This window comes from Passer domesticus, chromosome W (genome assembly GCF_036417665.1).
Source record: "Passer domesticus isolate bPasDom1 chromosome W, bPasDom1.hap1, whole genome shotgun sequence".
Lineage (NCBI taxonomy): Eukaryota > Metazoa > Chordata > Aves > Passeriformes > Passeridae > Passer > Passer domesticus.
In genome coordinates this window covers 6930913-7002401 of record NC_087511.1, presented here as the reverse complement: position 1 = coordinate 7002401, position 71489 = coordinate 6930913, and positions in this window count along the sequence as shown.

The window sequence follows — 71489 nt, the reverse complement described above, 5'->3', positions numbered from 1 at the left end:
CCCCCTATAATAAAATCCCCAAAACTCCACTTTTCAGCCAGTGATTAATTCATTATTACTCTACTTAAACTTCTGTGACTTGTAATTCTTCATACAAGGTTGGTAATTTGCTCCATGAGTTAAGATTGAAATCCCAAGTGTCTTTGGCTTCCTGCCAGGACTCCCCAGCCCCCTGCCAGGGGCACGTGTCACCCAGGGCACCCCTCTAGGTGTCCTGGGTTCCGTCATCTCCCCCTTCTTTTTGCACCAAAAACACGTCTTTGGCAGCATTATTCAAGGCCTGCTGCATGCACTGAAAAATGCATGGCATGAAGAGCAGAAGAATCACAAGTCCTACTAAAATATAAAACCCTACTTTTAAAAGTTCCCTCCACAATGAAGATAGATTGAAGAAATCAAACACACCATCCAGCCAAGATCCAGTAACTTCTCCAAGTCTGGTTATACCTTCTTGTAATTGTTTTATGTTTTCATGGATAGATTTTGAATGATCCGACAGGTTCATGCAGCACATTCCCTCAAACTCTTCACACCTGTGCCCATGTGCCAGCAATAAATAATCAGTTGCTGCTCTGTTTTGGAGAGTTGCTCACCTTACACTGCTGACGTCTGTTAACATGTCACTCAGTGCAAGAGAGATGGCACGAGCATGCTTGCTCAGCCGACAACCCATTCGATCCAATTGGGTCGAGGCTATTCCTGATGCCACTTGTGGTGAAAAGATTGCAGCCGAAATTCTCTGAGCCTTGTTCCACATGTGAACCTTATCATCACAATTTGGATCATATTGTTTGAATGATCTTTTCCCTCTATGTTTTTGTTCTTTTAAAATTTTCAAATTGGCGTTAGCAATGAAAGCTTTCCAATGCTGCATGGACCACCTTTGACATTTGCAGGGATATGTATGTGGGATATTTTTTTAAAGAGAGGAATGAGGTACTCACACCGAGATAGAAGCCACAGGACACCTAAATCTTCCAGAGAAAAATAATGTATTGCTCCCTTATCAGCAGAAAACTAACTTCTTCTTGCCTTGCTCAGCCCTGAAGATGCCATCAGGATTAAGAGGAAGAAGTTGACAGTGACCAGACAGAATCCTTTGTTTGAATGGAATTTATGCAACATGTATGAGATGTATGAATATGCAACAGGCAATTGTTTTTAAGGGTTAATCCTCTGTTAACAGGGGTCCTTTTTTGGGCTTGTGTTGCCCAGAAAAAGGTACCCAGACATCCATATCTCTTTGTTTTTATTGTCTCATATTGTCCTAATCTCAATTGTTCAAATTTTATTACTCTAATTATATTACTATTTTTATAATCATTTTATTGCTATTAAACTTTTAAAATTTTAAAAACAAGTGATTGGCATTTTTCACACATACCTACTTTACAACTTTTATGAGTTGTAGAGTTTTTCCAAAAATCACCAGGAACTGCACCTCCTTAGAGGGACCTTGGTACTTAGCTGAAGGCACTTCTATCCCCTGTTCATTTAATCTATTCCTTAAAGTAGCTCTGGGTATTCCTGAAGCCAAAGCCATTCTCCATAACTAATTTCTCTGCTCTTGGAGAAGGCTAGGTTGATAAGGCTTTTCTTTTGTCTCAGTTGGGTTATATTTAATAATTCTCACCTGCCTCTCAGGGCGTTTCCACATTTCAGTACTTGGGTTCTTTTCCTGGTTTTCCCAGCCTGTCTCTCTCAGATTGTTTACTATATCATGCAGGAGTTCTGCCCATGTAGGGACAGGTGTCCTCAGGGCTTGTGGATCTTATAAAGCTTCATTATGCATTACATCTCTTTTGATTGCATCTTGTCCCCCCACCAAATAACCTTTTAGCTTATTTGGAGCTTCCCTCAACAAATGTCTTAACATATCAGGATCTACCTCTGTGGAGACTGGAATGTCTTTGTCTGCATGTCTGTGCATTGCCTGAAGAAAGGTGGTTTTTGTAACAGCAGATGAGATGTCATTAACTGACTGCATGCAGATTGAGACTGGTTCCCTTCTCTCCACAATATGTATTCTTCTTGTACAATATGCAATTCTGCTGGTTATTGAATGGGGTTTGTCAGGAGGCAGGAGGGTCTGGTCCAAGGTACAAAAGAATGCCTGCACGCCAGAACCCAAAACTCTCCACCCCATCCAATAATATCCAATCTCCCCCAGTGAGACAAACTCTCCACAGATATTCAGTTTCTGTCTCCCCTGCCCTTCGTGGATATTTCTATTTTAGGTTTGCCAATTGCAGAGGATCCCAGGGAGAAGTTTTGACCATGTTCCTCCTCTGACCTCCTTGGGGACCTTCAGAAAATTCAATCTTATTTATGGGTCTCATTTTAAATTCTGGAACCTCATTCTGTTTAAGAGGTGGGGGTTCTGTGCTTTTGTCACAATCCCATTCAATATTTTCATCACTAATTTCATCAGAACTTTCCCAAATATCACCATCTCAATCTTTGGGTGATATCAATTTTCTAATTTTTTAAACATCCATAGAATTGGGAGTTTTTTATAATGTCAATTATAATTTTTCTTCCAAGGTTTTTGTATTTCCCTTGGATTCTTTTAACTTGTTTCAATTTGTCATCTTGGTGTTGTAGAGACAATTCTACATGCTTTCTTTATTTTGTTTCTCAGCTTATCAGTTTCTTTTATAATCTGTTTCCTCTATTACCAAGCAGATTTTAAACATGGCACCAATGCATGACAAATAATACTTTCTCCTTTTTTATCTTTTAGTGATCCCCATTTTTCATCTATTTTGTCTTGTATTTTTTCCCAGTCATACCACTTATTCACCGTCCAAGGGTCATCAGTTTCAATATGAGCACTGTGCCTCCTAGGTAATCTGCTAAATCTTTGGTCTGTTTCTCAAAATCATTTGCCATCCTGCCTTTGGCTATGCCAAAAATGTCATGGGCTGAGTGGAAGCTTCAGACAAGCTCTTCCTTAGCCTCAGAATTTTGTGTTCATGATCCCAGTTGCAGTTGGTGACCATCCAAATAGTGCATCCCACCAGTTATGACTTGTGTCTTGTTTTACTCTTTGCAGGACTCTGTTTATTTCAGCTATGTCGTGATGGACAGTTACCAGAGTTCTCTGCCCACTCTCTTGAATCTCTTTTACGATTTTGATTAGATCTTGATGTTTCATTAATTGTTTTACTAGGGTTAAATTCATGCCAATGGGTGTGGGTGGTAACTCGTTGTATGTTGTGTAGTTTGCTCTTATTAACTGGTGGGATACGACTGGTGCTGAATATACAAAGTCACACCCAATAACCTTTATAAAGTTACAAATACAAAAATTGGAATGATTCTTAACAGATAAGAGTACCTTGTTCTTGTCAATTTCTATGACATCACACACAGTCCTTAAACACACACAGCCATCACCTATATACACTAGTACAGTTTGTTGGTTAGTGTCTGGGTGGATCTCAAAGCGGCAAATGCCTTGGTCAGTGTCAAGGCATATGTCTTGAGAGCTAATCAAATTACTTTCACAGATGAATCCCTGTTGCTCCTGACCAATACAAGGCTCTAAGTTAACAGTTTGCCATCTCCCTTGGATTTTCCAAGCCCATACTCTATGTTCTGAGGGGTATAATACTAACTTCTCTTGGATTACAACTGCGATTGTAAACAACACTTCAACAAAAATCCCCACCCACCATGATACATTAATTTTGTCCAGGTAAGTTTCAGTTTCAGTTCACCATCACCCGGTATTATTCTCCAAGGGGCTTCTGGAGCTTTCTTAACATGGCTGTGGTGGATCCAAGCACTTTGTTCTTTAATCTTGATTGCAGTGAAGGTGGTAAGGAGCACTTGGTATGGTCCCTCCCATTGTGGTTCCAGGGCTTTCTCTGTAAGAGACTTAACATATATATAGTCTCCAGGTTGCATGTCATGTACTGGTGCATCGAGCCCCGTACCCCGAGTTCCGGCCACATATTTTTCAATAGCTCTATTTAGAGCGATCATATAGGAAGTTAGTGATACTTCTTGGGCAGACATTCCCTTCTGCACCCCATATGGTCTCCCATAGAGCAATTCAAAGGGACTCAGCTTTTCTTTAGTCCTGGGTTTGGTTCGAATCCGTAGTAATGCTAATGGGAGGGATTGAGGCCGTGGCAAATTAGCCTCTTGTCCCAATCGTACAATTTGTTGTTTGATCAGATGATTCATTTTCTCTACCTGACCACTTGATTGTGGGTTATATGGGGTGTGAAGTTCCCAGTCTATGCCCAAGTATTGGCTAACCTGTTGCACTAATTTTGCGATAAAATGTGGTACTCTGTCTGAGGAGATTGTGGCCAGGACCCCAAAGTGTGGTATGATTTCCTGTACCAGTACCTTAGTCACCTCCCTAGCTTTAGAAGTCCTGGTGGGGAATGCTTCTGGCCATCCTGAAAAGGTATATGTTAGCACCAGTAAAAACTTTTACCCCCTTTTTCTTGGCAACTCTGTGAAATCAATCTGCCATTGCTGCCCAGGCCCATGACCCTTCCCAATCTGGCCAAGTTTTGGTCTGGGAATATTCTTGGGGTTGGTCTGGAGGCAAAGGTCACATTGTCGAGTCACTTGGGTGATAGTGGCTCGTAAATGTCTAGCTATGATCCTTTCATTTAGATATTTATATAGGGCATCAATTCCCCAATGTGTTTTCTGGTGTTCCTCCCTTATTAGGGACTATAATAAATAGGAGGGTATTACTAATTTTCCTTCTATGGTGGCTCATCCCTCTTGGTTATAGTCTCCATTTTGCTCATGGATTAATTTTTTCTCTAATTTGTTGTATTTTGGCTTACCTTCGAGTGAAATTTGCCCGTCTGGAATCAGAGCCGCCTCAGTTATTACCTCAATTTTTGCCGCTTCTTTTGCTTCCCTATCAGCCAGCTCGTTTCCTTCTTCTGAGTTTATCTTCTGATGTGCTTTAATGTGCATGATTGCTACTTTCTCTGGCAAGTGGACTGCTTCTAGAAGTCACAGTATTTCTGGTGCATGTTTAATGTTTTTCCCTTGAGAATTCAGCAGTCGTCTCTCTTTCCAAATGGCTCCATGAGCATGCACTACTCCAAATGCATACTTTGAGTCCGTATATATGTTTATTTCTTTCCCTTTTGCCAATTCTAAGGCCCGAATTAGAGCAACTATCTCGGCCTTTTGTGCAGAGGTATTTGTTGGCAGGGGCCCAGATTCTATTACCTCTTTGCAGGTAGTAATTGCGTACCCGGTGTGTTGTTTTCCACTGATGATATAACTGCTTCCATCAGTAAACCAGATTCCTGCATTCTCGAGAGGAGCATTGTCGCCCTGATTTTTTAAGATTTTCTAAAGCCTTCTGATGTTTGCATTCTTGTATGAAACTTTCTCACACACTTTTCTGTAAACAACTTATTGTTTGCATTCTTTTATGGAGGAGGAGAAATTTGATGGACTGTTGGTTTGTCCAGTGTCCCTGGAGAGGTGGCACTTTCACCCTCCAATCCTCTGTCACCTTTGGAAATCTATAAATGTAGGAGTCAGAAAATAAACGCGCTTTTTCCCTGCCTGAGAGCAGCAGCGTGTCTGCGTCGTGTTGTCTTGTGTCCTGTAGCGACATCTGGTGACCGCCGAAGTGTACTGCAGCCTAGGCTGGAGGCAGAGAGTTCGGGCTGTCGGGTGAGATTGTGCCGGTTGCCCCTTCCCTGCTGGGAGCTTGGTCTGGTGTCCTGTGATAGCGGCACCCCTGTGGGTATCATGGGTGCGTTTGGTCTGTTGGGTTCGTGGAGACGGTTCCTGGAGAAGTGCAAGATCTCCGTGCCCTGGAGTGATTTCGAAACACTCTATGGCTGGGCTGCACAGCGGGGATTCTTTTCCGGCCCTGGGGAGGCGTTCTCTCAGGCGGCGTGGTCTCGCGTGAATGACCACCTCGTGCAGGAGATGATTGATGGTGGTCCTGCCGACGTGGCATTGATGTGGGAAACATTGCAGATATTTGCTCAGGCTGTATGGGGGTCTGAACCTTGCAGCTCTCCAGGTTCCCGGAGGGACCTATCCGTCTCGGATGGGGATGAAGGGGAATCTGAGGTTTTGAGCGACGCAGAGGCTTCCCCCGCTTCCCGGTGGGGGGAGCTGGGGGATGATTCCGCCTCCGAGGGTGGTGGTTGGTCCTTGGCAGAGGATCAGTCTCTCACCCCTCGGTTCCAGAGTGATCAGCCGGGGGGCGGAGTCCCGCGGGTTTCTGGGGGTCCCGGGGAGGCAGCTCGGCTGACTCGCCCTGCCCCGAACCGCGGAGTGGAGGGGCAGCCGTCGTCCCCTTGTGCCTTCCCAGCGCTCGGGGGCGATGAGGGGCCCCTGGATCAGTGTCCGGTTTTGTTCGGGTCTGATTCGGTGACAATGCTCTGTTCGCATTGTGGTAAGTCCACAACATATTCCCTGGAGCCGGCGGAAGCGGGTTCACCCTGTTATAAATAAAAAATGCGAATTAGCCAATTTTAATAAAAATATGAAAAATAAAATTTATTCCACGACCATAAAAACAGTCTCGACAGCCACCACCGAAACGGCCAGCGTATCACCCCCGGGAAGTGATACGGGTGAACGTGAGGAAAGGACCAACTGGTACCTAAACCTCCCCATCCACCCTTACTGCTTGCAAGGTAGCAGTTTTTATACAGTTTATTTGGCCTGCGGCAGAAAGTCTTTGTTTCCTTCTGAGTTCTTCATATTCAAGGTGGTTTCTTTCCCTGGACAAAGCCTCGTCCGGGGGTGGAATGGTCTATTTCCCTGGTTCCCGGAATCTGGCATTCAGATTCCATGTGTTGATGGTTCTGATCCCCACAGATAGGCATCTTGTCTGGGCCATCAGCACCTTGGTGTCTTTGGGCGTAGGTGCTGATGAATGCTGTCCCTGGTGCAGCTGGAGTTCCTTTTTGGATGCAAATACTGAGATGTCCATCTGCTGCGGCTTTGTGATCTTGTCATCCTGTTGGATTTCTCAACCTAAAGGGAACGAAGGGATTCCCCCCCCCTTTTTCTCTCCCCAGTTCACATATATATTTTTATACACTATTTATCTCCACTAATTACTACTTATATTCCTAACAACCCGCTTCAGATTCGGGCCCGTCTCGTGGGGGGACAGTTTCTCCTGTTTCTGAGCCTGAGCAGCCCGCCAGGCATGCGCAGGCGGTGGAGGCTGCCGGAGGCGGGGCGTTGGTCGGTGTTCGATCTCGTCCCATCATGGTGGGCGGCATGCCTGCCTCGCTTTGTTCAGCGGAGGTGGAGTCGGCTGCGGCCTCCTGTGAGATGGGGCGGGTGCTGATAGGGGCTGTGCCAACCTCCCTTGTGCCGCCCCGCGCTGACGTGGCTCCGCGAGCCGCATCTCTCCCTGTGTCCCGTCCCTCCTCTGCGCGGGAGACGGGTGGCTCCGCGTCGGGTTTGCGGTCTGTGCCGGCGCCTGCGTCCACTGCGGCGCCCTCTGCCGGTGCCGTGGCGGACGGCGCTGCCGGGGGAGCAGCTGGTTCGGCCCCGCAGTCCCCGCCCTCCGCAGGGGCTGCGGCGCGGCAGGGCGCTGGGGTGTTCACCTTTAGCGCGACTGCTGACGCGGCCAGCGGGAGACCGGTGTTTTCCCGGGTTCGCAGATCCTCTCTGCCGGGTGTGTGGACTCTTCCCCTGTGCCAGGTGACCGTGCGTCCGAAGGATCCCAGACGATTCTGGGGGGAAGTCGGAGCTACGGCTGATGAGATGCGTGAGCCTGTCTCCTCGCAGCGTCTGCAGGATCACGGAGGGGGCTCCTCTGGCTCTGCTGGTGCTGTGGGGGATGCGGGGTCGAGTGCTGTCGCATTGCCTCGCAGTCAGGCAGCTGCTCTTGTTCCCGTGGGGCCCACGGAACGGGACACGGCAGGTACTGCGGCCTTGCCAGAAGGCCCCCAGGCTTTTCCTGTGATCAGGGGTCTTGCTCATAACACTTATGAGCCTCTGCCCTTCAAGACAAAGACAAAACTCCGTGAGACGGTTGCTCGACACGGTCTGGGCTCTTCTGAAGTCATACACATGCTTCGCATGATTTCTCCTGAGGTGCACACGCCTGCCGATGTCCGTGACGTTGCGCGTGTTCTTTTTGATCCCGTGCAATTTGGCGTTTTTGAGACCAAGTGGGCTCGCTTGGCAGCCACTACAGCACAGCATAATGCCACACTGGGGCCGCAGGATCCCAGGAGAGTGGCTGATGTTGACATGTTGATGGGTACAGGCAATTACACTGAGCCTCAGGGACAGGCTGGCTTCTCTCCCTCTGTACTTGAGCAGTGTCAAGCATTAGGCATGTCGGCAGTGGTTCAGACCGTAGAAATGGCTGCTCCAAGGCAACCATTTGCAACCATTGTCCAGAAGGCTGATGAGCCTTTCATGACATTCGTGGGGAGGCTGACTGCCTCAGTGGAGAGGCAGCTGACAAATCCGCTGACAAGAGAGGCTGTGATTGCGGACCTAGCGAGGAGCAACTGTACGGCAGACTGTAAGAGAGTCATAGACGCTCTTCCTGGTGGGGCTACTGTCTCGCAAATGACAGAGGCCAGTTCGGTCATAGGTCCCCCTGTTCAGAAGATGGCTGCCTGGGTTACTGCTGCGCAGCCGGCCTGGGCAGCGCCACAGGGCTGGCAGAAGCAGCAGGGGAATGCTCAGGGCGGCAAGAAACGGGGGAAGAAAGAACAGAAGGAAAAGATTCCTATGTTTCTGTGTGGTCGGTGTGGAAGACCAAACCATATGACAAATGTCTGCAAGGCAACGGTTCATGCTAATGGCCAGGCACTGCCGGGCTCGGGAAATGGGAAGCGAAGCGCGAAGGGGAGACGCGCTCAGACACAAGCTTCTCTCCAGACCCCAGAGCCGATGGAGGTTTGCTCAGCTGGCTTGCAGCCAGCACCCGCGGCTCAGCGGGTGTAGACGTCTGCACAGCAGCAACAGTCGTGTTAGAATCTTGTGAAGTACACAAGGTTCCCCTAGATGCCTTTGGTCCCTTGGGTGGGGGCATGAGTGCTCTCCTGATGGGGAGGTCTAGTGCCACCCTTCAGGGCATCGTTGTGCATCTGGGGCTCGTTGATGCAGACTTTACAGGGCAGATTTGTGCCATGGTTTCCACACCCAACCCCCCGGTCACGATCCCGAAAGGGACACGACTTGCTCAACTTGTGCCCTTTAAGTCCTATGTTCGCAGGGCAGCGGACCGGTCGCGTGGAGCTGGCGGCTTCGGATCCACTGGGCCGCCTCAAGTGCACTGGACTGCTGTCCTGACCAAGGAACATCCTGAGATGATGTGTGCCCTGTCCATTCCTGGTGTAACACCGTTGGAGACTCGCCTTCGCGGGCTTCTTGACAGCGGCGCTGACATCACGGTTCTCTCTCTTGCTGCCTGGCCTCCAGACTGGCCCCTGGATCCGGTGGAGACGCCTGTCAGGGGGCTGGGGGGAACGGCGCAGTGTTACGTGAGCCAGCAGTCTGTGCTGGTCACGAACCCAGAGGGACAGACAGCCTGGATCAGGCCGCATGTTACTTCTACTCCTGCTAACCTCTGGGGGAGGGATGTTCTGTCAGCGTGGGGGGTGCACATCGGGAGTTTTGATGGGGGCCACTGCGATGAAGGGCGCGGACTGTCCTACGCCTCCTATACGGTGGTTGGTGGACAAACCTGTTTGGGAAAACCAGTGGCCCTTCCCTCGAGATAAATTGGTCGCCCTTCGGAATCTGGTGCAGGAGCAGTTGGACCAGGGTCATTTGGAGCCTTCTACCAGTCCCTGGAACACTCCTGTCTTTTGCATCAAGAAGAAATCTGGGAAATGGAGGTTGTTGCAAGACCTCCGGAAGGTCAATGCCGTGATGGAAGGCATGGGAACATTGCAGGCGGGCATGCCATCGCCTGCCATGCTCCCTGCCGATTCGCCGGTCCTCATTGTGGATCTGAAGGATTGTTTCTTCACGATTCCTTTGCATCCCAATGACAGACCGAAATTTGTCTTCTCAGTGCCAGCAATTAACAACGCTGAGCCCGCACAGAGGTATCAATGGAGGACCCTTCCTCAGGGCATGCGCAATTCTCCGGCCATATGCCAGTGGTATGTGGCCCATGCCTTGTCTGGAGTTTGTGAGCAGTTTCCTGGTGCATGTCTGTATCATTATATGGACGACATTTTGGTGGCTGCGCCCACCCAGGATGAGCTGCTGAGAATTCAGCCTCAGTTGCTCGATGCTTTAAATGCACATGGACTGCAGGTGGCTTCAGAAAAGGTCCAGCAACAACCGCCTTGGAAGTATTTGGGGGTCAAAATTCTGGAACAGACAATCTGTCACCAGGAGGTGCAATTCGTGCATTCTGTGAAGACACTGAATGATGCCCAAAAGTTGGTAGGTGTCATCACTTGGTTACATCCATACCTGGGGCTAACCGATGCACAACTGTCTCCACTGTATGATTTACTAAAAGGAGACTCTGATCTAAAGTCGCCTCGCATGTTGACCCCTGAGGCACGTCAGGTGCTAGAGGTGGTTCAGCAGGCCGTTTCGGCTTGCCAAGTTTATCGCATTGATCCCTCCATTGATGTCACTGTGTTCATCACCGCTCCAGATTCGCATCCCACAGGCATCATTGGCCAATGGAGTGACAAGTGGTCCGATTCCTTGCACGTTTTGGAATGGGTTTTCCTGCCCCATCAGCCGCAAAAGACGGCGACCCCATTGTCTGAGCTTTTTGCTCGTTTGATAATCAAATGCCGGCAACGGTGCTTGCAATTGATGGGTGCGGATCCCGCAAAGATCATACTCCCAGTACAGCGGGAGGATTTTGACTGGAGCTTTGCAAACAGTGTGTCCCTGCAGAGTGCTCTGGAAAACTTTTCAGGACAGATCACTTATCATCTGCCCAGCCATAGGCTGTTGCATATGGCGAAATCCACACAGATCTCTTTGCGGCCCAAAAATAGTCAGGAACCTGTGCAAGGACCCACCGTCTTTACCGACGGTTCAGGGAGGACAGGAAAGGCCATTGTCACCTGGAGGGACGGATCTGAGTGGCAGGTTCTGGAAGGTCATGAGGATGGGTCAGCCCAATTGGTTGAATTGAAGGCTGCTGTCATGGCATTTGAGAAATTTTCCCAGGAACCTTTCAACTTGGTCGCGGATTCTGCCTATGTGGCCGACATTGCACAGCGGTTGGGTCACTCGGTCTTGAAGGAGGTCAGTAACCCTGCCTTGTTTCATCTGCTGAAGACCTTGTGGTGTGCCATTCAGGCTCGGGTTCATCCTTTCTACGTTCTGCATGTAAGGAGTCACACCAATTTGCCAGGCTTTATAGTGGAAGGTAACGCGAGGGCTGACAAGTTAGCTAACCCAGCGTGGGTAGCCCCTCAGCCTGATACACTCGCGCAGGCCAAGGCATCTCATGGGTTTTTCCACCAGAACGCACATACTCTGCAGAAGCAGTTTCAGCTGACGCCAACTGAGGCTCGTGACACTGTTGAGTCATATGATGACTGCCATGCACTGGCTCTGCCTTTACCGGCAGGGGTAAACCCCAGGGGCCTTAGGGCCTTGGAGCTTTGGCAGACCGATGTCACCCAGATTGCCAAGTTTGGCCGGCTCAAGTATGTGCATGTCACGGTGGACACATTCTCCTCTGCAATGTGGGCTTCTGCTCACACCGGAGAAAAGGCCCGTGATGTCCTTGCCCACTGGAGGCAGGCCTTTGCCGTTCTGGGCATACCTTTTGCTGTGAAGACCGACAATGGTCCTGCTTACGCATCGCAAAAGGTGCGGCAGTTCCTGCAGCTGTGGGGTGTGTCACACAAGTTTGGTATCCCTCATTCTCTGACTGGCCAAGCTATTGTAGAATGCGCTCATGGTACTCTGAAGCGGGTTCTTCAAAAACAAAAACGGGGAATGCAGGGTGAAACCCTGCACAGTCGGTTGGCAAAGGCATTGTACACCATCAATCATCTTACGGTGCCGCAGAACTCAAATAACCCTGTTATTTTGAATCACCATCTCTTGTTGCAGGCTGCGGACAAAGCACATCAGCCTCGAGCGAAGGTTCGGGTGCGGAATTTAGTCACCAAAGAGTGGGAAGGTCCCTATGATCTTATCGCTTCGGGGCGTGGGTATGCTTGTGTATCCACAGATACAGGGGTGCGCTGGGTACCTTCAAAGTGTATTCGCCCTGACCTGCAACCGCAGAGACAGAATCCGGCTGACAGGCAAAATAGAAGCCGTGACCAACCTGAAAGGCGTCAAGTGGATGAAGCATGGAGTGATGATTCGGATGCAGATGAGGCGAGTGATCGCTCCGATGATTCCTCCATGGATGGACGCTGAATTTTGTTCATGGGTTTCTTTCTTTTCACGTTGTTCATTTTTTCCCTTTCTTTTTAAAACTGAGAAGGGTGAGATGTCGCCCTGATTTTTTAAGATTTTCTAAAGCCTTCTGATGTTTGCATTCTTGTATGAAACTTTCTCACACACTTTTCTGTAAACAACTTATTGTTTGCATTCTTTTATGGAGGAGGAGAAATTTGATGGACTGTTGGTTTGTCCAGTGTCCCTGGAGAGGTGGCACTTTCACCCTCCAATCCTCTGTCACCTTTGGAAATCTATAAATGTAGGAGTCAGAAAATAAACACACTTTTTCCCTGCCTGAGAGCAGCAGCGTGTCTGCGTCGTGTTGTCTTGTGTCCTGTAGCGACAGGGCATCCTTCAAGTCAGGGCGGCTGGAATAGGTGGCCTCGAAGGTCTCCAGGCAGTCATGTTCTACTGATTCCCCTTGGTTTCCACTGAGGAAGGAGGCTGGATTGACAATGTTAGTCACCACAATCTCCACATCATCTTGTTCCACCATAATAGCTTGGTATCTCAGGAACCATTGTGGGGAAAGCCAATGCCCACCTTTCACCTCCAGCACAGCAGACACTGTGTGAGACACGAGCACAGTCATTTTCTGGCCCAAGGTGAATTTACGTGCCTCTTGGATGTTTAGTACAACTGTTGCAACAGCTCTGAGGCATCCAGGCCATCCTTTAGCTGCTGCATCCAATTGCTTAGAGAAGTAGGCAACTGCTCTCCAGTATGGGCCAAGGTCCTGTGCTAATATTCCCAAGGCGATCCCTTGCTTCTCATGGGAGAACAAGAGGAAAGGCTTACTCATGTCCGGCAATTCCAGAGTTGGAGCTGACATGAGGGGTTTTTTTCAGTCGGTTGAAAACTTGTGTAGCTTCCTTTGTCCATTGGATGTCCCTGCTTTCAGTTGCAATCAGTTCATATAAGGGCTTAACAAACACTCCATAGTTATAGATCCATAACCTGCACCACCCTGTCATCCCCAGGAAAGTTCATAGTTATTTTACAGTCTGAGGTTTTGGGGTCTGGCATATTGTCTCCTTCTGGCTTTGGCCCAGGGTACGTTGTCCAACACTGACTTCATAACCCAGAGAAGTTACTTTCTGTTTAACTACTTGGGCCTTTTTCTTTGATACCCGGTACCCTTGGAGCCCCAGAAAGTTCCTGGCCATGCATGCTTCCCTTGTCCATGTGGCCATCAGGATGTCATCTACGTACTGTAACAGCTTCCCTTCCTCTGGGGGGGGGCTTCCCAGGTCTCTAATTCCTTTGCAAGTTGTTCTCCAAACAAAGTGGGGGGGGGGGGGGGGGTTAAATCCTTGTGGGAGTCTGGTCCATGTAAGTTGAGTTCTTCACCCGCTTTTGGGACTTTCCCATTCAAATGCAAAAATTTTCTGGCTGGCTTCGTGGATAGGAAGGCAAAAGAAAGCGTCCTTTAAATCTAAAACAGTAAACCAAGTTAGTTCAGGTGTTAAGCAATTTAATAATGTGTAGGGATTGGCCACCACAGGATATAGATCCTCAGTTACCTTGTTCATGGCTCGTAGATCCTGTACTAATCGGTATGACCTATTAGGTTTGTGGACTGGTAGGATAGGGGTATTAAAATCAGATTGACATTATTTTCATAATCCTAGACACAAAAAAGTTCTCAATTACTGGGCTAATACCTACCTTATCCTCCTTCTTCAAGGGATACTGCTTAACCCTGACAGGTTGCTTTCCCTCTTTTAGCCTGATCTGTATACGGGGAGTGTTTTTTGCTTTCCCTGGTATATCAGAGGCCCATACCCCAGGGAATACCCGATTCATTATCTCTTCATCAATTTCAGTTTCCCTCATGACTTCGCTAGTGGTTAATATTAAACTCAATATTTCTACATACTTTTGATCATTTACCTCCAGAGTCATCTCCCCATTTTAAAATGTAATAGTTGTCTGTAATTGTCCCAACAAATCTCTGCCCAAAAGTGGTTCAGGGGAGTTGGGCATATATAGGAATTTGTGGATCCCCCACTGCTTTCCCAGTTTGTATTTTAGTGGCCTAAAGAAAAATGCCTTTTCAGTTTGGCCAGTCGCTCCTGTAACTATAGCATAATCATCTCCTATGGGCATCAGGGCAGTATTTAGGACCGAGTATGTTGCTTCAGTATCAACTAGGAATTTTACTTCTTTTTCCATTTCCCCCAGCTTCAGATTTACAACCAGAGGGCCTGCTGGGGTAGTCTCCTCCAGTCCCCCATAATCCTCCTGTACATGGGCAACCACCCCTCTCCTTTGATACCCTTGACCATTCTGTTTCCATTCTGGACAGTCCTTCCTCCAATGGCCCTGTTTCTTTCAGTTTGCACATTGTTTTCTGCCTAATCGAGGAGGGCCTTGCCTGGACGTCCCCTGCCAGCTTTCACGTTTTTCTTTCCGCTCCTCCTGCACTATTGCTACCAAGTTTTTCATCCCTTGTTTATACCCCTCTTCCCTGTTGCTAAAGACCCTCCAAGCCTCCCCCAATAAAGTTTCTAAATTCCGTGCACCCGCTTCTTGAATTTTTTGGAGTTTACACCTAATATCCCCTGCAGACTGTCCCAAAAATAGATTAATTAATTGTTGTATCCCCACATCAGATGCAGGGTCCAGTGGTGTGTAGCGTCGCATTGCATTTCTCAGGCGGTCTAGGAACTCTGTGGGGGATTCCGAGGGTCCCTGTTTAATAGCATATAAAGCTGACCAATTTGTAGTTTTAGGTATTGCTCTTTCCACTCCCAGTATAATCCAATCCTGGTACTTCTTTAGCTTCTGTCTTTCTTCTGGTTGGTTTGGGTTCCAGCACAGATCTTGAAGTGGAAAGTGTTCCTTTAGATCCACTTCTTGTTGTCTAAAGTAGTCTGCTACCAGGTCCCCTGCTGTTTTTAGAACCAACTATTTTTCTGTTTCAGTGAATGCATCTAATAACAATTGAATATCACCCCAGTCTGGATTGTGCTGCTTCATAATGTATCGTAGACATTTAGCAGTGTTTACTGGGTCATTTCGATAATCTCTCACAACCCTTTCCCATGCTTCCAAATCAAGGGTGGAGAAGGGCACCTTAACCAATATCTTTCCTCCGCCTGGTATTACTGTCTCCCATAAAGGGGCCTGCAGTATTTGTCCTCTGGTTCGGGATGCAATTGGGCTGCTTGGAGGGTTTGGAGCTGGTGTCTTCTCCAAAGGAGAAGAAGGAGTAGGAGTATTAGGAGGAATAAGTGGGAAAGCTGGAATAGATGGAATAGGAGGTGTAGGTGGGATAGATGGAATAGGTGGGATAGGTGGAATAGGTGGGATAGCTGGAATAGGTGGAGTAGATGGAATAAGAGGTGTAGGTGGTGCTGATGCCCCGCCCAAGTATCCACCCCTTTCCCCCTGCCCTCCCAAGTAAGGGCTAAATAGATTGCCTAGATCTTGTTCTTGTTCCTCTAGTGCTGCACGATAAACTCTATCTGTCCTGGTGCATCTCTGTCTTATGCTACAGGCTGAGCAGCACCATTTAAGTTCTCCCATTTTGTTTTGTTTTCTTTTTCAAGAGCCAGAACGAGGGGGTCAGAGGGAGCCTTGATACCACAGTCCCTTTGCCAATCAGGGTTATTTTGGAGGGAGAAGAACATATCACAATAAGAAACTTACATTTCCCTTCTCTTTGTAGAAATAACATTAGCTGTAACAAGGTATTATATTCCAAGGTACCTGTTGGAGGCCACCTTGCCCCCTCCTCTAGGAGATATAATGGCCACCAATGGGAGCAATATTTGATTAAACTTTTTTTTATTTTCCATTCCCCCTTTTCCAGCTATTTCTTTCCAGTGTGCTGAGATGCACCCTAATGGGCTGGCCTTGGGTACTTCCTTACTCTGCCTTGCTCCCATTATGTCTTTTTAGAGCAAACTTAGCTTATTCAGTTCTGAGTGTGCAGATAAAAAAACCCTTTTTTTAAAAAAAAAATTAAATTGTTAAAAAATTGATAATCAATCAGATATTCAAATCAAAACATTAATAAAATTTATAGTTAATCAAATAACCAAATTAAAATATTAATAACCAAATTAATAGTCAATAATACTTTAATTAATTACTATTAATATTAAAATATTAAAATATGAATGTATTCATTAATTAATGAATTGTAATTAACCATTAACTTTTATTCATAAGTCTCACACATTTACAAACTCCTAAGGGTTCAATCTTAACCATTTGAGGAGGAAAGAAAAGAAAAAAATAATTCCTTAGTCCTTCCTTTTAATTTTAAGGCTGTGCCACTCCTTTATTCTTTCCCAATCTTCTTCAAAAACATCACAGGTTTCAGGGACTAGGTGGGTTTTTTTTCACAGATTAAATTCACTATTTCACACCTTGCTTGTTCAACCCTTGCATTATAGTATCTTGGTAATTCAGGGGTGCATGCATGACATGTGGATCTCTGTCTATATGAAATACAATACCACCTCCTCTGACACTTTAGACATCAGAGGAGAACCCAAGCTGTGTGCCAGTCTGGCTTCCAGCAAAAGATTGTCAATCCGCACACAAAACAGGGAATCACCCCTTCCAGACCCCACCTCAAGGGGTTCCTAAGTGTCCGTTCAACTGGTGGTTGTTCCCAGTCAAAGGCTAGGTAGCAAATTGTTGAACTGTGGTATATTCCCCCTAAGAACACTGTTTCTCCCTCCGTCCTCCCGTTCTGTGACTAGCCAGTCTCCTGCTGGATGAAGAGACTGACTTGGTTCAAGCTGAAACCACCCGTGTAGAGCCTGTCTGAGAGGCTGGGCTCTTTCGGCCCGGGCTTGGAGTTCTGCAGCCACCGTGGGCAAATCACCTCTCCCTTGCAGCAAGAACCAAGTCACAAATGGCGTAATACAAAGGATCTCTCAGTGATAGCTTTTAGCACTGAAGGGCAGTGTTATGGCACAACAAACACTTAACTCTTAGCCCAGCCAGGCTTACTCATTATTTTTAGTTGGTTCTTGCCTGTCAGAACCCAGGACACCCCTCTGGGTGACCTGGATGGCTTGAGCCCCTGGCAGGGAGCTGACGAGCCCTGGTAGAAGGCCAAAAACACTTGGGGATTCGATCTTAGTCCCTGGGAGAAATTACCAACCTTGTATGAAGAGTCGCAGGTCACAAAAGTCTAAGTAGCATAGTAGTAGTAAGCACGGGGTGAAGGGAAAACTTTGGAACCATGTACAGGGGGGTTGAGAACCTTGTACAGGGGGGTTTGAGATTCTGTACATGGGGGTCAGGGAGTCCAAGATGGAGGGATTTGGGCAGGCTCTGTCCTTCTTCTTTCTTCTCCCTGGCATCCATGTTCAGGATGATGTTGGCACTCACAGATTGGTTTAGAGTAGAAAGTCACTGTCTAACATAGATGATAGGTATTGGAAAATAACTGTAAATATAGTATACCTTTTTTTATAGTATAAAAGATAGCACCAGCCCAGGAGGCATGTTGTGTGCCTTGAACTGACCTGCCAGACAGGCCTGTGGCGGGCCGGAGAAAAAACATCTTAGATAAGCAACAATAAACAACCTTGAGAACCACAAACGAAGAACTCCGACTCTTTTCGACCATCGGGCTGGCTCGGGGTCATCCTGATCATAGGTGTGAAAAATGCCAATGACTTGTTTTTGAAATTTTAAAAGTTTAATAGTAATAAAATGGTAATAAAAATATTAATATAATCAGAATAATAAAATTTGAACATTTGAGATTAGGACAATATGAGACAATAAAAACAAAGAGATACGGACGTCCGGGTACCTTTTTCTGGGCAACACAAGCCCGAAAAAGGACACCCGTTAACAGAGGATTAACCCTTAAAAACAATAACCTGTTGCATATTCATACATCTCATACATGATGCATAAATTCCATTCAAACACAGGATTCTGTCTGGTCACTGTCAACTTCTTCCTCTTAATCCTCATGCCATCTTCCTGTCTGAGCGAGGTGGGAAGAAATTAGTTTTCTGCTGATAAGGGAGCAATAAGTTCCCTTTTTCTGAAAGATTTAGGTGTCCTGTGGCTCCTATCTGGTGCAAGTCCTTTCTTAAACAAATATCTTGCATAGTATAGTTTCTATTTTAACATTATATTATAACCTAAAACTATATTTAATAAACTACTTAAGAAAATTAATATAGCATAACTTTCTAGCATAATACAATATTCATTTTAATACTTGCGAAAAGCCAATAATAAAATACACATTTTTCACAATAGGGAACCCGAGACTTGCCCCTTACCAATTGGTGACATGGCGTTTGCAAATCTTTAATTATACTATGCCCTTGCTAGCTGTGCTATCAGCCAGCAATGTGGTGTTTGCAAACCTTAACTTATACCACTCTTGCTAGCTGTGCTATCAGCCAGTAGTGTTCAAATCACCCTCGCAAAACCGCCGCCTGTGCCCGTGCCTACTAGCTGCTTTAAGCACGTCTTTAAGACCCCCCCCCCGCGCTGTGCTGGCGCTGACGCCCGGCGCTGCAGCCTGTGGCCACCCAGGGCCGTGCGTCCGCTCGCTAGCGCCGCTCCGCGTCTGCGCTCCTTAGCAATGCCACCCCACATTTCTGCTGCCTTTCCCTTTGAAGCAGTGATCTTTGAGCAGTGATCCGCGTTTCACTGTTTGACTCACACCCGCACACACACACACAAGCATGCACGTCCAGACGTAACAGACACACCAAACCGAAACTGGGATTTCTCCCTCTCTGAGCTGTGCTATCAGCTGGAGACCATCCCCACCGCCAGCCTCACCCCTGGCAGGCAGTTTGCTTGCAAGCCCCCTGGGCAAAACTGGGTGCAAAGACATCTCAATGTGACTTATCAGAAGTCAACATTAAAAAGAAAATTAATACATACCGCTTCCGTCCGCAGTCGCAACGGGCTGTGGTCTACTCCCCGCAGTGTACAGCCGAGGCACAGAGTCCCTCCGGGGAAGAGCCCCGGGGCGCCTGAGGGCGTCTGCCCCCAGCTGGACCCCAGGTGAGCAGAAATGTCCCTTCGTGGTCGCCAAATAAAGCGATACACGGAATAAATAGACTCCACAACTTGATGTAGTTATGAAGTGGGTATGTATGTCAGCGCCCGACACAAGCGAGATAGCTCTCATGAAAACTTGTGCCCCGAGCTGCAGTCTGACCTACATCTTTATTCACAAAGGTGTTCCTTATGCAATACATTGCACAACTTTCCATGCATATTCAACCCCTGGCCCCGCCTGTCCTCGCCTCATATGCTAAATAGGTCCACGCCCTTCTGGGCATGCGTGGTTCGCTGTGGTGGTCGCAAGGGGGTCTTTTTGGTGGTCTCTGAGGCTGAAGGTTGTGATCTTCCTCATGATTGAACTTTTGAACTGTTCTCCTTTGCACATGCACTTTAGGTCTTTTGGTGCTTATCTGAGTCCGTCTGTCAGTCCTGACCATCTTGGAGACAGAGGAGCCCCTTTATCTAGGTTCTTTGTATCACTTGGTCTCCTCTGGTATTGTTCTTTAGTGCAAGAAGCTTCAGAAATTTGTATTTCCTATGCCCTTTGTACTATGGCAGAGGTTTCTTAAGTAAAAGGTTAAAATTCAACATATAATTCTAAGAATTTAAATGCTTAATTCATTTTGTTAACTCAAGTGAACTTCCAAAATTTCTATTTCACCTGCTCCTCCACTTTCCCTCGTGAAGAAGCTGTGACTGCTATGCCCAAGATGGTCTCCAACTATCACATCACCCACCAGTCCTCTCCTTGTAAACAGCAGGTCTAGCAGGCCACCTTCCCTGGTTGGCTCCCTCACCAGCTGCATCAGGAAGTTCTCTTCCACACACTCCAGGAACCTCCTGGATGGCCTCTTCTTTGCTGTGTTATATTTCAAGCAAACTTGTGGTAAGTTGAATTTGCCCAAGAATACAAGGGCTAGCTATCATGAGACTTCTCCCATCTGCTTATAGAATATTTCATCTGCCTCTTTATCCTGGTTGGATGGTCTATAACACACTCTCACCAGGATATCTGCCCTGTTGGCCTTCCCCCTAATTCTTACCTATAAACACACAACCCTATTGTCATCACCGCTGAGCTCTAGACAATCAAAATACTCCCAAACATACAGGGCTATCCCACTGCCTCTCCTTCCTTGCCTATTCCTTTCAAAGAGTTTATAGCTGTGAAAAATGCATATTATATGATTGGCTCTCAGCAAATATTAAAACGAATACTATATGTGTTATGTTGGAAAGTTATGTTGTATTAATTTTTTTTAAGTAGTGGGGTAAATATAGTTTTTAGGCTATAGCATAATATAAAATAGAAACTATGTGATGTAAGATACTTTTTTGCAACTGACCCAAGAAATGGAAAAGATTACCAAGAAATTCTTCTCATTATCCTCTCTGGATGGAGACACAACAGGATTCCAAGAAAAGAATTATCGCCTCTTTATCAGGAAGGCCCACACTCGAGGAACCACAGAAGATTGATTTACAAGATGAGGGGAGAAGCTGAAGTTAAGCAGAAAACGCCCTTTGTTTGAAAGGAATCTTTGAATCATGTATGAGATATATGAATATGCAAGAGGCTATTGCTTTTAAGGGTTAATCCGTTGTTAGCGAGCCATGCTTTTTGGTGCTTAGTGCCTAAGAAGCATCCAGATGTCCATAATTCTTTTCTTTTTATTGTTCTTTTTATTGTGGCAGTTTCCAGCCGGGCTGTGCCCGGTGGGGTGCCGTGGCCAGGAGAGCTCAGGGAGGCTCTAACAGCGGCCGAATTCCAAAGCAGTTCCCAGCTGCAGGCAGCCTAAGCAAGCTATAGTGATTTCAGCTCTTAGTGATTATCAGCTCTTTGTGATTTCAGCTCTTTAGCTTTCTTGTGCCGCAGCAGATGCAGGGGGAGAGAGGAGAAGAAGCTGTATAAGGTTCTGCAGGATTTTTTATGGGGGTCTTCCACAAAGGTTCTCAGTGACAGCTCTTCTGCCGAACCAGGCAGAATTAGGGGTTATTATACCCTACAAGGGTTTTGGAAATTGTCCAATAGTAAGGGTCAGGGGAAAGTGACCTATAGGCTTACAGAGAGATAAGCAGGGTCCAAAAGGCGGAAGAAAGGGGCTTCTAAGGCCCAGTCATCATGACTTGGCATTTCCTAGTTCAGGCTTCTGACCTCCAAGGAGGCCTTGCAGGCCCTGGGCCTGCTACAGTTCTTTATTGTCCTAACTCTGATTGTCCACATTCTTATTGCTCTAATTTTTATTACTAATTTTATAAGTATTTTATTACTATTAAACTTTTAAAATTTTAAAACAAGTTGTCCTGGCTTGTAAAATAAGCATGTATTCTATTTTGCCATCTGTTGGGGGTTAGGCAGTTTTTTCTTATCTCTTTCAAGAACAATAACACTGCCAGGAAGACAATGTCCTGCTAATGGGCTATTGAATCACTCACTGTGGCTGGTAAGATTAGTTACATCATCCCATTGGGAGATGCTCCACCCAGAGGGAGGAGCCAAGCATCCCTGCCACCATAAAACAAGCACTTCTGAGACCACAGACAGCCTTCTTCGCTGGATTTCCGAGAGGAATCAGGAACCGAGGCCCAGCTGCTCCTTCGCTGCATTTTCGGAAGGAATCTACACCCTTCTGCAGATCGCCGCTCCAGGAGGAGCAGCCACCATTTGGCTGGACTGCTATCAGCACCCTGACTTCTCAGGGTGCCAGGTTTTTCTCACTCTGCCAGTGGTTGTTTTGCTTGTGTTAAATTACATTGTTATTTAGGTTTTTTTTTTTTTTCTTCCAGTAAAGAACTGTTATTCCCGTTTCCCATATCTTTGCCTGAGAGCCTTTTTTAATTCTGAAGTTGTAATAATTCGGAGGGAGAGGGTTTACCTTCTCCATTTCACAGGAGGCTTTTGCCTTCATTCACAGGCTCCTGTCTTTTCAACCCAAGACAGATTTTGGCGCCCAATGTGGGGCTCGAGGGCATTGAGGAAAAAAAAAAAGGGGATTAACAGTTCTTAAGTAGCTTAATTTGTAAGTACCACCATGTGGTCCAGTTTTCCCTGGTTTGGGTGGCATGTGGTCGCAAGTGTATACTTCCCATTTACAGGCCCTTATCTAAATATGGGTCCTATAACTAAAGCCACTGTGTCTGTTATCAAGTTTGTCCTCTGGGTGAAGGATTCATGGATCTTTAATTTCCTGTGGATGGCAGGTACATGGATTCAGAGCTATCACACACTAACTGCATGTTTTTGGAGTTACTTTAATAATGGTACCTACTGTGAGGAAATGACACGGGGGGAAACTTTCTCCCAACCTTTTAACCATCTTTTTGGGTCTGCACCACCAGTTTTCGAAGGGTTAAGATCCACTTTAAGTGCTAATGATATCATACAATGGGTGGTGTTGCTGATATGCCTGTTATGTTTAGCACTCAGAGATAAGAGAAGATTAACCTGGATAACTACCCTGACACCTACACCAGAGACTAGGGGTGCTGCTGCAGAGCCTGACACTACCCCAGAGACTGGAAATGCTGCTGCTCCAGAGCCTGACCCTGCCCCACAACCTGCCTCAGAAACGAACCACCCAGATTGGGTGAGGGTGCTGGTTAAGGAGATGCAGGAGATGCAAGCGATGCTGAAGGAGTGCATTTCACCAGCTGGTGAGAAGCCTGCCCTTTGCCTTGAAGAGGGACAGTCTAATAGTACAGCTGTGGAACCCACAAATGTTACAACTGTCCAGGTTCCAACTGAACCACAAAGGCAGTCACAGCCAGCAGCAGTTGCCCCGGTAGAAACAAGGAGGTCTAAGATGAAAGCAGAGCACCCAGATAGAGATAGGAATGGAGGAACCTCACAACCCACAGGGGAGCCAGAAGTTGCGATCATCACCGAGTCCCTGACGTACGAAAGTCTCCGTAATCTGCACAAAGACATTGTGCGACGAGGGCGTGAGGCTTATACTACCTGGCTACTCCGGGTCTGGGACCTTATGGGTACAGGCGTGCAGCTGGACGGTGGTGAGGCAAGGAACTTGAGACCCTTAACCCAGGACTCAGGTATGAATCAGATTTTTGTAAGGGAGCCAGGATCCCTTTCTCTCTGGGAGCGGCTTTTAATGAGTGTCAAAGAGAGGTTTGTCCACAGGGAGAGAATGCAGGAGCACCACCATAGAATGCGTTGGAAGACCCTGGAGGAAGGGATCCAACAGTTAAGGGAAGTGGCAGTATTAGAAGTACTCTTTGGGAGGGATAGACAACATAATAATGACCCCGACAAGGTCAGGTGCACAGAGCAAATGCTGTGGAGTCTGGCAAATCTGGGGCCATCTCAGTACACCACTTTCATTGCAACAATTGATGCTGACACTAACCGAGAGACAGTGGGTTCTGTTGCCAACAAACTTAGGAATTATGAGAGTATGATTAATGGCCCAATGCAGGCTCATATCTCAGCTGTGATTAAGGAGTTCAAAGAAGAGATGAGGGAGGAAATGAGGAAGGTTAATGCAGCACCCATACGAGTCACAGGCCCCAAAGTCAGAGCCCAACATTCCCCAGCTAGAGAGAGAGGGTACACCCCAAGGGCTAATCTGTGGTTCTTCCTGCGTGACCACGGGGAAGACATGGGGAGGTGGGATGGGAAACCCACTTCTGTCCTGGCAGCACGGGTCCGTCAACTCAAAGAAGGAAACTCTAACCGGGGGAGTTCCACCAAGGTGAAGGTAGCCTCAACCTCCCATGACCAAGCTTTTGGGTACGATCTGTCAGATCCCCTTGAAAGAACCTCTAGTATGTATACCCAGGAGAGGAATAATAACCAGTGTTAGAGGGGCCCTGCCTCTAGCCAGGGAGAGGCACAGGAAAACCGGATCTTCTGGACGGTGTGGATCCGATGGCCTGGCACATCAGAGCCACAAAAATACGATGCCCTAGTTGATACTGGTGCGCAGTGTACCCTGATACCATCGGGACATGTGGGGGCAGAGCCTGTTTCTATTGCTGGTGTGACAGAGGGATCACAGCAATTGACCCTGGTGGAAGCCGAGGTGAGCCTGACTGGGAAGGAGTGGCAGAAACATCCTATAGTGACTGGCCCAGAAGCCCCGTGTATTCTGGGCATAGACTTCCTCCGGAACGGCTATTACAAAGACCCAAAGGGACTCAGGTGGGCTTTTGGCATAGCTGCTGTAGAGGCAGGGGACATTAAGCAATTGAACACCTTGCCTGGACTGTCAGAAAACCCGTCCGCAGTAAGACTCCTGAGGGTGGAAGAGCAACTTGTGCCAATTGCGACCTCGACAGTGCACCGCCGGCAGTATCGGACGGATCGAGATGCCGTGATCCCCATCCACAGAATGATTCGTGAGCTGGAGAGCCAAGGGGTGGTCAGCAAAACCCACTCACCCTTCAACAGCCCCATCTGGCCTGTGCGCAAATCTGACGGAGAATGGAGATTGACTGTGGACTATCGTGCCTTGAATGAAGTGACTCCACCGCTGAGCGCCGCTGTACCGGATATGCTGGAACTCCAGTACGAGCTGGAGTCCAAGGCAGCGAAGTGGTATGCCACTATTGATATTGCTAATGCGTTTTTCTCCATTCCTCTGGCAGCAGAATGCAGGCCTCAGTTTGCTTTCACCTGGAGGGGCGTACAGTACACCTGGAACCGACTGCCCCAGGAGTAGAAACACAGTCCCACTATCTGCCATGGACTGATCCAAACTGCACTAGAAAAGGGTGAGGCTCCAGAACACCTGCAGTACATCGATGACATCATTGTGTGGGGGAACACAGCGACAGAAGTGTTTGAGAAAGGTAAAAGGATCATCCAGATACTGCTAGAATCTTGCTTCGCCATCAAGAAGAGCAAAGTCAAGGGACCTGCCCGAGAAATCCAGTTCCTGAAAGTAAAATGGCAAGACGGACGGCGCCAGATTCCCACTGAAGTCATTAACAAGATCACCGCTATGTCCCCACCAACCAGCAAGAAGGAAACACAAGCTTTCCTAGGTGCCATAGGTTTTTGGAGGATGCACATTCCCGAGTATAGCCAGATTGTGAGCCCTCTTTACCTGGTTACCCGCAAAAAGAACGATTTCCACTGGGGCCCTGAGCAGCAACAAGCCTTCACCCAGATCAAGCAGGAGATCGCTCATGCTGTAGCCCTTGGCCCAGTCAGAACGGGACCAGAAGTCAAAAATGTGCTCTACTCTGCAACCGGGAACAATGGTTTGTCCTGGAGCCTTTGGCAAAAGGTGCCTGGTGAGACTCGAGGTCGACCATTGGGATTCTGGAGCCGAAGTTTCAAAGGGTCCGAAGCCAACTACACCCCAACAGAGAAGGAAATCTTGGCTGCCTATGAAGGAGTTCAAGCCGCCTCGGAGGTGATTAGCACGGAAGCACAACTCCTCCTGGCACCCCGACTACCAGTGCTGAGGTGGATGTTCAAAAGAAAGGTTCCTACTACCCACCACGCCACCGACGCCACATAGAGCAAATGGATTGCCCTCATCACCCAACGCACCCGTATTAGAAACCTAAATCACCCTGGGATTTTAGAGATAATTACGAACTGGCCAGAAGGTGAAAACTTTAGTCTCACTGACGATGAGGAGCAGGTACAAGCGACAAAAGCTGAAGAAGCTCCACCCTATAACCAACTACCAGCAGAGGAAATACGCTACGCTCTTTTCACTGACAGTTCTTGTCGCATCGTAGGGATGAACCGGAAGTAGAAAGCAGCCGTATGGAGCCCCACACGACAAGTTACACAAGCTACCGAAGGAGAAGGTAGATCGAGCCAACTTGCTGAACTCAAGGCCGTTCAGCTGGCCCTGAACATTGCTGAAAAGAAGAGGTGGCCAAAGCTCTACCTTTATACTGATTCATAGATGGTAGCCAATGCTCTATGAGGCTGGCTGGGAAAGTGGAGAAAAGCCAACTGACAACGTAAAGGAAAACCAATCTAAGCTGCTGATATATGGAAAGACATTGCCTCTCCGGTGGAGAAACTAACGGTGAAAGTCCGTCATGTAGATGCCCATGTCCCCAAAAGTCGGGCTAATGAGGAACACCGAAACAACAAACAGGTAAATCAAGCAGCGAGAATAGAAGTGTCAAAGATAAACTTAGATTGGCACCATAAAGGAGAGTTGTTCCTGGCTCGATGGGCTCACGATGCCTCAGGTCATCAGGGCAGAGATGCCAACTACAAGTGGGCACGAGACCGAGGGGTGGATCTAACCATAAACAGTATTTCTCAGGTTATCCACGACTGTAAAACGTGTGCTGCCATCAAACAGGCCAAGCGGGTGAAGCCCCTGTGGTATGGGGGGCGGTGGTCCAAGTACAAGTATAGGAAGACCTGGCAAATTAACTACATCACACTGCCCCAGACACGCCAAGGCAAACGCTACGTGCTGACCATGGTGGAAGCCACCACTGGATGGCTAGAGACCTACCCTGTACCTCATGCCACTGCCCGGAACACCATCTTAAGCCTAGAAAAGCAAGTCCTATGGAGACATGGCACACCTGAAAAGATTGAATCTGACAACGGCACCCATTTCAAGAACGGCCTTATCAACACCTAAGCCAGAAAACAGTATCAAATGGATATATCATATCCCCTATCATGCTCCAGCTACTGGCAAAGTTGAACGGTGCAACAGACTCCTTAAGACTACCCTGAAAGCACTTGGTGGGGAAACATTTAGAAACTGAGAAAATAACCTAGCAAAAGCAACCTAGATAGTCAACACCCGAAAGTCCATCAATCGAGCTGGCCCTGCCCAGTCTGAACCCTTGCACACAATAAATGAAGATAAAGTCCCTGTGGTACATATGAAGGGTATTTTAGGGAAAGTTGTCTGGATTAATCCCACCTCAAGCAGAGACAAACCCATCCGTGAGATTGTTTTTGCTCAAAGACCTGGTTACACTTAGTAAGTAATGCAGAAAGATGAAGAAACCCGTTGTGTACCACAGAGAAACCTGATCTTAAGTAAAAACTGAGTATAAGATTTCATTGTGACACAGATGAAAATAAAATAAGGAGTGGATAATGTCCTGGCTTGTAAAATAAGCATGTATTCTATTTTGCCATCTGTTGGGGGTTAGGCAGTTTTTTCTTATCTCTTTCATGAACAATAACACTGCCAGGAAGACAATGTCCTGCTAATGGGCTATTGAATCACTCACTGTGGCTGGTAAGATTAGTTACATCATCCCATTGGGAGATGCTCCACCCAGAGGGAGGAGCCAAGCATCCCTGCCACCATAAAACAAGCACTTCTGAGACCACAAACAGCCTTCTTCGCTGGATTTCCGAGAGGAATCAGGAACCGAGGCCCAGCTGCTCCTTCGCTGCATTTTCGGAAGGGATCTACACCCTTCTGCAGATCGCCGCTCCAGGAGGAGCAGCCACCATTTGGCTGGACTGCTATCAGCACCCTGACTTCTCAGGGTGCCAGGTTTTTCTCACTCTGCCAGTGGTTGTTTTGCTTGTGTTAAATTACATTGTTATTTAGGTTTTTTTTTTTTTTCTTCCAGTAAAGAACTGTTATTCCCGTTTCCCATATCTTTGCCTGAGAGCCTTTTTTAATTCTGAAGTTGTAATAATTCGGAGAAAGAGAGTTTACCTTCTCCATTTCACAGGAGGCTTTTGCCTTCCTTCACAGGCTCCTGTCTTTTCAACCCAAGACACAAGTGATTGGCATTTTTCACAATTTGGTGCCAAAACCCGGGAAATAACACCTCGCTGCCGGGATCTCAGAGGATTCCAAGTGAGAAAGGTGTGCCCTGCCAAGTTTGGCAGCCTCGCTCTGTTTCTTCTGGCATGATCAGCAGATGCAGGTTCAAACCGGTGGGCAAAAAGAGACAATAAAACAAAGAAAAGGGAAAAGGCTCCCTAAAACCGCGGTAATTGGCGCCCTAAGACTAGTAGCGTGCACGAAGAACCCAAAAAAGAAAAAAGGATTGGTCAATACTTTTCGGGGGGGCAGGTACGGGGGGATGAATGTGTGTGGGCTGGTTATTCCAGACCTGCTAAGTGAGTGAGGAGTCTCCCATGCTGTGTTTCCATCTTTTCGCGAGAAAAACGGCCAGTAAAGAGACTAAGCAAGTGATAAAAAGAGTGAGAGAATCGCCCCCATGGAAACTGGGACTGGGTCTCAGGGAAGGAGTGGACCCCTCGGAGAGAGGGAGCCGAGGGTTTTCCTGGCACATTCCACTAGGAAAGCGGGATAAAAAGTGGAGGGGGCCCCTAGAAATTTTGCTAGGTTGCGGGTCTAAAACCACACAAGAGACTCAGGAGTGCCAAACTCAAGAGCACTGCAGCAGCGTGTGACTACAGTGACGATCGTGTCCAGGGAGGCCACAACTCGATGGCAGGGGAAACAGATGAGACAAGTCTCTTTGTTGTTAAGCATGAGAGTCCATTTTATTTCCCCCCCACACCCTGTGCCGGGGGGGGGGGGGGGGGGGGGGGGGGAGGGGGGCAGGAGGCGGAGGCTCAGGAGCCCAAGCAAAGCCCAGAGAGCAGAGAGAGAGCAGACCCAGAGCTGTGGGGTTTTATCAGGTGTCCCATGGGAGGAGTCTTAAGATCAGATTACAACCTCCTCAGAATGGGAAAGCTCCACAGAGCACCTAGGCTTAAAAGCTGCTAGGCTCAGAGCAGCAAACTCAAGAGCTCCTAGATTAAAAGCTGCTAGGCTGAGAGTAGCAAGCTGAAGAGCTTCTAGGCTTAAAGGCTGCTAGGTTAAGAGTAGCAAACACTAGAGACTCAAGGGTGTGGGATCCAAGAGCACCTTGATATGGCCAATAACACCTGAGATTTTAACAAGTGATGTGAAAGTAAAAGGTACCTTATTGTTGTCTTGTTGTGTGTGAGAGTGAGTCACTTAAAATCAGCTTCCTGGGCATGTGGGGACTGTGGGGAGAGAGAGTGAGTGGCATGCAGACAGCCTCACAGGTGAATTAGCACCAGAACTTCTCCAAGGTGAGTCCTTCGCACAGGCTACAGTTCTTCTTGAACTGCCCCAGCATGGGTCCCTTCCACAAGGTGCAGTGGGTGCAGTCCTTCAGGAACAGCCTGCCACAGTGTAGGTCCCCCAAGGGGTCAGTAGTCTTGCCAGGAAATCTGCTCCAGTGGGGGCTCCTCACTCCATGTGATGCCTTAAGTTTTAGCTTTCATATTTTTTAGATTCTGTACTGCCTTAGTGTGTGACTCTGAACTTCATGTGGGGTGTTCTCTTCACAGAGTAGTGAGAAAAAACAATCCTTTACCAGCTTGAGAACCAAGGACAGCAGTTACAGCCTCAGGCCCAAAAAGCATAAACAATGGTGAATTGAAGAGAGCAAACTGAGAGGATGGGATTTCTTAACCTGAACCTGTAATTGGACAATTAACTCCAATATGTAAATAGACCAAAACTTATAAAAGTGTGAAGACTCATGACCGTCGTCCATCTTACGTCCATCTTGGATCCATCTTTGGTGTAGCCACAGCCAGGCTTTGTATTGCCCAAGGTGTATCCTTTAAAGGCCTTTCAATTAATACCTACTTGTCCTGGATTAGGGCAAGTTTGGGAGATAACCCCCAAAGGGGCTTCTCTACAAAAGCAGATTCAATTGCCCCTCCCCCCCCCCAACTGGTTTGGGAGAAAATATCTCCTTGGAGAAAAAGTGGAAAAAAACCTGTTTATTAAACAATAGAACCCAAACAATATTAAACAATAAAACTTCTTGCTGCCCCAAGAAAGAAAATGGCAAACTCAGAACAGTCCCCTCCCCGGGTTGCAGCTCGGCTCACTCAGTCTCTGATCAGTCCCTGCAGTGCTGGAAACGCCGGGGCCCAGGCCCGGCCAGGGGGTTACAGCTGGAGCTGCCGGTGCTCTTCTGGGTGTTCAGTCCAGAGCAGGCTTGAACAGGTCCAAGGAAAAAGAAAATCACAGTCCAGGGAACTTCTTTGCCTCAGCTAGCTAAAACTAACTAAAAGCAAAAAAAAAGGGGGGAAAAGAGCACTGTCCTGCTGTCTGTCCATCCACAGAAAACACAGTCCGGGAGCAGGAATGTGGAGGAGTGAGTGCAGTCTGAAAACAAACTGCACGCTTCTTCCCTCCCCTCTTCACTCTCTGGAAGAGAGTCTTAAAGGTGTAAAACTTATTATTCAGTATAAACAGAAAAAGACGATTGGGGATAAAAGCATCATAGAGTCAACCCAGGACACTACTTTATTCCTTTAACTCTCTCTAGTCTCTGTTCCAGATCAGCCTCACAAGGCATCAGTTCTGGCAACCCCATGAAGGGACAGAAGGCATCTGGAAAACCCCTGGACCAGATGCAAACTGACATCAGGAACCTGGCCTGGTGACTTTTGTTTCTCTGGGGAAAGGCCATCATTCTTGTCCGGGGCCAGGTGGCCCGGAGTGGCCGGCCGCCTCCTGAAGTTCCTCACGGATGAGGATACCTCCCAGATGCAAGGTTCCCCCACAGGCACCTGTGGCTGGTTTGACAGTGCCAAGTGCCTCCTGCAAACTGACATCAGGAACCTGGCCTGGTGACTTTTGTTTCTATGGGGAAAGGCCATGGTTCGTGTCCAGTGGTCGGTTGTCTGGAGTGGCCAGCTGCCTGCTGAAATTCTGCACGGATGAGGATACCACCAGGATACAAGATGCCCCCACAGGCAACTGTGGCTGGTTTGACAGTGCCAAGCGCCTCCTGCAAACTGACATCAGGAACCTGGCCTGGTGACTTTTGTTTCTCTGGGGAAAGGCCATTGAACGTGTCCCATGCCTGGTGGCCCGGAGTGGCCGGCCACCGGCTGAAATTCCGAACGGATCAGGATACCTCCCAGACCGAACGTACCTCCACAGGCAACTGTGTCGGGTTTGACAGTGCCAAGTGCCTCCTGCAAACTGACATCAGGAACCTGGCCTGGTGACTTTTGTTTCTCTGGGGAAAGGCCATTGAACGTGTCCCATGCCTGGTGGCCCGGAGTGGCCGGCCACCGGCTGAAATTCCGAACGGATCAGGATACCTCCCAGACCGAACGTACCTCCACAGGCAACTGTGTCGGGTTTGACAGTGCCAAGTGCCTCCTGCAAACTGACATCAGGAACCTGGCCTGGTGACTTTTGTTTCTCTGGGGAAAGGCCATCGTTCCTCTCCAGTGCCCGGTGGCCCGGAGTGGTCGGCTGCCTGCTGAAATTCCTCACGGATCACGATACCGCCTAGATGCACGGTGCCACCAGAGGCAACAGTGGCTAGTTTGACATTGCCAAGTGCCTCCTGCAAACTGACATCAGGAACCTCGCCTGGTGACTTTTGCTTCTCTGGGGAAAGGCCATTGTACGTGTCCAGGGCCTGGTGGCCCGGAGTGGCCGGCTGCCTGCTGAAATTCTGCACGGATGACGATACCTCCAGGATGCAAGATTCCCCCACAGGCAACTGTGGCTGGTTTGACAGTGCCAAGTACCTCCTGCAAACTGACATCAGGAAGCTGGCCTGGTGACTTTTGTTTCTCTGGGGAAAGGCCATTGTACGTGTCCAGGGCCTGGTGGCCCGGAGTGGCCGCCCGCCTGCTGAAATTCCTCACGGTTGAGGATACCTCCCAGATGCAAGGTGTCCGCACAGGCAAGTGTAGCTGATTTGACAGTGCCAAGTGCCTCCTGCAAACTGACATAAGGAACCTGGCCTGGTGAGTTTTGTTTCTCTGGGGAAAGGTCATCGTACGCGTCCCATGCCTAGTGGCCCGTAGTTGCCGGCCGCCTGCTGAAATTCCGGAGGGATCAGGATACCTCCCAGACCGATAATACCACCAAAGGCAACTGTGTCTGGTTTGACAGTGCCAAGTGCCTCCTGCAAACTGACATCAGCAACCTGGCCTGGTGAGTTTTGTTTCTCTGGAGAAAGGCCATGGTTCGTATCCAGGGCCTGGTGGCCTAGAGTGGCCGGCTGCCTGCGGAAATTCCGCACGAATGAGGATACCTCCCAGATGCAGGGTTCCCTACAGTCAACTGTGGCTGGTTTGACAGTGCCAAGTGCCTCCTGCAAACTGACATCAGCAACCTGGCCTGGTGACTTTTGTTTCTCTGGGGAAAGGCCATTGTACGTGTCCAGGGCCTGGTGGCCCGGAGTGACCAGCTGCCTGCTGAAATTCTGCACGGATGAGGATACCGCCCAGATGCAAGGTGCCCCCACAGGCACGTGTGGCTGGTTTGACAGTGCCAAGTGACTCCTACAAACTGACATCAGGAACCTGGCCTGGTGAGTTTTGTTTCTCTGGGGAAAGGTCATCGTACGTGTCCCATGCCTAGTAGCCCGTAGTTGCCGGCCGCCTGCGGAAATTCCGAAGGGATCAGGATACCACCCAGACCGATAGTATCACCAAAGGCAACTGTGGCTGGTTTGACAGTGCCAAGTGCCTCCTGCAAACTGACATCAGGAACCTGGCCTGGTGACTTTTGTTTCTCTGGGGAAAGGCCATTGTACGTGTCCAGGGCCTGGTGGCCCGGAGTGGCCAGCCGCCTCCTGAAGTTCCGAACGCATCAGGATGCCACTGAGATGAAAGCTGCCCCCACAGGCAACTGTAGCTGATTTGACAGTGCCAAGTGCCTCCTGCAAACTGACATCAGGAACGTGGTCTGGTGAGTTTTGTTTCTCTGGGGAAAGGCCATCGTTCCTATCCAGGGCCGGGTGGCCCGGAGTGGCCGGCTGCCTGCTGAAATTCCTCACGGTTGAGGATACCTCCCACATGCAAGGTTCCCCCACAAGCACCTGTGGCTGGTTTGACAGTGCCAAGTGCCTCCTGCAAACTGACATCAGGAAGCTGGCCTGGTGACTTTTGTTTCTCTGGGGAAAGGCCATCGTTCCTATCCTGGACCCCTAGGCCCGGAGTGGTCAGCTGCCTGCTGAAATTCCTCACGGATGAGGATACCTCCCAGATTCAAGGTTCCCCCACAGGCACCTGTGGCTGGTTTGACAGTGCCAAGTGCCTCCTGCAAACTGACATCAGGAACCTGGCCTGGTGACTTTTGTTTCTATGGGGAAAGGCCATGGTTCGTGTCCAGAGCCCGGTTGTCTGGAGTGGCCAGCTGCCTGCTGAAATTCTGCACGGATGAAGATACTACCAGGATACAAGATGCCCCCACAGGCAACTGTGGCTGGTTTGACAGTGCCAAGTGCCTCCTGCAAACTGACATCAGGAACCTGGCCAGGTGAATTTTGTTTCTCTGGGGAAAGGCCATAGATCGTGTCAAGGGCCGTGCGGCCCGGAGTGCCCGGCTGCCTGCTGAAATTCCACACAGATCAGGATGCCTCCCAGATGGAAAGTGCCTCCACAGGCAACTGTGGCTGGTTTGACAGTGCCAAGTGCCTCCTGCAAACTGACATCAGGAACCTGGCCTGGTGACTTTTGTTTCTCTGGGGAAAGGCCATCGTTCCTCTCCAGTGCCCGGTGGCCCGGAGTGGTCGGCTGCCTGCTGAAATTCCACACGGATCACGATACCGCCTAGATGCACGGTGCCACCAGAGGCAACAGTGGCTGGTTTGACATTGCCAAGTGCCTCCTGCAAACTGACATCAGGAACCTGGACGGGTGACTTTTGTTTCTCTGGGGAAAGGCCATTGTACATGTCCAGGGCCGGGTCGCCCGGAGTGGCCGGCTGCCTGCTGAAATTCCGCACGGATCAGGAGGCCTTCCAGACCGAAGGTACCACCACAGGCAGCTGTGGCTGGTTTGACAGTGACAAGTGCCTCCTGCAAAATGACATCAGGAACCTGGCCTGGTGAGTTTTGTTTCTCTGGGGAAAGGCCATAGTTCGTGCCCAGTGCTCGGTGGCCAGGAGTGGCCGGCTGCCTGCTGAAATTCTGCACGGATGAGGATACCTCCAGGATGCAAGATGCCCCCACAGGCACCTGTGGCTGGTTTGACAGTGCCAAGTGCCTCCTGCAAACTGACATCAGGAACCTCGCCTGGTGACTTTTGCTTCTCTGGGGAAAGGCCATTGTACGTGTCCAGGGCCTGGTGGCCCGGAGTGGCCGGCCGCCTGCTGAAATTCCTCACGGTTGAGGATACCTCCCAGATGCAAGGTGTCCGCACAGGCAAGTGTAGCTGATTTGACAGTGCCAAGTGCCTCCTGCAAACTGACATCAGGAACCTGGCCTGGTGACTTTTGTTTCTCTGGGGAAAGGCCATCGTTCATATCCTGGACCCGTAGGCCCCGTGTGGCCAGCTGCCTGCTGAAATTCTGCACGGATGAGGATACCGCCCAGATGCAAGGTGCCCCCACAGGCACCTGTGGCTGGTTTGACAGTGCCAAGTGCCTCCTGCAAACTGACATCAGCAACATGGCCTGGTGACTTTTGTTTCTCTGGGGAAAGGCCATTGTACGTGTCCAGGGCCTGGTGGCCCGGAGTGGCCAGCCGCCTCCTGAAGTTCCGAACGCATCAGGATGCCACTGAGATGAAAGCTGCCCCCACAGGCAACTGTAGCTGATTTGACAGTGCCAAGTGCCTCCTGCAAACTGACATCAGGAACGTGGTCTGGTGAGTTTTGTTTCTCTGGGGAAAGGCCATCGTTCCTATCCAGGGCCGGGTGGCCCGGAGTGGCCGTCTGCCTGCTGACATTCCGAACGGATGAGGATACATCCCAGATTCAAGGTTCCCCCACAGGCACCTGTGGCTGGTTTGACAGTGCCAAGTGCCTCCTGCAAACTGACATCAGGAACCTGGCCTGGTGAATTTTGTTTCTCTGGGGAAAGGCCATAGATCGTGTCAAGGGCCGTGCGGCCCGGAGTGCCCGGCTGCCTGCTGAAATTCCGCACAGATCAGGATGCCTCCCAGATGGAAAGTGCCTCCACAGGCAACTGTGGCTGGTTTGACAGTGCCAAGTGCCTCCTGCAAACTGACATCAGGAACCTGGCCTGGTGACTTTTGTTTCTCTGGGGAAAGGCCATCGTTCCTCTCCAGTGCCCGGTGGCCCGGAGTGGTCGGCTGCCTGCTGAAATTCCTCACGGATCACGATACCGCCTAGATGCACGGTGCCACCAGAGGCAACAGTGGCTGGTTTGACATTGCCAAGTGCCTCCTGCAAACTGACATCAGGAACCTGGACGGGTGACTTTTGTTTCTCTGGGGAAAGGCCATTGTACATGTCCAGGGCCGGGTCGCCCGGAGTGGCCGGCTGCCTGCTGAAATTCCGCACGGATCAGGAGGCCTTCCAGACCGAAGGTACCAGCACAGGCAGCTGTGGCTGGTTTGACAGTGACAAGTGCCTCCTGCAAAATGACATCAAGAACCTGGCCTGGTGACTTTTGTTTCTCTGGGGAAAGGCCATAGTTCGTGCCCAGTGCTCGGTGGCCAGGAGTGGCCGGCTGCCTGCTGAAATTCTGCACGGATGAGGATACCTCCAGGATGCAAGATGCCCCCACAGGCACCTGTGGCTGGTTTGACAGTGCCAAGTGCCTCCTGCAAACTGACATCAGGAACCTCGCCTGGTGACTTTTGCTTCTCTGGGGAAAGGCCATTGTACGTGTCCAGGGCCTGGTGGCCCGGAGTGGCCGGCCGCCTGCTGAAATTCCTCACGGTTGAGGATACCTCCCAGATGCAAGGTGTCCGCACAGGCAAGTGTAGCTGATTTGACAGTGCCAAGTGCCTCCTGAAAACTGACATCAGGAACCTGGCCTGGTGAGTTTTGTTTCTCTGGGGAAAGGCCATTGTACGTGTCCAGGGCCTGGTGGCCCGGAGTGGCCGGCCGCCTGCTGAAATTCCTCACGGTTGAGGACACCTCCCAGATGCAAGGTGCCCCCACAGGCACCTGTGGCTGGTTTGACAGTGCCAAGTGCCTCCTGCAAACTGACATCAGGAACCTGGCCTGGTGACTTTTGTTTCTCTGGGGAAAGGCCATTGTACGTGTCCAGGGCCTGGTGGCCCGGAGTGGCCAGCCGCCTCCTGAAGTTCCGAACGCATCAGGATGCCACTGAGATGAAAGCTGCCCCCACAGGCAACTGTAGCTGATTTGACAGTGCCAAGTGCCTCCTGCAAACTGACATCAGGAACGTGGTCTGGTGAGTTTTGTTTCTCTGGGGAAAGGCCATCGTTCCTATCCAGGGCCGGGTGGCCCGGAGTGGCCGGCTGCCTGCTGAAATTCCGAACGGATGAGGATACATCCCAGATTCAAGGTTCCCCCACAGGCACCTGTGGCTGGTTTGACAGTGCCAAGTGCCTCCTGCAAACTGACATCAGGAACCTGGCCTGGTGAATTTTGTTTCTCTGGGGAAAGGCCATAGATCGTGTCAAGGGCCGTGCGGCCCGGAGTGCCCGGCTGCCTGCTGAAATTCCGCACAGATCAGGATGCCTCCCAGATGGAAAGTGCCTCCACAGGCAACTGTGGCTGGTTTGACAGTGCCAAGTGCCTCCTGCAAACTGACATCAGGAACCTGGCCTGGTGACTTTTGTTTCTCTGGGGAAAGGCCATCGTTCCTCTCCAGTGCCCGGTGGCCCGGAGTGGTCGGCTGCCTGCTGAAATTCCTCACGGATCACGATACCGCCTAGATGCACGGTGCCACCAGAGGCAACAGTGGCTGGTTTGACATTGCCAAGTGCCTCCTGCAAACTGACATCAGGAACCTGGACGGGTGACTTTTGTTTCTCTGGGGAAAGGCCATTGTACATGTCCAGGGCCGGGTCGCCCGGAGTGGCCGGCTGCCTGCTGAAATTCCGCACGGATCAGGAGGCCTTCCAGACCGAAGGTACCACCACAGGCAGCTGTGGCTGGTTTGACAGTGACAAGTGCCTCCTGCAAAATGACATCAAGAACCTGGCCTGGTGACTTTTGTTTCTCTGGGGAAAGGCCATTGTACGTGCCCAGTGCTCGGTGGCCAGGAGTGGCCGGCTGCCTGCTGAAATTCTGCACGGATGAGGATACCTCCAGGATGCAAGATGCCCCCACAGGCACCTGTGGCTGGTTTGACAGTGCCAAGTGCCTCCTGCAAACTGACATCAGGAACCTGGCCGGGTGACTTTTGTTTCTCTGGGGAAAGGCCATTGTACGTGTCCAGGGCCTGGTGGCCCGGAGTGGCCGGCCGCCTGCTGAAATTCCTCACGGTTGAGGATACCTCCCAGATGCAAGGTGTCCGCACAGGCAAGTGTAGCTGATTTGACAGTGCCAAGTGCCTCCTGAAAACTGACATCAGGAACCTGGCCTGGTGACTTTTGTTTCTCTGGGGAAAGGCCATTGTACGTGTCCAGGGCCTGGTGGCCCGGAGTGGCCGGCCGCCTGCTGAAATTCCTCACGGTTGAGGATACCTCCCAGATGCAAGGTGCCCCCACAGGCACCTGTGGCTGGTTTGACAGTGCCAAGTGCCTCCTGCAAACTGACATCAGGAACCTGGCCTGGTGACTTTTGTTTCTCTGGGGAAAGGCCATTGTACGTGTCCAGGGCCTGGTGGCCCGGAGTGGCCAGCCGCCTCCTGAAGTTCCGAACGCATCAGGATGCCACTGAGATGAAAGCTGCCCCCACAGGCAACTGTAGCTGATTTGACAGTGCCAAGTGCCTCCTGCAAACTGACATCAGGAACGTGGTCTGGTGAGTTTTGTTTCTCTGGGGAAAGGCCATCGTTCCTATCCAGGGCCGGGTGGCCCGGAGTGGCCGGCTGCCTGCTGAAATTCCGAACGGATGAGGATAGCGCCTAGATGGAAGGAGCCGCCAGAGGCAAAAGTGGCTGGTTTGACAGTGCCAAGTGCCTTCTGCAAACTGACATCAGGAACCTGGCCTGGTAACTTTTGTTTCTCTGGGGAAAGGTCATCGTACATGTCCAGGGCGTGGTGGCCTGGAGTGGCCGGCTGCCTGCTGAAATTCCTCACGGATGAGGATACCTCCCAGATGCAAGGTTCCCCCACAGGCACCTGCAGCTGGTTTGACAGTGCCAAGTGCCTCCTGCAAACTGACATCAGGAACCTGGCCTGGTGACTTTTGTTTCTATGGGGAAAGGCCATGGTTCGTGTCCAGTGGTCGGTTGTCTGGAGTGGCGAGCTGCCTGCTGAAATTCTGCACGGATGAGGATACCACCAGGATACAAGATGCCCCCACAGGCACCTGTGGCTGGTTTGACAGTGCCAAGTGCCTCCTGCAAACTGACATCAGGAACCTGGCCTGGTGAGTTTTGTTTCTCTGGGGAAAGGTCATCGTACGTGTCCCATGCCTAGTGGCCCGTAGTTGCCGGCCGCCTGCTGAAATTCCGGAGGGATCAGGATACCTCCCAGACCGATAATACCAACAAGGGCAACTGTGGCTGGTTTGACAGTGCCAAGTGCCTCCTGCAAACTGACATCAGCAACCTGGCCTGGTGAGTTTTGTTTCTCTGGAGAAAGGCCATGGTTCGTATCCAGGGCCTGGTGGCCTAGAGTGTCCGGCTGCCTGCGGAAATTCCGCACGAATGAGGATACCTCCCAGATGCAGGGTTCCCTACAGTCAACTGTGGCTGGTTTGACAGTGCCAAGTGCCTCCTGCAAACTGACATCAGCAACCTGGCCTGGTGACTTTTGTTTCTCTGGAGAAAGGCCATTGTACGTGTCCAGGGCCTGGTGGCCCGGAGTGGCCAGCCGCCTCCTTAAGTTCCGAACGCATCAGGATGCCACTGAGATGAAAGCTGCCCCCACAGGCAACTGTAGCTGATTTGACAGTGCCAAGTGCCTCCTGCAAACTGACATCAGGAACGTGGTCTGGTGAGATTTGTTTCTCTGGGGAAAGGCCATCGTTCCTATCCAGGGCCGGGTGGCCTGGAGTGGCCGGCTGCCTGCTGAAATACAGAACGGATGAGGATAGCGCCTAGATGGAAGGAGCCGCCAGAGGCAAAAGTGGCTGGTTTGACAGTGCCAAGTGCCTCCTGCAAACTGACATCAGGAACCTGGCCTGGTAACTTTTGTTTCTCTGGGGAAAGGTCATCGTACATGTCCAGGGCGTGGTGGCCTGGAGTGGCCGGCTGCCTGCTGAAATTCCACATGGATGAGGATACCACCAGGATGCAAGATGCCCCAACAGGCAACTGTGGCTGGTTTGACAGTGCCAAGTGCCTCCTGCAAACTGACATCAGGAACCTGGCCTGGTAACTTTTGTTTCTCTGGGGAAAGGCCATTGAACGTGTCCCATGCCTGGTGGCCCGGAGTGGCCGGCCGCCGGCTGAAATTCCGAAAGGATCAGGATACCTCCCAGACCGAAAGTACCCCCACAGGCAACTGTGTCTGGTTTGACAGTGCCAAGTGCCTCCTGCAAACTGACATCAGGAACCTGGCCTGGTGACTTTTGTTTCTCTGGGGAAAGGCCATTGTACGTGTCCAGGGCCTGGTGGCCCGGAGTGGCCGGCCGCCTGCTGAAATTCCTCACGGTTGAGGATACCTCCCAGATGCAAGGTGTCCGCACAGGCAAGTGTAGCTGATTTGACAGTGCCAAGTGCCTCCTGAAAACTGACATCAGGAACCTGGCCTGGTGACTTTTGTTTCTCTGGGGAAAGGTCATCGTACGTGTCCCATGCCTAGTGGCCCGTAGTTGCCGGCCGCCTTCTGAAATTCCGGAGGGATCAGGATACCTCCCAGACCGATAATACCAACAAGGGCAACTGTGGCTGGTTTGACAGTGCCAAGTGCCTCCTGCAAACTGACATCAGGAACGTGGCCTGGTGAGTTTTGTTTCTCTGGAGAAAGGCCATGGTTCGTACCCAGGGCCTGGTGGCCTAGAGTGGCCGGCTGCCTGCGGAAATTCCGCACGAATGAGGATACCTCCCAGATGCAGGGTTCCCTACAGTCAACTGTGTCTGGTTTGACAGTGCCAAGTGCCTCCTGCAAACTGACATCAGCAACCTGGCCTGGTGACTTTTGTTTCTCTGGGGAAAGGCCATTGTACGTGTCCAGGGCCTGGTGGCCCGGAGTGACCAGCTGCCTGCTGAAATTCTGCACGGATGAGGATACCGCCCAGATGGAAGGAGCCGCCAGAGGCAAAAGTGGCTGGTTTGACAGTGCCAAGTGCCTCCTGCAAATTGACATCAGCAACCTGGCCTGGTGACTTTTGTTTCTCTGGGGAAAGGCCATTGTACGTGTCCAGGGCCTGGTGGCCCGGAGTGGCCAGCCGCCTCCTGAAGTTCCGAACGCATCAGGATGCCACTGAGATGAAAGCTGCCCCCACAGGCAACTCTAGCTGATTTGACAGTGCCAAGTGCCTCCTGCAAATTGACATCAGGAACGTGGTCTGGTGAGTTTTGTTTCTCTGGGGAAAGGCCATCGTTCCTATCCAGGGCCGGGTGGCCCGGAGTGGCCGGCTGCCTGCTGAAATTCCTCACGGTTGAGGATACCTCCCACATGCAAGGTTCCCCCACAAGCACCTGTGGCTGGTTTGACAGTGCCAAGTCCCTCCTGCAAACTGACATCAGGAACCTGGCCTGGTGACTTTTGTTTCTCTGGGGAAAGGCCATCGTTCCTATCCTGGACCCGTAGGCCCGGAGTGGCCAGCTGCCTGCTGAAATTCCTCACGGATGAGGATACCTCCCAGATTCAAGGTTCCCCCACAGGCACCTGTGGCTGGTTTGACAGTGCCAAGTGCCTCCTGCAAACTGACATCAGGAACCTGGCCTGGTGACTTTTGTTTCTATGGGGAAAGGCCATGGTTCGTGTCCAGGGCCCGGTTGTCTGGAGTGGCCAGCTGCCTGCTGAAATTCTGCACGGATGAAGATACCACCAGGATACAAGATGCCCCCACAGGCAACTGTGGCTGGTTTGACAGTGCCAAGTGCCTCCTGCAAACTGACATCAGGAACCTGGCCTGGTGACTTTTGTTTCTCTGGGGAAAGGCCATCGTTCCTCTCCAGTGCCCGGTGGCCCGGAGTGGTCGGCTGCCTGCTGAAATTCCTCACGGATCACGATACCGCCTAGATGCATGGTGCCACCAGAGGCAACAGTGGCTGGTTTGACATTGCCAAGTGCCTCCTGCAAACTGACATCCGGAACCTGGACGGGTGACTTTTGTTTCTCTGGGGAAAGGCCATTGTACATGTCCAGGGCCAGGTCGCCCGCGGTGGCCGGCTGCCTGCTGAAATTCCGCACGGATCAGGAGGCCTTCCAGACCGAAGGTACCACCACAGGCAGCTGTGGCTGGTTTGACAGTGACAAGTGCCTCCTGCAAAATGACATCAGGAACCTGGCCTGGTGAGTTTTGTTTCTCTGGGGAAAGGCCATAGTTCGTGCCCAGTGCACGGTGGCCAGGAGTGGCCGGCTGCCTGCTGAAATTCTGCACGGATGAGGATACCTCCAGGATGCAAGATTCCCCCACAGGCACCTGTGGCTGGTTTGACAGTGCCAAGTGCCTCCTGCAAACTGACATCAGGAACCTGGCCTGGTGACTTTTGTTTCTCTGGGGAAAGGCCATTGTACGTGTCCAGGGCCTGGTGGCCCGGAGTGGCCAGCTGCCTGCTGAAATTCCTCACGGTTGAGGATACCTCCCAGATGCAAGGTGCCCCCACAGGCACCTGTGGCTGGTTTGACAGTGCCAAGTGCCTCCTGCAAACTGACATCAGGAACCTGGCCTGGTGAGTTTTGTTTCTCTGGGGAAAGGCCATCGTACGTGTCCCATGCATTGTGGCCCGTAGTTGCCGGCCGCCTGCGGAAATTCCGAAGGGATCAGGATACCTCCCAGACCGATAGTACCACCAAAGGCAACTGTGGCTGGTTTGACAGTGCCAAGTGCCTCCTGCAAACTGACATCAGCAACCTGGCCTGGTGAGTTTTGTTTCTCTGGAGAAAGGCCATGGTTCGTATCCAGGGCCTGGTGGCCTAGAGTGGCCGGCTGCCTGCGGAAATTCCGCACGAATGAGGATACCTCCCAGATGCAGGGTTCCCTACAGTCAACTGTGGCTGGTTTGACAGTGCCAAGTGCCTCCTGCAAACTGACATCAGCAACCTGGCCTGGTGACTTTTGTTTCTCTGGGGAAAGGCCATTGTACGTGTCCAGGGCCTGGTGGCCCGGAGTGACCAGCTGCCTGCTGAAATTCTGCACGGATGAGGATACCGCCCAGATGCAAGGTGCCCCCACAGGCACGTGTGGCTGGTTTGACAGTGCCAAGTGACTCCTACAAACTGACATCAGGAACCTGGCCTGGTGAGTTTTGTTTCTCTGGGGAAAGGTCATCGTACGTGTCCCATGCCTAGTGGCCCGTAGTTGCCGGCCGCCTGCGGAAATTCCGAAGGGATCAGGATACCACCCAGACCGATAGTATCACCAAAGGCAACTGTGGCTGGTTTGACAGTGCCAAGTGCCTCCTGCAAACTGACATCAGCAACCTGGCCTGGTGACTTTTGTTTCTCTGGGGAAAGGCCATTGTACGTGTCCAGGGCCTGGTGGCCCGGAGTGGCCAGCCGCCTCCTGAAGTTCCGAACGCATCAGGATGCCACTGAGATGAAAGCTGCCCCCACAGGCAACTGTAGCTGATTTGACAGTGCCAAGTGCCTCCTGCAAACTGACATCAGGAACGTGGTCTGGTGAGTTTTGTTTCTCTGGGGAAAGGCCATCGTTCCTATCCAGGGCCGGGTGGCCCGGAGTGGCCGGCTGCCTGCTGAAATTCCGAATGGATCACCATACCGCCTAGATGCACGGCGCCGCAAGAGGCAACCGTGGCTGGTTTGACAGTGCCAAGTGCCTCCTGCAAACTGACATCAGGAACCTGGCCTGGTAACTTTTGTTTCTCTGGGGAAAGGTCATCGTACATGTCCAGGGCGTGGTGGCCTGGAGTGGCCGGCTGCCTGCTGAAATTCGGCACGGACCAGGATGCCTCCCTGACCGAAAGTAAAACCACAGGCACCTATGGCTGGTTTGACAGTGCCAAGTGCCTCCTGCAAACTGACATCAGGAACCTGGCCTGGTGACTTTTGTTTCTCTGGCGAAAGGCCATCGTTCATATCCTGGACCCGTAGGCCAGGAGTGGCCAGCTGCCTGATGAAATTCCTCACGGATGAGGATACCTCCCAGATGCAAGGTTCCCCCACAGGCACCTGTAGCTGGTTTGACAGTGCCAAGTGCCTCCTGCAAACTGACATCAGGAACCTCGCCTGGTGACTTTTGTTTCTATGGGGAAAGGCCATAGATCGTGTCAAGGGCCATGCGGCCCGGAGTGGCCGGCTGCCTGCTGAAATTCCGCACAGATCAGGATGCCTCCCAGATGGAAAGTGCCTCCACAGGCAACTGTGGCTGGTTTGGCAGTGCCAAGCGCCTCCTGCAAACTGACATCAGCAACCTGGCCTGGTAACTTTTGTTTCTCTGGGGAAAGGTCATCGTACATGTCCAGGGCGTGGTGGCCTGGAGTGGCCGGCTGCCTGCTGAAATTCGGCACGGACCAGGATGCCTCCCTGACAGAAAGTAAAACCACAGGCACCTATGGCTGGTTTGACAGTGCCAAGTGCCTCCTGCAAACTGACATCAGGAACCTGGCCTGGTGACTTTTGTTTCTCTGGAGAAAGGCCATGGTTCGTATCCTGGACCCGTAGGCCGGGAGTGGCCGGCTGCCTGCTAAAATTCCTCATGGATGAGGATACCTCCCAGATGCAAGGTTCCCCCACAGGCACCTGTGGCTGGTTTGACAGTGCCAAGTGCCTCCTGCAAACTGACATCAGGAACCTCGCCTGGTGACTTTTGTTTATATGGGGAAAGGCCATGGTTCGTGTCCAGTGGTCCGTTGTCTGGAGTGGCCAGCTGCCTGCTGAAATTCTGCACGGATGAGGATACCACCAGGATGGAAAGTGCCTCCACAGGCAACTGTGGCTGGTTTGGCAGTGCCAAGCGCCTCCTGCAAACTGACATCAGCAACCTGGCCTGGTGACTTTTGTTTCTCTGGGGAAAGGCCATCGTTCGTGTCCAGGGCCCGGAGGCATGGAGTGGCCGGCTGCCTGCTGAAATTCCACATGGATGAGGATACCACCAGGATGCAAGATGCCCCAACAGGCAACTGTGGCTGGTTTGACAGTGCCAAGTGCCTCCTGCAAACTGACATCAGGAACCTGGCCTGGTGACTTTTGTTTCTCTGGGGAAAGTTCATCGTACATGTCCAGGGCGTGGTGGCCTGGAGTGGCCGGCTGCCTGCTGAAATTCCACATGGATGGGGATACCACCAGGATGCAAGATGCCCCAACAGGCAACTGTGTCTGGTTTGACAGTGCCAAGTGCCTCCTGCAAACTGACATCAGGAACCTGGCCTGGTGACTTTTGTTTCTCTGGGGAAAGGCCATTGTACGTGTCCAGGGCCTGGTGGCCCGGAGTGGCCGGCCGCCGGCTGAAGTTCCGAACGGATGAGGATAGCGCTTAGATGGAAGGAGCCGCCAGAGGCAAAAGTGGCTGGTTTGACAGTGCCAAGTGCCTCCTGCAAACTGACATCAGGAACCTGGCCTGGTAACTTTTGTTTCTCTGGGGAAAGGTCATCGTACATGTCCAGGGCGTGGTGGCCTGGAGTGGCCGGCTGCCTGCTGAAATTCGGCACGGACCAGGATGCCTCCCTGACCGAAAGTAAAACCACAGGCACCTATGGCTGGTTTGACAGTGCCAAGTGCCTCCTGCAAACTGACATCAGGAACCTGGCCTGGTGACTTTTGTTTCTCTGGGGAAAGGCCATTGTACGTGTCCAGGGCCTGGTGGCCCGGAGTGGCCAGCCGCCTCCTGAAGTTCCGAACGCATCAGGATGCCACTGAGATGAAAGCTGCCCCCACAGGCAACTGTAGCTGATTTGACAGTGCCAAGTGCCTCCTGCAAACTGACATCAGGAACGTGGTCTGGTGAGTTTTGTTTCTCTGGGGAAAGGCCATCGTTCCTATCCAGGGCCGGGTGGCCCGGAGTGGCCGGCTGCCTGCTGAAATTCCGAACGGATGAGGATAGCGCCTAGATGGAAGGAGCCGCCAGAGGCAAAAGTGGCTGGTTTGACAGTGCCAAGTGCCTCCTGCAAACTGACATCAGGAACCTGGCCTGGTGACTTTTGTTTCTCTGGGGAAAGGCCATCGTTCCTATCCTGGACCCGTAGGCCCGGAGTGGCCAGCTGCCTGCTGAAATTCCTCACGGATGAGGATACCTCCCAGATTCAAGGTTCCCCCACAGGCACCTGTGGCTGGTTTGACAGTGCCAAGTGCCTCCTGCAAACTGACATCAGGAACCTGGCCTGGTGACTTTTGTTTCTATGGGGAAAGGCCATGGTTCGTGTCCAGGGCCCGGTTGTCTGGAGTGGCCAGCTGCCTGCTGAAATTCTGCATGTATGAAGATACCACCAGGATATAAGATGCCCCCACAGGCAACTGTGGCTGGTTTGACAGTGCCAAGTGCCTCCTGCAAACTGACATCAGGAACCTGGCCTGGTGACTTTTGTTTCTCTGGGGAAAGGCCATCGTTCCTCTCCAGTGCCCGCTGGCCCGGAGTGGTCGGCTGCCTGCTGAAATTCCTCACGGATCACGATACCGCCTAGATGCACGGTGCCACCAGAGGCAACAGTGGCTGGTTTGACATTGCCAAGTGCCTCCTGCAAACTGACATCCGGAACCTGGACGGGTGACTTTTGTTTCTCTGGGGAAAGGCCATTGTACATGTCCAGGGCCAGGTCGCCCGCGGTGGCCGGCTGCCTGCTGAAATTCCGCACGGATCAGGAGGCCTTCCAGACCGAAGGTACCACCACAGGCAGCTGTGGCTGGTTTGACAGTGACAAGTGCCTCCTGCAAAATGACATCAGGAACCTGGCCTGGTGAGTTTTGTTTCTCTGGGGAAAGGCCACAGTTCGTGCCCAGTGCACGGTGGCCAGGAGTGGCCGGCTGCCTGCTGAAATTCTGCACGGATGAGGATACCTCCAGGATGCAAGATTCCCCCACAGGCACCTGTGGCTGGTTTGACAGTGCCAAGTGCCTCCTGCAAACTGACATCAGGAACCTGGCCTGGTGACTTTTGTTTCTCTGGGGAAAGGCCATCGTACGTGTCCCATGCATTGTGGCCCGTAGTTGCCGGCCGCCTGCGGAAATTCCGAAGGGATCAGGATACCTCCCAGACCGATAGTACCACCAAAGGCAACTGTGGCTGGTTTGACAGTGCCAAGTGCCTCCTGCAAACTGACATCAGCAACCTGGCCTGGTGAGTTTTGTTTCTCTGGAGAAAGGCCATGGTTCGTATCCAGGGCCTGGTGGCCTAGAGTGGCCGGCTGCCTGCGGAAATTCCGCACGAATGAGGATACCTCCCAGATGCAGGGTTCCCTACAGTCAACTGTGGCTGGTTTGACAGTGCCAAGTGCCTCCTGCAAACTGACATCAGCAACCTGGCCTGGTGACTTTTGTTTCTCTGGGGAAAGGCCATTGTACGTGTCCAGGGCCTGGTGGCCCGGAGTGACCAGCTGCCTGCTGAAATTCTGCACGGATGAGGATACCGCCCAGATGCAAGGTGCCCCCACAGGCACGTGTGGCTGGTTTGACAGTGCCAAGTGACTCCTACAAACTGACATCAGGAACCTGGCCTGGTGAGTTTTGTTTCTCTGGGGAAAGGTCATCGTACGTGTCCCATGCCTAGTGGCCCGTAGTTGCCGGCCGCCTGCGGAAATTCCGAAGGGATCAGGATACCACCCAGACCGATAGTATCACCAAAGGCAACTGTGGCTGGTTTGACAGTGCCAAGTGCCTCCTGCAAACTGACATCAGGAACCTGGCCTGGTGACTTTTGTTTCTCTGGGGAAAGGCCATTGTACGTGTCCAGGGCCTGGTGGCCCGGAGTGGCCAGCCGCCTCCTGAAGTTCCGAACGCATCAGGATGCCACTGAGATGAAAGCTGCCCCCACAGGCAACTGTAGCTGATTTGACAGTGCCAAGTGCCTCCTGCAAACTGACATCAGGAACGTGGTCTGGTGAGTTTTGTTTCTCTGGGGAAAGGCCATCGTTCCTATCCAGGGCCGGGTGGCCCGGAGTGGCCGGCTGCCTGCTGAAATTCCGAACGGATCACCATACCGCCTAGATGCACGGCGCCGCAAGAGGCAACCGTGGCTGGTTTGACAGTGCCAAGTGCCTCCTGCAAACTGACATCAGGAACCTGGCCTGGTAACTTTTGTTTCTCTGGGGAAAGGTCATCGTACATGTCCAGGGCGTGGTGGCCTGGAGTGGCCGGCTGCCTGCTGAAATTCGGCACGGACCAGGATGCCTCCCTGACCGAAAGTAAAACCACAGGCACCTATGGCTGGTTTGACAGTGCCAAGTGCCTCCTGCAAACTGACATCAGGAACCTGGCCTGGTGACTTTTGTTTCTCTGGGGAAAGGCCATTGTACGTGTCCAGGGCCTGGTGGCCCGGAGTGGCCAGCCGCCTCCTGAAGTTCCGAACGCATCAGGATGCCACTGAGATGAAAGCTGCCCCCACAGGCAACTGTAGCTGATTTGACAGTGCCAAGTGCCTCCTGCAAACTGACATCAGGAACGTGGTCTGGTGAGTTTTGTTTCTCTGGGGAAAGGCCATCGTTCCTATCCTGGACCCGTAGGCCCGGAGTGGCCAGCTGCCTGCTGAAATTCCTCACGGATGAGGATACCTCCCAGATTCAAGGTTCCCCCACAGGCACCTGTGGCTGGTTTGACAGTGCCAAGTGCCTCCTGCAAACTGACATCAGGAACCTGGCCTGGTGACTTTTGTTTCTATGGGGAAAGGCCATGGTTCGTGTCCAGGGCCCGGTTGTCTGGAGTGGCCAGCTGCCTGCTGAAATTCTGCACGTATGAAGATACCACCAGGATATAAGATGCCCCCACAGGCAACTGTGGCTGGTTTGACAGTGCCAAGTGCCTCCTGCAAACTGACATCAGGAACCTGGCCTGGTGACTTTTGTTTCTATGGGGAAAGGCCATCGTTCCTCTCCAGTGCCCGGTGGCCCGGAGTGGTCGGCTGCCTGCTGAAATTCCTCACGGATCACGATACCGCCTAGATGCACGGTGCCACCAGAGGCAACAGTGGCTGGTTTGACATTGCCAAGTGCCTCCTGCAAACTGACATCCGGAACCTGGACGGGTGACTTTTGTTTCTCTGGGGAAAGGCCATTGTACGTGTCCAGGGCCAGGTCGCCCGCGGTGGCCGGCTGCCTGCTGAAATTCCGCACGGATCAGGAGGCCTTCCAGACCGAAGGTACCACCACAGGCAGCTGTGGCTGGTTTGACAGTGACAAGTGCCTCCTGCAAAATGACATCAGGAACCTGGCCTGGTGAGTTTTGTTTCTCTGGGGAAAGGCCATAGTTCGTGCCCAGTGCACGGTGGCCAGGAGTGGCCGGCTGCCTGCTGAAATTCTGCACGGATGAGGATACCTCCAGGATGCAAGATTCCCCCACAGGCACCTGTGGCTGGTTTGACAGTGCCAAGTGCCTCCTGCAAACTGACATCAGGAACCTGGCCTGGTGACTTTTGTTTCTCTGGGGAAAGGCCATTGTACGTGTCCAGGGCCTGGTGGCCCGGAGTGGCCAGCTGCCTGCTGAAATTCCTCACGGTTGAGGATACCTCCCAGATGCAAGGTGCCCCCACAGGCACCTATGGCTGGTTTGACAGTGCCAAGTGCCTCCTGCAAACTGACATCAGGAACCTGGCCTGGTGAGTTTTGTTTCTCTGGGGAAAGGCCATCGTACGTGTCCCATGCATTGTGGCCCGTAGTTGCCGGCCGCCTGCGGAAATTCCGAAGGGATCAGGATACCTCCCAGACCGATAGTACCACCAAAGGCAACTGTGGCTGGTTTGACAGTGCCAAGTGCCTCCTGCAAACTGACATCAGCAACCTGGCCTGGTGAGTTTTGTTTCTCTGGAGAAAGGCCATGGTTCGTATCCAGGGCCTGGTGGCCTAGAGTGGCCGGCTGCCTGCGGAAATTCCGCACGAATGAGGATACCTCCCAGATGCAGGGTTCCCTACAGTCAACTGTGGCTGGTTTGACAGTGCCAAGTGCCTCCTGCAAACTGACATCAGCAACCTGGCCTGGTGACTTTTGTTTCTCTGGGGAAAGGCCATTGTACGTGTCCAGGGCCTGGTGGCCCGGAGTGACCAGCTGCCTGCTGAAATTCTGCACGGATGAGGATACCGCCCAGATGCAAGGTGCCCCCACAGGCACGTGTGGCTGGTTTGACAGTGCCAAGTGACTCCTACAAACTGACATCAGGAACCTGGCCTGGTGAGTTTTGTTTCTCTGGGGAAAGGTCATCGTACGTGTCCCATGCCTAGTGGCCCGTAGTTGCCGGCCGCCTGCGGAAATTCCGAAGGGATCAGGATACCACCCAGACCGATAGTATCACCAAAGGCAACTGTGGCTGGTTTGACAGTGCCAAGTGCCTCCTGCAAACTGACATCAGCAACCTGGCCTGGTGACTTTTGTTTCTCTGGGGAAAGGCCATTGTACGTGTCCAGGGCCGGGTGGCCCGGAGTGGCCAGCCGCCTCCTGAAGTTCCGAACGCATCAGGATGCCACTGAGATGAAAGCTGCCCCCACAGGCAACTGTAGCTGATTTGACAGTGCCAAGTGCCTCCTGCAAACTGACATCAGGAACGTGGTCTGGTGAGTTTTGTTTCTCTGGGGAAAGGCCATCGTTCCTATCCAGGGCCGGGTGGCCCGGAGTGGCCGGCTGCCTGCTGAAATTCCGAACGGATCACCATACCGCCTAGATGCACGGCGCCGCAAGAGGCAACCGTGGCTGGTTTGACAGTGCCAAGTGCCTCCTGCAAACTGACATCAGGAACCTGGCCTGGTAACTTTTGTTTCTCTGGGGAAAGGTCATCGTACATGTCCAGGGCGTGGTGGCCTGGAGTGGCCGGCTGCCTGCTGAAATTCGGCACGGACCAGGATGCCTCCCTGACCGAAAGTAAAACCACAGGCACCTATGGCTGGCTTGACAGTGCCAAGTGCCTCCTGCAAACTGACATCAGGAACCTGGCCTGGTGACTTTTGTTTCTCTGGCGAAAGGCCATCGTTCATATCCTGGACCCATAGGCCAGGAGTGGCCAGCTGCCTGATGAAATTCCTCACGGATGAGGATACCTCCCAGATGCAAGGTTCCCCCACAGGCACCTGTAGCTGGTTTGACAGTGCCAAGTGCCTCCTGCAAACTGACATCAGGAACCTCGCCTGGTGACTTTTGTTTCTATGGGGAAAGGCCATAGATCGTGTCAAGGGCCTTGCGGCCCGGAGTGGCCGGCTGCCTGCTGAAATTCCGCACAGATCAGGATGCCTCCCAGATGGAAAGTGCCTCCACAGGCAACTGTGGCTGGTTTGGCAGTGCCAAGCGCCTCCTGCAAACTGACATCAGCAACCTGGCCTGGTAACTTTTGTTTCTCTGGGGAAAGGTCATCGTACATGTCCAGGGCGTGGTGGCCTGGAGTGGCCGGCTGCCTGCTGAAATTCGGCACGGACCAGGATGCCTCCCTGACAGAAAGTAAAACCACAGGCACCTATGGCTGGTTTGACAGTGCCAAGTGCCTCCTGCAAACTGACATCAGGAACCTGGCCTGGTGAGTTTTGTTTCTCTGGAGAAAGGCCATGGTTCGTATCCTGGACCCGTAGGCCGGGAGTGGCCGGCTGCCTGCTAAAATTCCTCACGGATGAGGATACCTCCCAGATGCAAGGTTCCCCCACAGGCACCTGTGGCTGGTTTGACAGTGCCAAGTGCCTCCTGCAAACTGACATCAGGAACCTCGCCTGGTGACTTTTGTTTATATGGGGAAAGGCCATGGTTCGTGTCCAGTGGTCGGTTGTCTGGAGTGGCCAGCTGCCTGCTGAAATTCTGCACGGATGAGGATACCACCAGGATGGAAAGTGCCTCCACAGGCAACTGTGGCTGGTTTGGCAGTGCCAAGCGCCTCCTGCAAACTGACATCAGCAACCTGGCCTGGTGACTTTTGTTTCTCTGGGGAAAGGCCATCGTTCGTGTCCAGGGCCCGGAGGCATGGAGTGGCCGGCTGCCTGCTGAAATTCCACATGGATGAGGATACCACCAGGATGCAAGATGCCCCAACAGGCAACTGTGGCTGGTTTGACAGTGCCAAGTGCCTCCTGCAAACTGACATCAGGAACCTGGCCTGGTAAATTTTGTTTCTCTGGGGAAAGTTCATCGTACATGTCCAGGGCGTGGTGGCCTGGAGTGGCCGGCTGCCTGCTGAAATTCCACATGGATGGGGATACCACCAGGATGCAAGATGCCCCAACAGGCAACTGTGTCTGGTTTGACAGTGCCAAGTGCCTCCTGCAAACTGACATCAGGAACCTGGCCTGGTGACTTTTGTTTCTCTGGGGAAAGGCCATTGTACGTGTCCAGGGCCTGGTGGCCCGGAGTGGCCGGCCGCCGGCTGAAGTTCCGAACGGATGAGGATAGCGCTTAGATGGAAGGAGCCGCCAGAGGCAAAAGTGGCTGGTTTGACAGTGCCAAGTGCCTCCTGCAAACTGACATCAGGAACCTGGCCTGGTAACTTTTGTTTCTCTGGGGAAAGGTCATCGTACATGTCCAGGGCGTGGTGGCCTGGAGTGGCCGGCTGCCTGCTGAAATTCGGCACGGACCAGGATGCCTCCCTGACCGAAAGTAAAACCACAGGCACCTATGGCTGGTTTGACAGTGCCAAGTGCTTCCTGCAAACTGACATCAGGAACCTGGCCTGGTGACTTTTGTTTCTCTGGGGAAAGGCCATCGTTCATATCCTGGACCCGTAGGCCGGGAGTGGCCGGCTGCCTGCTAAAATTCCTCACGGATGAGGATACCTCCCAGATGCAAGGTTCCCCCACAGGCACCTGTAGCTGGTTTGACAGTGCCAAGTGCCTCCTGCAAACTGACATCAGGAACCTCGCCTGGTGACTTTTGTTTATATGGGGAAAGGCCATGGTTCGTGTCCAGTGGTCGGTTGTCTGGAGTGGCCAGCGGCCTGCTGAAATTCCACATGGATGAGGATACCACCAGGATGCAAGATGCCCCAACAGGCAACTGTACCTGGTTTGACAGTGCCAAGTGCCTCCTGCAAAATGACATCAGGAACCTGGCCTGGTGACTTTTGTTTCTCTGGGGAAAGGCCATTGAACGTGTCCCATGCCTGGCGGCCCGGAGTGGCCGGCCGCCGGCTGAAATTCCGAACGGATCAGGATACCTCCCAGACCGAAAGTACCCCCACAGGCAACTGTGTCTGGTTTGACAGTGCCAAGTGCCTCCTGCAAAATGACATCAGGAACCTGGCCTGGTGACTTTTGTTTCTCTGGGGAAAGGCCATCGTTCCTCTCCAGTGCCCGGTGGCCCGGAGTGGTCGGTTGCCTGCTGAAATTCCTCACGGACCACGATACCGCCTAGATGCACGGTGCCACCAGAGGCAACAGTGGCTGGTTTGACATTGCCAAGTGCCTCCTGCAAAATGACATCAGGAACCTGGCCTGGTGAGTTTTGTTTCTCTGGGGAAAGGCCATAGATCGTGTCAAGGGCCTTGCGGCCCGGAGTGGCCGGCTGCCTGCTGAAATTCCGCACAGATCAGGATGCCTCCCAGATGGAAAGTGCCTCCACAGGCAACTGTGGCTGGTTTGGCAGTGCCAAGCGCCTCCTGCAAACTGACATCAGCAACCTGGCCTGGTGACTTTTGTTTCTCTGGGGAAAGGCCATCGATCGTGTCCAGGGCCCGGAGGCATGGAGTGGCCAGCTGCCTGCTGAAATTCCACATGGATGAGGATACCACCAGGATGCAAGATGCCCCAACAGGCAACTGTGGCTGGTTTGACAGTGCCAAGTGCCTCCTGCAAACTGACATCAGGAACGTGGTCTGGTGACTTTTGTTTCTCTGGGGAAAGTTCATCGTACATGTCCAGGGCGTGGTGGCCTGGAGTGGCCGGCTGCCTGCTGAAATTCCACATGGATGAGGATACCACCAGGATGCAAGATGCCCCAACAGGCAACTGTGGCTGGTTTGACAGTGCCAAGTGCCTCCTGCAAACTGACATCAGCAACCTGGCCTGGTGACTTTTGTTTCTCTGGGGATAGGCCATTGTACGTGTCCCATGCCTGGTGGCCCGGAGTGGCCGGCCGCCGGCTGAAGTTCCGAACGCATCAGGATGCCACTGAGATGAAAGCTGCCCCCACAGGCAACTGTAGCTGATTTGACAGTGCCGAGTGCCTCCTGCAAACTGACATCAGGAACGTGGTCTGGTGAGTTTTGTTTCTCTGGGGAAAGGCCATCGTTCCTATCGAGGGCCGGGTGGCCCGGAGTGGCCGGCTGCCTGCTGAAATTCCGAACGGATGAGGATAGCGCCTAGATGGAAGGAGCCGCCAGAGGCAAAAGTGGCTGGTTTGACAGTGCCAAGTGCCTCCTGCAAACTGACATCAGGAACCTTGCCTGGTAACTGTTGTTTCTCTGGGGAAATGTCATCGTACATGTCCAGAGCGTGGTGGCCTGGAGTGGCCGGCTGCCTGCTGAAATTCGGCGCGGACCAGGATGCCTCCCTGACCGAAAGTAAAACCACAGGCACCTATGGCTGGTTTGACAGTGCCAAGTGCCTCCTGCAAACTGACATCAGGAACCTGGCCTGGTGACTTTTGTTTCTCTGGGGAAAGGCCATCGTTCATATCCTGGACCCGTAGGCCGGGAGTGGCCGGCTGCCTGCTAAAATTCCTCACGGATGAGGATACCTCCCAGATGCAAGGTTCCCCCACAGGCCCCTGTGGCTGGTTTGACAGTGCCAAGTGCCTCCTGCAAACTGACATCAGGAACCTCGCCGGGTGACTTTTGTTTATATGGGGAAAGGCCATGGTTCGTGTCCAGTGGTCGGTTGTCTGGAGTGGCCAGCTGCCTGCTGAAATTCCACATGGATGAGGATACCACCAGGATGCAAGATGCCCCAACAGGCAACTGTGGCTGGTTTGACAGTGCCAAGTGCCTCCTGCAAACTGACATCTGCAAACTGGCCTGGTGAGTTTTGTTTCTCTGGGGAAAGGCCATAGTTCGTGCCCAGTGCTCGGTGGCCCGGAGTGGCCGGCTGCCTGCTGAAATTCTGCACGGATGAGGATACCTCCAGGATGCAAGATGCCCCCACAGGCAACTGTGGCTGGTTTGACAGTGCCAAGTGCCTCCTGCAAACTGACATCTGCAAACTGGCCTGGTGACTTTTGTTTCTCTGGGGAAAGGCCATCGTTCATATCCTGGACCTGTAGGCCCGGAGTGGCCGGCTGCCTTCTGAAATTCCGCACGGATGAGGATACCTCCCGGACCGAAAGTACCACCATATGCAACAGTGACTGGTTTGACAGTGCCAAGTGCCTCCTGCAAACTGACATCAGGAACCAGGCCTGGTGACTGTTGTTTCTCTGGGGAAAGGCCATTTCACGTTTCCTGGGCCTGGTGGCCCGGAGTGGCCAGCTGCCTGCTGAAATTCCTCATGCTTGAGGATACCTCCCAGATGCAAGGTGTCCGCACAGGCAAGTGTCGCTGATTTGACAGTGCCAAGTGCCTCCTGCAAACTGACATCAGGAACCTGGCCTGGTGACTTTTGTTTCTCTGGGGAAAGGCCATCGTTCGTATCCTGAACCCGTAGGCCCGGTGTGGCCAGCTGCCTGCTGAAATTCTGCACGGATGAGGATACCGCCCAGATGCAAGGTGCGCCCAGAGGCACCTGTGGCTGGTTTGACAGTGCCAAGTGCCTCCTGCAAACTGACATCAGCAACCTGGCCTGGTGACTTTTGTTTCTCTGGGGAAAGGCCATTGTACGTGTCCAGGGCCGGGTGGCCCGGAGTGGCCAGCCGCCTCCTGAAGTTCCGAACGCATCAGGATGCCACTGAGATGAAAGCTGCCCCCACAGGCAACTGTAGCTGATTTGACAGTGCCAAGTGCCTCCTGCAAACTGACATCAGGAACGTGGTCTGGTGAGTTTTGTTTCTCTGGGGAAAGGCCATCGTTCCTATCCAGGGCCGGGTGGCCCGGAGTGGCCGGCTGCCTGCTGAAATTCCGAACGGATCACCATACCGCCTAGATGCACGGCGCCGCAAGAGGCAACCGTGGCTGGTTTGACAGTGCCAAGTGCCTCCTGCAAACTGACATCAGGAACCTGGCCTGGTAACTTTTGTTTCTCTGGGGAAAGGTCATCGTACATGTCCAGGGCGTGGTGGCCTGGAGTGGCCGGCTGCCTGCTGAAATTCGGCACGGACCAGGATGCCTCCCTGACCGAAAGTAAAACCACAGGCACCTATGGCTGGCTTGACAGTGCCAAGTGCCTCCTGCAAACTGACATCAGGAACCTGGCCTGGTGACTTTTGTTTCTCTGGCGAAAGGCCATCGTTCATATCCTGGACCCATAGGCCAGGAGTGGCCAGCTGCCTGATGAAATTCCTCACGGATGAGGATACCTCCCAGATGCAAGGTTCCCCCACAGGCACCTGTAGCTGGTTTGACAGTGCCAAGTGCCTCCTGCAAACTGACATCAGGAACCTCGCCTGGTGACTTTTGTTTCTATGGGGAAAGGCCATAGATCGTGTCAAGGGCCTTGCGGCCCGGAGTGGCCGGCTGCCTGCTGAAATTCCGCACAGATCAGGATGCCTCCCAGATGGAAAGTGCCTCCACAGGCAACTGTGGCTGGTTTGGCAGTGCCAAGCGCCTCCTGCAAACTGACATCAGCAACCTGGCCTGGTAACTTTTGTTTCTCTGGGGAAAGGTCATCGTACATGTCCAGGGCGTGGTGGCCTGGAGTGGCCGGCTGCCTGCTGAAATTCGGCACGGACCAGGATGCCTCCCTGACAGAAAGTAAAACCACAGGCACCTATGGCTGGTTTGACAGTGCCAAGTGCCTCCTGCAAACTGACATCAGGAACCTGGCCTGGTGAGTTTTGTTTCTCTGGAGAAAGGCCATGGTTCGTATCCTGGACCCGTAGGCCGGGAGTGGCCGGCTGCCTGCTAAAATTCCTCACGGATGAGGATACCTCCCAGATGCAAGGTTCCCCCACAGGCACCTGTGGCTGGTTTGACAGTGCCAAGTGCCTCCTGCAAACTGACATCAGGAACCTCGCCTGGTGACTTTTGTTTATATGGGGAAAGGCCATGGTTCGTGTCCAGTGGTCGGTTGTCTGGAGTGGCCAGCTGCCTGCTGAAATTCTGCACGGATGAGGATACCACCAGGATGGAAAGTGCCTCCACAGGCAACTGTGGCTGGTTTGGCAGTGCCAAGCGCCTCCTGCAAACTGACATCAGCAACCTGGCCTGGTGACTTTTGTTTCTCTGGGGAAAGGCCATCGTTCGTGTCCAGGGCCCGGAGGCATGGAGTGGCCGGCTGCCTGCTGAAATTCCACATGGATGAGGATACCACCAGGATGCAAGATGCCCCAACAGGCAACTGTGGCTGGTTTGACAGTGCCAAGTGCCTCCTGCAAACTGACATCAGGAACCTGGCCTGGTAAATTTTGTTTCTCTGGGGAAAGTTCATCGTACATGTCCAGGGCGTGGTGGCCTGGAGTGGCCGGCTGCCTGCTGAAATTCCACATGGATGGGGATACCACCAGGATGCAAGATGCCCCAACAGGCAACTGTGTCTGGTTTGACAGTGCCAAGTGCCTCCTGCAAACTGACATCAGGAACCTGGCCTGGTGACTTTTGTTTCTCTGGGGAAAGGCCATTGTACGTGTCCAGGGCCTGGTGGCCCGGAGTGGCCGGCCGCCGGCTGAAGTTCCGAACGGATGAGGATAGCGCTTAGATGGAAGGAGCCGCCAGAGGCAAAAGTGGCTGGTTTGACAGTGCCAAGTGCCTCCTGCAAACTGACATCAGGAACCTGGCCTGGTAACTTTTGTTTCTCTGGGGAAAGGTCATCGTACATGTCCAGGGCGTGGTGGCCTGGAGTGGCCGGCTGCCTGCTGAAATTCGGCACGGACCAGGATGCCTCCCTGACCGAAAGTAAAACCACAGGCACCTATGGCTGGTTTGACAGTGCCAAGTGCTTCCTGCAAACTGACATCAGGAACCTGGCCTGGTGACTTTTGTTTCTCTGGGGAAAGGCCATCGTTCATATCCTGGACCCGTAGGCCGGGAGTGGCCGGCTGCCTGCTAAAATTCCTCACGGATGAGGATACCTCCCAGATGCAAGGTTCCCCCACAGGCACCTGTAGCTGGTTTGACAGTGCCAAGTGCCTCCTGCAAACTGACATCAGGAACCTCGCCTGGTGACTTTTGTTTATATGGGGAAAGGCCATGGTTCGTGTCCAGTGGTCGGTTGTCTGGAGTGGCCAGCGGCCTGCTGAAATTCCACATGGATGAGGATACCACCAGGATGCAAGATGCCCCAACAGGCAACTGTACCTGGTTTGACAGTGCCAAGTGCCTCCTGCAAAATGACATCAGGAACCTGGCCTGGTGACTTTTGTTTCTCTGGGGAAAGGCCATTGAACGTGTCCCATGCCTGGCGGCCCGGAGTGGCCGGCCGCCGGCTGAAATTCCGAACGGATCAGGATACCTCCCAGACCGAAAGTACCCCCACAGGCAACTGTGTCTGGTTTGACAGTGCCAAGTGCCTCCTGCAAAATGACATCAGGAACCTGGCCTGGTGACTTTTGTTTCTCTGGGGAAAGGCCATCGTTCCTCTCCAGTGCCCGGTGGCCCGGAGTGGTCGGTTGCCTGCTGAAATTCCTCACGGACCACGATACCGCCTAGATGCACGGTGCCACCAGAGGCAACAGTGGCTGGTTTGACATTGCCAAGTGCCTCCTGCAAAATGACATCAGGAACCTGGCCTGGTGAGTTTTGTTTCTCTGGGGAAAGGCCATAGATCGTGTCAAGGGCCTTGCGGCCCGGAGTGGCCGGCTGCCTGCTGAAATTCCGCACAGATCAGGATGCCTCCCAGATGGAAAGTGCCTCCACAGGCAACTGTGGCTGGTTTGGCAGTGCCAAGCGCCTCCTGCAAACTGACATCAGCAACCTGGCCTGGTGACTTTTGTTTCTCTGGGGAAAGGCCATCGATCGTGTCCAGGGCCCGGAGGCATGGAGTGGCCAGCTGCCTGCTGAAATTCCACATGGATGAGGATACCACCAGGATGCAAGATGCCCCAACAGGCAACTGTGGCTGGTTTGACAGTGCCAAGTGCCTCCTGCAAACTGACATCAGGAACCTGGCCTGGTGACTTTTGTTTCTCTGGGGAAAGTTCATCGTACATGTCCAGGGCGTGGTGGCCTGGAGTGGCCGGCTGCCTGCTGAAATTCCACATGGATGAGGATACCACCAGGATGCAAGATGCCCCAACAGGCAACTGTGGCTGGTTTGACAGTGCCAAGTGCCTCCTGCAAACTGACATCAGCAACCTGGCCTGGTGACTTTTGTTTCTCTGGGGATAGGCCATTGTACGTGTCCCATGCCTGGTGGCCCGGAGTGGCCGGCCGCCGGCTGAAGTTCCGAACGCATCAGGATGCCACTGAGATGAAAGCTGCCCCCACAGGCAACTGTAGCTGATTTGACAGTGCCGAGTGCCTCCTGCAAACTGACATCAGGAACGTGGTCTGGTGAGTTTTGTTTCTCTGGGGAAAGGCCATCGTTCCTATCGAGGGCCGGGTGGCCCGGAGTGGCCGGCTGCCTGCTGAAATTCCGAACGGATGAGGATAGCGCCTAGATGGAAGGAGCCGCCAGAGGCAAAAGTGGCTGGTTTGACAGTGCCAAGTGCCTCCTGCAAACTGACATCAGGAACCTTGCCTGGTAACTGTTGTTTCTCTGGGGAAATGTCATCGTACATGTCCAGAGCGTGGTGGCCTGGAGTGGCCGGCTGCCTGCTGAAATTCGGCGCGGACCAGGATGCCTCCCTGACCGAAAGTAAAACCACAGGCACCTATGGCTGGTTTGACAGTGCCAAGTGCCTCCTGCAAACTGACATCAGGAACCTGGCCTGGTGACTTTTGTTTCTCTGGGGAAAGGCCATCGTTCATATCCTGGACCCGTAGGCCGGGAGTGGCCGGCTGCCTGCTAAAATTCCTCACGGATGAGGATACCTCCCAGATGCAAGGTTCCCCCACAGGCCCCTGTGGCTGGTTTGACAGTGCCAAGTGCCTCCTGCAAACTGACATCAGGAACCTCGCCGGGTGACTTTTGTTTATATGGGGAAAGGCCATGGTTCGTGTCCAGTGGTCGGTTGTCTGGAGTGGCCAGCTGCCTGCTGAAATTCCACATGGATGAGGATACCACCAGGATGCAAGATGCCCCAACAGGCAACTGTGGCTGGTTTGACAGTGCCAAGTGCCTCCTGCAAAATGACATCAGGAACCTGGCCTGGTGACTTTTGTTTCTCTGGGGAAAGGCCATCGTTCCTCTCCAGTGCCCGGTGGCCCGGAGTGGTCGGTTGCCTGCTGAAATTCCTCACGGACCACGATACCGCCTAGATGCACGGTGCCACCAGAGGCAACAGTGGCTGGTTTGACATTGCCAAGTGCCTCCTGCAAAATGACATCAGGAACCTGGCCTGGTGAGTTTTGTTTCTCTGGGGAAAGGCCATAGTTCGTGCCCAGTGCTCGGTGGCCCGGAGTGGCCGGCTGCCTGCTGAAATTCTGCACGGATGAGGATACCTCCAGGATGCAAGATGCCCCCACAGGCAACTGTGGCTGGTTTGACAGTGCCAAGTGCCTCCTGCAAACTGACATCTGCAAACTGGCCTGGTGACTTTTGTTTCTCTGGGGAAAGGCCATCGTTCATATCCTGGACCTGTAGGCCCGGAGTGGCCGGCTGCCTTCTGAAATTCCGCACGGATGAGGATACCTCCCGGACCGAAAGTACCACCATATGCAACAGTGACTGGTTTGACAGTGCCAAGTGCCTCCTGCAAACTGACATCAGGAACCAGGCCTGGTGACTGTTGTTTCTCTGGGGAAAGGCCATTTCACGTTTCCTGGGCCTGGTGGCCCGGAGTGGCCAGCTGCCTGCTGAAATTCCTCATGCTTGAGGATACCTCCCAGATGCAAGGTGTCCGCACAGGCAAGTGTCGCTGATTTGACAGTGCCAAGTGCCTCCTGCAAACTGACATCAGGAACCTGGCCTGGTGACTTTTGTTTCTCTGGGGAAAGGCCATCGTTCGTATCCTGAACCCGTAGGCCCGGTGTGGCCAGCTGCCTGCTGAAATTCTGCACGGATGAGGATACCGCCCAGATGCAAGGTGCGCCCAGAGGCACCTGTGGCTGGTTTGACAGTGCCAAGTGCCTCCTGCAAACTGACATCAGGAACGTGGTCTGGTGAGATTTGTTTCTCTGGGGAAAGGCCATCGTTCCTATCCAGGGCTGGGTGGCCAGGAGTGGCCGGCTGCCTGCTGAAATACCGAACGGATGAGGATAGCGCCTAGATGGAAGGAGCCGCCAGAGGCAAAGGTAGCTGGTTTGACAGTGCCAAGTGCCTCCTGCAAACTGACATCAGGAACCTGGCCTGGTAAATTTTGTTTCTCTGGGGAAAGGTCATCGTACATGTCCAGGGCGTGGTGGCCTGGAGTGGCCGGCTGCCTGCTGAAATTCCACATGGATGAGGATACCACCAGGATGCAAGATGCCCCAACAGGCAACTGTGGCTGGTTTGACAGTGCCAAGTGCCTCCTGCAAACTGACATCAGGAACCTGGCCTGGTAACTTTTGTTTCTCTGGGGAAAGGCCATTGAACGTGTCCCATGCCTGGTGGCCCGGAGTGGCCGGCCGCCGGCTGAAATTCCAAACGGATCAGGATACCTCCAAGACCGAAAGTACCCCCACAGGCAACTGTGCCTGGTTTGACAGTGCCAAGTGCGTCCTGCAAAATGACATCAGGAACCTGGCCTGGTGACTTTTGTTTCTCTGGGGAAAGGCCATTGTACGTGTCCAGGGCCTGGTGGCCCGCAGTGGCCAGCTGCCTGCTGAAATTCTGCAACGATGAGGATACCGCCCAGATGCAAGGTGCCCCCACAGGCACCTGTGGCTGGTTTGACAGTGCCAAGTGCCTCCTGCAAACTGACATCAGGAACCTGGCCTGGTGAGTTTTGTTTCTCTGGGGAAAGGTCATCGTACGTGTCCCATGCCTTGTGGCCCGTAGTTGCCGGCCGCCTGCGGAAATTCCGAAGGGATCAGGATACCTCCCAGACCGATAGTACCACCAAAGGCAACTGTGGCTGGTTTGACAGTGCCAAGTGCCTCCTGCAAACTGACATCAGCAACCTGGCCTGGTGACTTTTGTTTCTCTGGGGAAAGGCCATTGTACGTGTCCAGGGCCTGGTGGCCCGGAGTGGCCAGCTGCCTGATGAAATTCCTCACGGATGAGGATACCTCCCAGATGCAAGGTTCCCCCACAGGCACCTGTAGCTGGTTTGACAGTGCCAAGTGCCTCCTGCAAACTGACATCAGGAACCTCGCCTGGTGACTTTTGTTTCTATGGGGAACGGCCATAGATCGTGTCAAGGGCCTTGCGGCCCGGAGTGGCCGGCTGCCTGCTGAAATTCCGCACAGATCAGGATGCCTCCCAGATGGAAAGTGCCTCCACAGGCAACTGTGGCTGGTTTGACAGTGCCAAGTGCCTCCTGCAAACTGACATCAGGAACCTGGCCTGGTGAATTTTGTTTCTCTGGGGAAAGGCCATCGTTCGTGTCCAGGTCCCGGAGGCACGGAGTGGCCGGCTGCCTGCTGAAATTCCACATGGATGAGGATACCACCAGGATGCAAGATGCCCCAACAGGCAACTGTGGCTGGTTTGACAGTGCCAAGTGCCTCCTGCAAACTGACATCAGGAACCTGGCCTGGTAAATTTTGTTTCTCTGGGGAAAGGCCATTGTACGTGTCCAGGGCCTGGTGGCCCGGAGTGGCCAGCCGCCTCCTGAAGTTCCGAACGCTTCAGGATGCCACTGAGATGAAAGCTGCCCCCACAGGCAACTGTAGCTGATTTGACAGTGCCAAGTGCCTCCTGCAAACTGACATCAGGAACGTGGTCTGGTGAGTTTTGTTTCTCTGGGGAAAGGCCATCGTTCCTATCCAGGGCCGGGTGGCCCGGAGTGGCCGGCTGCCTGCTGAAATTCCGAACGGATGAGGATAGCGCCTAGATGGAAGGAGCCGCCAGAGGCAAAAGTGGCTGGTTTGACAGTGCCAAGTGCCTCCTGCAAACTGACATCAGGAACCTGGCCTGGTAACTTTTGTTTCTCTGGGGAAAGGCCATTGAACGTGTCCCATGCCTGGTGGCCCGGAGTGGCCGGCCGCCGGCTGAAATTCCAAACGGATCAGGATACCTCCAAGACCGAAAGTACCCCCACAGGCAACTGTGCCTGGTTTGACAGTGCCAAGTGCGTCCTGCAAAATGACATCAGGAACCTGGCCTGGTGACTTTTGTTTCTCTGGGGAAAGGCCATTGTACGTGTCCAGGGCCTGGTGGCCCGCAGTGGCCAGCTGCCTGCTGAAATTCTGCAACGATGAGGATACCGCCCAGATGCAAGGTGCCCCCACAGGCACCTGTGGCTGGTTTGACAGTGCCAAGTGCCTCCTGCAAACTGACATCAGGAACCTGGCCTGGTGAGTTTTGTTTCTCTGGGGAAAGGTCATCGTACGTGTCCCATGCCTTGTGGCCCGTAGTTGCCGGCCGCCTGCGGAAATTCCGAAGGGATCAGGATACCTCCCAGACCGATAGTACCACCAAAGGCAACTGTGGCTGGTTTGACAGTGCCAAGTGCCTCCTGCAAACTGACATCAGCAACCTGGCCTGGTGACTTTTGTTTCTCTGGGGAAAGGCCATTGTACGTGTCCAGGGCCTGGTGGCCCGGAGTGGCCAGCTGCCTGATGAAATTCCTCACGGATGAGGATACCTCCCAGATGCAAGGTTCCCCCACAGGCACCTGTAGCTGGTTTGACAGTGCCAAGTGCCTCCTGCAAACTGACATCAGGAACCTCGCCTGGTGACTTTTGTTTCTATGGGGAACGGCCATAGATCGTGTCAAGGGCCTTGCGGCCCGGAGTGGCCGGCTGCCTGCTGAAATTCCGCACAGATCAGGATGCCTCCCAGATGGAAAGTGCCTCCACAGGCAACTGTGGCTGGTTTGACAGTGCCAAGTGCCTCCTGCAAACTGACATCAGGAACCTGGCCTGGTGAATTTTGTTTCTCTGGGGAAAGGCCATCGTTCGTGTCCAGGTCCCGGAGGCACGGAGTGGCCGGCTGCCTGCTGAAATTCCACATGGATGAGGATACCACCAGGATGCAAGATGCCCCAACAGGCAACTGTGGCTGGTTTGACAGTGCCAAGTGCCTCCTGCAAACTGACATCAGGAACCTGGCCTGGTAAATTTTGTTTCTCTGGGGAAAGGCCATTGTACGTGTCCAGGGCCTGGTGGCCCGGAGTGGCCAGCCGCCTCCTGAAGTTCCGAACGCATCAGGATGCCACTGAGATGAAAGCTGCCCCCACAGGCAACTGTAGCTGATTTGACAGTGCCAAGTGCCTCCTGCAAACTGACATCAGGAACGTGGTCTGGTGAGTTTTGTTTCTCTGGGGAAAGGCCATCGTTCCTATCCAGGGCCGGGTGGCCCGGAGTGGCCGGCTGCCTGCTGAAATTCCGAACGGATGAGGATAGCGCCTAGATGGAAGGAGCCGCCAGAGGCAAAAGTGGCTGGTTTGACAGTGCCAAGTGCCTCCTGCAAACTGACATCAGGAACCTGGCCTGGTAACTTTTGTTTCTCTGGGGAAAGGTCATCGTACATGTCCAGAGCGTGGTGGCCTGGAGTGGCCGGCTGCCTGCTGAAATTCGGCACGGACCAGGATGCCTCCCTGACCGAAAGTAAAACCACATGCACCTATGGCTGGTTTGACAGTGCCAAGTGCCTCCTGCAAACTGACATCAGGAACCTGGCCTGGTGACTTTTGTTTCTCTGGGGAAAGGCCATCGTTCATATCCTGGACCCGTAGGCCGGGAGTGGCCGGCTGCCTGCTAAAATTCCTCACGGATGAGGATACCTCCCAGATGCAAGGTTCCCCCACAGGCACCTGTAGCTGGTTTGACAGTGCCAAGTGCCTCCTGCAAACTGACATCAGGAACCTCGCCTGGTGACTTTTGTTTCTCTGGGGAAAGGCCATTGTACGTGTCCAGGGCCTGGTGGCCCGGAGTGGCCAGCCGCCTCCTGAAGTTCCGAACGCATCAGGATGCCACTGAGATGAAAGCTGCCCCCACAGGCAACTGTAGCTGATTTGACAGTGCCAAGTGCCTCCTGCAAACTGACATCAGGAACGTGGTCTGGTGAGATTTGTTTCTCTTGGGAAAGGCCATCGTTCCTATCCAGGGCTGGGTGGCCAGGAGTGGCCGGCTGCCTGCTGAAATACCGAACGGATGAGGATAGCGCCTAGATGGAAGGAGCCGCCAGAGGCAAAAGTGGCTGGTTTGAAAGTGCCAAGTGCCTCCTGCAAACTGACATCAGGAACCTGGCCTGGTAAATTTTGTTTCTCTGGGGAAAGGTCATCGTACATGTCCAGGGCGTGGTGGCCTGGAGTGGCCGGCTGCCTGCTGAAATTCCACATGGATGAGGATACCACCAGGATGCAAGATGCCCCAACAGGCAACTGTGGCTGGTTTGACAGTGCCAAGTGCCTCCTGCAAACTGACATAAGGAACCTGGCCTGGTAACTTTTGTTTCTCTGGGGAAAGGCCATTGTACGTGTCCAGGGCCTGGTGGCCCGCAGTGGCCAGCTGCCTGCTGAAATTCTGCACGGATGAGGACACCGCCCAGATGCAAGGTGCCCCCACAGGCACCTGTGGCTGGTTTGACAGTGCCAAGTGCCTCCTGCAAACTGACATCAGGAACCTGGCCTGGTGAGTTTTGTTTCTCTGGGGAAAGGTCATCGTACGTGTCCCATGCCTTGTGGCCCGTAGTTGCCGGCCGCCTGCGGAAATTCCGAAGGGATCAGGATACCTCCCAGACCGATAGTACCACCAAAGGCAACTGTGGCTGGTTTGACAGTGCCAAGTGCCTCCTGCAAACTGACATCAGCAACCTGGCCGGGTGACTTTTGTTTCTCTGGGGAAAGGCCATTGTACGTGTCCAGGGCCTGGTGGCCCGGAGTGGCCAGCCGCCTCCTGAAGTTCCGAACGCATCAGGATGCCACTGAGATGAAAGCTGCCCCCACAGGCAACTGTAGCTGATTTGACAGTGCCAAGTGCCTCCTGCAAACTGACATCAGGAACGTGGTCTGGTGAGTTTTGTTTCTCTGGGGAAAGGCCATCGTTCCTATCCAGGGCCGGGTGGCCCGGAGTGGCCGGCTGCCTGCTGAAATTCCGAACGGATGAGGATAGCGCCTAGATGGAAGGAGCCGCCAGAGGCAAAAGTGGCTGGTTTGAAAGTGCCAAGTGCCTCCTGCAAACTGACATCTGGAACCTGGCCTGGTACCTTTTGTTTCTCTGGGGAAAGGTCATCGTACATGTCCAGGGCGTGGTGGCCTGGAGTGGCTGGCTGCCTGCTGAAATTCGGCACGGACCAGGATGCCTCCCTGACCGAAAGTAAAACCACAGGCACCTATGGCTGGTTTGACAGTGCCAAGTGCCTCCTGCAAACTGTCATCAGGAACCTGGCCTGGTGACTTTTGTTTCTCTGGCGAAAGGCCATCGTTCATATCCTGGACCCGTAGGCCAGGAGTGGCCAGCTGCCTGATGAAATTCCTCACGGATGAGGATACCTCCCAGATGCAAGGTTCCCCCACAGGCACCTGTAGCTGGTTTGACAGTGCCAAGTGCCTCCTGCAAACTGACATCAGGAACCTCGCCTGGTGACTTTTGTTTCTATGGGGAACGGCCATAGATCGTGTCAAGGGCCTTGCGGCCCGGAGTGGCCGGCTACCTGCTGAAATTCCGCACAGATCAGGATGCCTCCCAGATGGAAAGTGCCTCCACAGGCAACTGTGGCTGGTTTGGCAGTGCCAAGTGCCTCCTGCAAACTGACATCAGGAACCTGGCCTGGTGAATTTTGTTTCTCTGGGGAAAGGCCATCGTTCGTGTCCATGTCCCGGAGGCACGGAGTGGCCGGCTGCCTGCTGAAATTCCACATGGATGAGGATACCACCAGGATGCAAGATGCCCCAACAGGCAACTGTGGCTGGTTTGACAGTGCCAAGTGCCTCCTGCAAACTGACATCAGGAACCTGGCCTGGTAACTTTTGTTTCTCTGGGGAAAGGCCATTGAACGTGTCCCATGCCTGGTGGCCCGGAGTGGCCGGCCGCCGGCTGAAATTCCGAACGGATCAGGATACCTCCCAGACCGAAAGTACCCCCACAGGCAACTGTGACTGGTTTGACAGTGCCAAGTGCCTCCTGCAAACTGACATCAGGAAGCTGGCCTGGTGACTTTTGTTTCTCTGGGGAAAGGCCATCGTTCCTCTCCAGTGCCCGGTGGCCCGGAGTGGTCGGCTGCCTGCTGAAATTCCTCACGGATCACGATACCGCCTAGATGCACGGTGCCACCAGAGGCCACAGTGGCTGGTTTGACATTGCCAAGTGCCTCCTGCAAACTGACATCAGGAACCTGGACGGGTGACTTTTGTTTCTCTGGGGAAAGGCCATCGTTCATATCCTGGACCTGTAGGCCCGGAGTGGCCGGCTGCCTTCTGAAATTCCGCTCGGATGAGGATACATCCAGGATGCAAGATTCCCCCACAGGCAACTGTGGCTGGTTTGACAGTGCCAAGTGCCTCCTGCAAACTGACATCAGGAACCTGGCCTGGTGACTTTTGTTTCTCTGGGGAAAGGCCATTGTACATGTCCAGGGCCTGGACGCCCGGAGTGGCCGGCTGCCTGCTGAAATTCCGCACGGATCAGGAGGCCTTCCAGACCGAAGGTACCACCACAGGCAGCTGTGGCTGGTTTGACAGTGCCAAGTGCCTCCTGCAAAATGACATCAGGAACCTGGCCTCGTGAGTTTTGTTTCTCTGGGGAAAGGCCATAGTTCGTGCCCAGTGCTCGGTGGCCAGGAGTGGCCGGCTGCCTGCTGAAATTCAGAATGGATCAGGATTCCGCCCAGATGCAAGGTGCCCCCAAAGGCACCTGTGGCTGGTTTGACAGTGCCAAGTGCCTCCTGCAAACTGACATCAGGAACCTGGCCTGGTGACTTTTGTTTCTCTGGGGCCAGGCCATCGTACATGTCCAGGGCCTGGTGGCCCGGACTGGCCGGCCGCCTGCTGTAATTCCGCACGGATCAGGATGCCTCCCGGACCAAAAGTACCGCCATATGCAGCAGTGACTGGTTTGACAGTGCCAAGTGCCTCCTGCAAACTGACATCAGGAACCTGGCCTCGTAACTTTTGTTTTTCTGGGGCCAGGCCATCGTACATGTCCAGGGCCTGGTGGCCCGGAGTGGCCGGCTGCCTGCTGAAATTCCGCACGGTCCAGGATGCCTCCCTTACCGAATGCACCACCGCAGGCAACTGTGGCTGGTTTGACAGTGCCAAGTGCCTCCTGCAAACTGACATCAGGAACCTGGCCTGGTGACTTTTGTTTCTCTGGGGAAAGGCCATTGTACGTGTCCCATGCCTGGTGGCCCGTAGTTGCCGGCCGCCTGCTGAAATTCCGAAGGGATCAGGATACCTCCCAGACCGATAGTACCACCAAAGGCAACTGTGGCTGGTTTGACAGTGCCAGGTGCCTCCTGCAATCTGACATCAGGAACCTGGCCTGGTGACTTTTCTTTCTCTGGGGAAAGGCCATGGTTCATATCCTGGACACTTAGGACGGGAGTAGCCGGTTGCCTGTTGAAATTCTGCACGGATGAGGATAAGTCCCAGATGCAAGGTGACCCGACAGGCAACTGTGGCTGGTTTGACAGTGCCAAGTGCCCCCTGCAAACTGACATCAGGAACCTGGCCTGGTGACTTTTGTTTCTCTGGGGAAAGGCCATTGTACGTGTCCAGGGCCTGGTGGCCCGGAGTGGCCGGCCGCCTGCTGAAATTCCGCACGGATCAGGATGCCGCCCAGATGCAAGGTGCCCCCACAGGCAACTGTGGCTGGTTTGACAGTGCCAAGTGCCTCCTGCAAACTGACATCAGGAACCTGGACGGGTGACTTTTGTTTCTCTGGGGAAAGGCCATTGTACGTGTCCAGGGCCTGGTGGCCCGGAGTGGCCGGCCGCCTGCTGAAATTCCGCACGGATCAGGATGCCGCCCAGATGCAAGGTGCCCCCACAGGCAACTGTGGCTGGTTTGACAGTGCCAAGTGCCTCCTGCAAACTGACATCAGGAACCTGGACGGGTGACTTTTGTTTCTCTGGGGAAAGGCCGTAGTTCGTGCCCAGGGCTCGGTGGCCCGGAGTGGCCGGCTGCCTGCTGAAATTCTGCACGGATGAGGATACCTCCAGGATGCAAGATGCCCCCACAGGCAACTGTGGCTGGTTTGACAGTGCCAAGTGCCTCCTGCAAACTGACATCAGGAACCTGGCCTGGTGACTTTTGTTTCTCTGGGGAAAGGCCATCGTTCATATCCTGGACCTGTAGTCCCGGAGTGGCCGGCTGCCTTCTGAAATTCCGCATGGATGAGGATACCACCAGGAGGCAAGATGCCCCCACAGGCAACTGTGGCTGGTTTGACAGTGCCAAGTGCCTCCTGCAAACTGACATCAGGAACCTGGCCTGGTGACTTTTGTTTCTCTGGGGAAAGGCCATGGTTCGTGTCCAGAGCCCGGGTGTCTGGAGTGGCCAGCTGCCTGCTGAAATTCTGCACGGATGAGGATACCACCAGGATACATGATGCCCCCACAGGCAACTGTGGCTGGTTTGACAGTGCCAAGTGCCTCCTGCAAACTGACATCAGGAACCTGGCCTGGTGACTTTTGTTTCTCTGGGGAAAGGCCATCGTTCCTATCGAGGGCCGGGTGGCCCGGAGTGGCCGGCTGCCTGCTGAAATTCTGAACGGATCAGGATACCGCCTAGATGCAAGGTGCCGCCACAGGCAACACTGGCTGGTTTGACAGTGCCAAGTGCCTCCTGCAAACTGACATCAGGAACCTGGCCTGGTAACTTTTGTTTCTCTGGGGAAAGGCCATTGTACGTGTCCAGGGCCTGGTGGCCCGGAGTGGCCGGCCGCCTGCTGAAATTCCTCACGGTTGAGGATACCTCCCAGATGCAAGGTGCTCCCACAGGCACCTGTGTCTGGTTTGACAGTGCCAAGTGCCTCCTGCAAACTGACATCAGGAGCCTGGCCTGGTGAGTTTTGTTTCTCTGGGGAAAGGTCATCGTACGTGTCCCATGCCTAGTGGCCCGTAGTTGCCGGCCGCCTGCGGAAATTCTGAAGGGATCAGGATACCTCCCAGACCGATAGTACCACCAAAGACAACTGTGGCTGGTTTGGCAGTGCCAAGTGCCTCCTGCAAACTGACATCAGCAACCTGGCCTGGTGAGTTTTGTTTCTCTGGGGAAAGGCCATTGTACGTGTCCAGGGCCTGGTGGCCCGGAGTGGCCAGCCGCCTCCTGAAGTTCCGAACACATCAGGATGCCACTGAGATGAAAGCTGCCCCCACAGGCAACTGTAGCTGATTTGACAGTGCCAAGTGCCTCCTGCAAACTGACATCAGGAACGTGGTCTGGTGAGTTTTGTTTCTCTGGGGAAAGGCCATCGTTCCGATCCAGGGCCGGGTGGCCAGAACTGGCCGGCTGCCTGCTGAAATTCTGAACGGATCACGATACCGCCTAGTTGGAATGAGCCGCCAGAGGCAAAAGTGGCTGGATTGACAGTGCCAAGTGCCTCCTGCAAACTGACATCAGGAACCTGGCCTGGTGACTTTTCTTTCTCTGGGGAAAGGTCATCGTACATGTCCAGGGCGTGGTGGCCTGGAGTGGCCGGCTGCCTGCTGAAATTCGGCACGGACCAAGATGCCTCCCTGACCGAAAGTAAAACCACAGGCACCTATGGCTGGTTTGACAGTGCCAAGTGCCTCCTGCAAACTGACATCAGGAACCTGGCCTGGTGACTTTTGTTTCTCTGGGGAAAGGTCATCGTTCCTCTCCAGTGCCCGGTGGCCCGGAGTGGCCGGCTGCCTGCTGAAATTCCTCACGGTTGAGGATACCTCCCACATGCATGGTTCCCCCACAAGCACCTGTGGCTGGTTTGACAGTGCCAAGTGCCTCCTGCAAACTGACATCAGGAACCTGGCCTGGTGACTTTTGTTTCTCTGGGGAAAGGCCATCGTTCATATCCTGGACCCGTAGGCCCGGAGTGGCCGGCTGCCTGCTGAAATTCCGCACGGATCAGGATACCGCCTAGATGCAAGGTGCCGCCACAGGCAACAGTGGCTGGTTTGACAGTGCCAAGTGCCTCCTGCAAACTGACATCAGGAACCTGGCCTGGTAACTTTTGTTTCTCTGGGGCCAGGCCATCGTACATGTCCAGGGCGTGGTGGCCCGGAGTGGCCGGCTGCCTGCTGAAATTCCGCACGGTCCAGGATGCCTCCCTTACCGAAAGTACCACAGCAGGCAACTGTGGCTGGTTTGACAGTGCCAAGTGCCTCCTGCAAACTGACATCAGGAACCTGGCCTGGTGACTTTTGTTTCTCTGGGGAAAGGCCATTGTACGTGTCCCATGCCTGGTGGCCTGTAGTTGCCGGCCGCCTGCTGAAATTCCGAAGGGATCAGGATACCTCCCAGACCGATAGTACCACCAAAGGCAACTGTGGCTGGTTTGACAGTGCCAAGTGCCTCCTGCAAACTGACATCAGGAACCTGGCCTGGTGACTTTTCTTTCTCTGGGGAAAGGCCATGGTTCATATCCTGGACACTTAGGACCGGAGTAGCCGGTTGCCTGTTGAAATTCTGCACGGATGAGGATAAGTCCCAGATGCAAGGTGACCCGACAGGCAACTGTGGCTGGTTTGACAGTGCCAAGTGCCTCCTGCAAACTGACATCAGGAACCTGGACGGGTGACTTTTGTTTCTCTGGGGAAAGGCCATTGTACGTGTCCAGGGCCTGGTGGCCCGGAGTGGCCGGCCGCCTGCTGAAATTCTGAACGGATCACGATACCGCCTTGATGCACGGTGCCACCAGAGGCAACAGTGGCTGGTTTGACAGTGCCAAGGGCCTCCTGCAAGCTGACATCAGGAACGTGGCCTGGTGAGTTTTGTTTCTCTGAGGAAAGGCCATTGTACATGTCCAGGGCCGGGTGGCCCGGAGTGGCCGGCTGCCTGCTGAAATTCCG